Raw genomic sequence first — 53,946 nt, 5'->3', positions numbered from 1 at the left:
AAAGCAAAACAATGTTTACATATTTGCCAACCAAAACTTTCAGACATGTTCAATTTCATACATTTTCCCAGGGTGATATCAGTTGCCTGCTTGTTAACATTACGTTAATACTGGATAAAGAGCCCCTTTGTTGTATACACATTAATTTACAGCGCGATTTTGAGTGATGACCATTCACCGTAAATAAGGGCTCCCCCTCCCTATAAAAGCCAGTTTAACCACTGCATATCAGTGCAATCAGAATGACAAGTCATTGTGTCATTGTTCAAAAAACAAGATAGAAAAAATGTAATTTCATTGGCAAATTAATCTGAATTAAAAATCATTTTAATATGAAGTAAACCATTCAAAGGTGACACAACTGTCCTGATATCATAATAAATAAAATTATTTTTATTATTTTTAACAGCCTCATTAAAATAAATCTTGATGAGAGAATCTTAAGTAGTTTGGCAATATTTACTATTTTATACTAAATAGTAAATACTATTTTATACTAAATATATTATACTAAATTTACTATTTATATAATAATGATAATAATATTTATAAAATAATATTTTAACAAAACTTTTTACCAATATCTGAAAACACTTGCTGAAAAGTCACGTGGTTCAACCAACATGCAGAACAAAAAACAGCACATGAAATCAGAAGACCTCCGTGGAGCCTCGTGACTGGTCAAGGTCAATAAGTCTTTTATGTCAGATAATTTTACCTTTTTATGACAAGCCTTTTACAACTAACTTTGGTTTGTCATAAAACGGTCAAATTATCTGACACTTTAAACGACTTGCACAGTATTTGTTTTTTTAGACATTATTACAATATTAGACATGAATTGCATTAGTATTAAGTGTTCCTCAAATATATACTTTACATATATATGCATATATGCAAAGAAAAAAAACTTTTAGATGATGATTGCACAACACGTTACATTTTTTAAATGGCATGAAAGTTTTTCAAAACAGCGTGAAACAAACTTATTCATTAGTCTGTGCTGCCTACGTGACATCATCTTCATAGGAAAGCTGTTTCTGGGATGGAGATGTTTATGGAAGACATGTATCGTGAACTTAAATACAGTCTGATTATATTAGCATTCATTAAAATGCATAAATATTGGTGCCGGAAACACCAGCTCTTCGGTCAGTGTAATCTTGCTGTTTTTGATTGTGTAAAAATTCTGGCAAGAGATGCTTTTAACAGACCATAAATATTGATATGCAGGAGTTACGTTGTACGATAGAGTTATAATAGTATAATAAAAGTAAAATATAGCTGCAAGCAGCCATTACCGGGGCCAAGCGCAAGAAGCGGCAACATATGCCAAAATGGCAAGGAGTGGCAGACCAACTGCAGCAAGGAGCAATTAAGGGCATTTTGAGAGAACTTTGGGCAAATGGCTAAGAAAATCACATAAACATTAACTTATAAGATGATTTAATGGGTTTTCACTTTCGAACAATAGGTGGCGCAGTTACGAAATAGATGTGATGTGGTCAGAGTGAGGTGACAATGACACATGCAAAGTTTGGTGTCAAAATGTGAAGGCATTGCAGAGATAAAGCCTAAATAGTAATTTTGGCAGCATGCCTACATTTTGACGCTGTGGTATACGAAAACGGTTTTGTCTATCATCGTGCAATTCATAACTTTTAGTCGGCACGGTCTGGAGATGATACGATTCAATTTTCGTGAAAATCGGACAAACGGTCTAGGAGGAGTTCGAAAAAGAAGGTTTTTCAAAGAAATAAAGATGACGAACAGGAAGTTTGTCTGATTATGGAAAACCTGATATCTATGTTTTCGGCATAACAGAAGGAATCTATTAAGATCAGTTTCATTGCAATAGGCAAATTTATTCAAAAGTTATTAGCGTTCTCAGAAATTAATTATAACTTTTGACCAACAGGTGGCGCTGTCTCAAAATCTTTTGAGTACCTTCAGGGCATGCTGCTTATGGCACACACTGAGTTTTGTAATATTACACCAATGCATTTGTTTAGTATAGAATTTTAATTCACAAAACTCTATTGAAGTCAATGGGAATTTCACGTTTTGTTCTATTATAGCGCCACCAAGAGGCTCAGTCCCACAATTTTTTTTATGTGTCCTCAGAGTGACCCCATACATATGTGTGTCAATTTTGGTGCAAATATCTCAATTCACTTCCGAGTTATAAACATTTATATGAAAAAACACGTAAAAAATGACTGACACATGACTTTGTTTGAATTTTACTACCCCTTACTATCAATATTTTCGCATTTGGGCATTAGCATATAGTTAACGAGCTATGATTCCGTGTTTTTGGCGGTGGTTTCGTCTCGATCGGAACAGCGGATTTGAAGATATCGCCAAGTGTTTTTTTCGCGCTAAATCGCTACGCTACACCAACCGTAACACGAAACCCAGCATGTTTAGTATCGTTGGACTCGGCAACGATTCAGGAACTCAAAAACATGACTCCCGTGAAAATAAGTGTACCACACCCAAAGTTATAAGCGTTTGAATAAAAAAATTCACCACTAGGTGGCGCTGTTTCGAAACTTCTCAGGCTCCTTCAGGGCATTGTACTGATGACCCATACCGAGTTTCGTAACAATTCGTTCATGCGTTCAAAAAATACAGCATTTTAGCACATAATTCAAAATGGCCGACCGCCAAAATGGCCGTTCTGGGAAAATTGCATATCGGTGGACTCGGCATGACGCCCTGAATCTAACGAGACCAAATTTATGATTTTTGGACAAACCGTTCAGAAGTTACGAGCAAAAATAGCCATTTTTCATATCTCCGGACCACTAGGTGGCACTGCGCCGAAACGCAGCACGTAGCCTCAGGTCATGCTTGTGATAACACGTACCAAGTTTGGTGTGAAAACGAGTAAGCGTTGCGGAGATACAACCTCACGTCTGTTTTCGCAAGCGCTACGTAAATTTTGTTTACGCGTTTATCGAAAACGGTTATTCGAATCATCTTGAATTCCATAACTTTTTGTCAGCACTGCCTGGAGATGATCCGGTGCGATTTTGGTGAAAATCGGACAAACCGTCTAGGACGAGTTCGCAAAAGTAGGTTTTTTTGAAAATTCAAAATGGCGGCCGTTTTTTTATGACGGAAAATGACGTCATAGGATGCGATCAAATCGGCATGAGCTCAGGAACAAGAGGAAAAAAGAATTTTGTTGATAGGCCTTACGGTTCAAAAGTTATTAGCATAATAAAAGTGAAACTTTGGACAGTTGGTGGCGCTAGAGGGAATGAGTTAGAGACACCAAAATTGGTGTATTTAAAGTTGGGACTGTCCTCTATCAGAATGTCAAACCAAAACAACTTTCCCGCAAACCGGTCTATGGGCTGCCATAGACGCCCAGTCGGAAGAAGAATAATAATAATAAATATAGCTGCAAGCAGCCATTACCGGGGCCAAGCGCAAGAAGCGGCAACATATGCCAAAATGGCAAGGAGTGGCAGACCAACTGCAGCAAGGAGCAATTAAGGGCATTTTGAGAGAACTTTGGGCAAATGGCTAAAAAAATCACATAAACATTAACTTATAAGATGATTTAATGGGTTATCACTTTCGAACAATAGGTGGCGCAGTTACGAAATAGATGTGATGTGGTCAGAGGGAGGTGACAATGACACATGCAAAGTTTGGTGTCAAAATGTGAAGGCACTGCAGAGATAAAGCCTAAATAGTAATTTTGGCAGCATGCCTAAACTTTGATGCTGTGGTATACGAAAACGGTTTTGTCTATCATCGTGCAATTCATAACTTTTAGTCGGCACGGTCTGGAGATGATGCGATTAAATTTTCGTGAAAATCGGACAAACGGTCTAGGAGGAGTTCGAAAAAGAAGGTTTTTCAAAGAAATAAAGATGGCGGACAGGAAGTTTGGCTGATTATGCAAAACCTGATATCTATGTTTTCGGCATAACCCAAGGAATCTATTAAGATCAGTTTCATTGCAATAGGCAAATTTATTCAAAAGTTATTAGCGTTCTCAGAAATTAATTATAACTTTTGACCAACAGGTGGCGCTGTCTCAAAATCTTTTGAGTACATTCAGGGCATGCTGCTTATGGCACACACTGAGTTTCGTAATGTTAGACCAAAGCATTTGTTTAGTATAGCATTGTATTTCACAAAACTGTATTGAAGTCAATGGGAATTTCACGTTTTGTTCTATTATAGCGCCACCAAGAGGCTCAGTCCCACAATTTTTTTTATGTGTCCTCAGAGTGACCCCATACATATGTGTGTCAATTTTGGTGCAAATATCTCAATTTACTTCCGAGTTATAAACATTTATATGAAAAAACACGTAAAAAATGACTGACACATGACTTTGTTTGAATTTTACTACCCCTTACTATCAATATTTACGCATTTGGGCATTGGTGTATAGTTAACAAGCTATGATTCCGTGTTTCTGGCGGTGGTTTCGTCTCGATCGGAACAGCGGTTTTGAAGATATCGCCAAGTGTTTTTTTCGCGCTAAATCGCTACGCTACGCCATCCGTGAGACGAAACCCGACATATTTGGTATCGTTGGACTCGGCAACGATTCAGGACCTCAAAAATATGACTCCCGTGAAAATAAGTGTACCACACCCAAAGTTATAAGCGTTTGAATAAAACAATTCACCACTAGGTGGCGCTGTTTCGAAACTTCTCAGGCTCCTTCAGGGCATCGTACTGATGACCCATAACGAGTTTCGTAACAATTCGTTCATGCGTTCAAAAAATACAGCATTTTAGCACATAATTCAAAATGGCCGACAGCCAAAATGGCCGATCTGGGAAAATTGGATATCGGTCGACTCGGCATGACGCCCTGAATCTAACGAGACCAAGTTTTTGATTTTTGGAGAAACCGTTCAGAAGTTACGAGCAAAAATAGCCATTTTTCATATCTCCGGACCACTAGGTGGCGCTGCGCCGAAACGCAGCACGTTGCCTCAGCTCATGCTTGTGATAACACGTACCAAGTTTGGTGTGAAAACGAGTAAGCGTTGCGGAGATACAACCTTACGTCTGTTTTCGCAAGCGCTACGTAAATTTTGTTTACGCGTTTATCGAAAATGGTTGTTCGAATCATCTTGAATTCCATAACTTTTTGTCAGCACTGCCTGGAGATGATCCGGTGCGATTTTGGTGAAAATCGGACAAACCGTCTAGGACGAGTTCGCAAAAGTAGGTTTTTTGGAAAATTCAAAATGGCGGCCGTTTTTTTATGACGGAAAATGACGTCATAGGGTGCGATCGAATCGGCATGAGCTCAGGAACAAGAGGAAAAAAGAATTTTGTTGATAGGCCTTACGGTTCAAAAGTTATTAGCATAATAAAAGTGAAACTTTGGACAGTTGGTGGCGCTAGAGGGAATGAGTTAGAGACACCAAAATTGGTGTATTTAAAGTTGGGACTGTCCTCTATCAGAATGTCAAACCAAAACAACTTTCCCGCAAACCGGTCTATGGGCTGCCATAGACGCCCAGTCGGAAGAAGAATAATAATAAATATAGCTGCAAGCAGCCATTACCGGGGCCAAGCGCAAGAAGCGGCAACATATGCCAAAATGGCAAGGAGTGGCAGACCAACTGCAGCAAGGAGCAATTAAGGGCATTTTGAGAGAACTTTGGGCAAATGGCTAAGAAAATCACATAAACATTAACTTATAAGATGATTTAATGGGTTATCACTTTCGAACAATAGGTGGCGCAGTTACGAAATAGATGTGATGTGCTCAGAGTGAGGTGACAATGACACATGCAAAGTTTGGTGTCAAAATGTGAAGGCATTGCAGAGATAAAGCCTAAATAGTCATTTTGGCAGCATGCCTAAACTTTGATGCTGTGGTATACGAAAACGGTTTTGTCTATCATCGTGCAATTCATAACTTTTAGTCGGCACGGTCTGGAGATGATACGATTCAATTTTCGTGAAAATCGGACAAACGGTCTAGGAGGAGTTTGAAAAAGAAGGTTTTTCAAAGAAATAAAGATGGCGGACAGGAAGTTTGGCTGATTATGGCAAACCTGATATCTATGTTTTTGGCATAACCCAAGGAATCTATTAAGATCAGTTTCATTGCAATAGGCAAATTTGTTCAAAAGTTATTAGCGTTCTCAGAAATTAATTATAACTTTTGACCAACAGGTGGCGCTGTCTCAAAATCTTTTGAGTACTTTCAGGGCATGCTGCTTATGGCACACACTGAGTTTCGTAATGTTAGACCAAAGTATTTGTTTAGTATAGCATTGTATTTCACAAAACTGTATTGAAGTCAATGGGAATTTCACGTTTTGTTCTTTTATAGCGCCACCAAGAGGCTCAGTCCCACAATTTTTTTTATGTGTCCTCAGAGTGACCCCATACATATGTGTGTCAATTTTGGTGAAAATATCTCAATTCGCTTCCGAGTTATAAACATTTATATGAAAAAACACGTAAAAAATGACTGACACATGACTTTGTTTGAATTTTACTACCCCTTACTATCAATATTTTCGCATTTGGGCATTAGCGTATAGTTAACAAGCTATGATTCCGTGTTTCTGACGGTGGTTTCGTCTCGATCGGAACAGCGGTTTTGGAGATATCGCCAAGTGTTTTTTTCGTGCTAAATCGCTACGCTACGCCATCCGTGAGACGAAACCCGACATATTTTGTATCGTTGGACTCGGCAACGATTCAGGACCTCAAAAATATGACTCCCGTGAAAATAAGTGTACCACACCCAAAGTTATAAGCGTTTGGAAAAAAAAATTCACCACTAGGTGGCGCTGTTTCGAAACTTCTCAGGCTCCTTCAGGGCATCGTACTGATGACCCATACCGAGTTTCGTAACAATTCGTTCATGCGTTCAAAAAATACAGCATTTTAGCACATAATTCAAAATGGCCGACAGCCAAAATGGCCGATCTGGGAAAATTGGATATCGGTCGACTCGGCATGACGCCCTGAATCTAACGAGACCAAGTTTTTGATTTTTGGAGAAACCGTTCAGAAGTTATGAGCGAAAATAGCCATTTTTCATATCTCCGGACCACTAGGTGGCGCTGCGCCGAAACGCTGCATGTAGCCTCAGGTCATGCTTGTGATTACATGTACCAAGTTTGGTCTGAATAGGATGAAGCGTTGCGGAGATAAAGCCTTACGTCTGTTTTTGCAAGCGTTACGTAAAATTAGTTTGTGCGTTTATCGAAAACGGTTATTCAAATTATCTTGAATTCCATAACTTTTTGTCAGCACTGCCTGGAGATGATCCGGTGCGATTTTGGTGAAAATCGGACAAACGGTCTAGGACGAGTTCGCAAAAGTACGTTTTTTAGAAAATTCAAAATGGCGGCCATGTTTTTATGACGGAAAATGACGTCATAGGGTGGGATCGAATCGGCATGAGCTCAGGAACAAGAGAAAAAAATAATTTTGTTGATAGGTCTTACGGTTCAAAAGTTATTAGCATAATAAAAGTGAAATTTTGGACAGTTGGTGGCGCTAGAGGGAATGCGTTAGAGACACCAAAATTGGTGTATTTAAAGTTGGGACTGTCCTCTATCAGAATGTCAAACCAAAACAACTTTCCCGCAAACCGGTCTATGGGCTGCCATAGACGCCCAGTCGGAAGAAGAATAATAATAATAAATATAGCTGCAAGCAGCCATTACCGGGGCCAAGCGCAAGAAGCGGCAACATATGCCAAAATGGCAAGGAGTGGCAGACCAACTGCAGCAAGGAGCAATTAAGGGCATTTTGAGAGAACTTTGGGCAAATGGCTAAAAAAATCACATAAACATTAACTTATAAGATGATTTAATGGGTTATCACTTTCGAACAATAGGTGGCGCAGTTACGAAATAGATGTGATGTGGTCAGAGGGAGGTGACAATGACACATGCAAAGTTTGGTGTCAAAATGTGAAGGCATTGCAGAGATAAAGCCTAAATAGTAATTTTGGCAGCATGCCTAAACTTTGATGCTGTGGTATACGAAAACGGTTTTGTCTATCATCGTGCAATTCATAACTTTTAGTCGGCACGGTCTGGAGATGATGCGATTAAATTTTCGTGAAAATCGGACAAACGGTCTAGGAGGAGTTCGAAAAAGAAGGCTTTTCAAAGAAATAAAGATGGCGGACAGGAAGTTTGGCTGATTATGCAAAACCTGATATCTATGTTTTCGGCATAACCCAAGGAATCTATTAAGATCAGTTTCATTGCAATAGGCAAATTTATTCAAAAGTTATTAGCGTTCTCAGAAATTAATTATAACTTTTGACCAACAGGTGGCGCTGTCTCAAAATCTTTTGAGTACCTTCAGGGCATGCTGCTTATGACACACACTGAGTTTCGTAATGTTAGACCAAAGCATTTGTTTAGTATAGCATTGTATTTCACAAAACTGTATTGAAGTCAATGGGAATTTCACGTTTTGTTCTATTATAGCGCCACCAAGAGGCTCAGTCCCACAATTTTTTTTATGTGTCCTCAGAGTGACCCCATACATATGTGTGTCAATTTTGGTGCAAATATCTCAATTTACTTCCGAGTTATAAACATTTATATGAAAAAACACGTAAAAAATGACTGACACATGACTTTGTTTGAATTTTACTACCCCTTACTATCAATATTTACGCATTTGGGCATTAGCGTATAGTTAACAAGCTATGATTCCGTGTTTCTGGCGGTGGTTTCGTCTCGATCGGAACAGCGGTTTTGAAGATATCGCCAAGTGTTTTTTTCGCGTTAAATCGCTACGCTACGCCATCCGTGAGACGAAACCCGACATATTTGGTATCGTTGGACTCGGCAACGATTCAGGACCTCAAAAATATGACTCCCGTGAAAATAAGTGTACCACACCCAAAGTTATAAGCGTTTGAATAAAACAATTCACCACTAGGTGGCGCTGTTTCGAAACTTCTCAGCCTCCTTCAGGGCATCGTACTGATGACCCATAACGAGTTTCGTAACAATTCGTTCATGCGTTCAAAAAAATACAGCATTTTAGCACATAATTCAAAATGGCCGACAGCCAAAATGGCCGATCTGGGAAAATTGGATATCAGTCGACTCGGCATGACGCCCTGAATCTAACGAGACCAAGTTTTTGATTTTTGGAGAAACCGTTCAGAAGTTACGAGCAAAAATAGCCATTTTTCATATCTCCGGACCACTAGGTGGCGCTGCGCCGAAACGCAGCACGTAGCCTCAGGTCATGCTTGTGATGACACGTACCAAGTTTGGTGTGAAAACGAGTAAGCGTTGCGGAGATACAACCTCACGTCTGTTTTCGCAAGCGCTACGTAAATTTTGTTTACGCGTTTATCGAAAACGGTTATTCGAATCATCTTGAATTCCATAACTTTTTGTCAGCACTGCCTGGAGATGATCCGGTGCGATTTTGGTGAAAATCGGACAAACCGTCTAGGACGAGTTCGCAAAAGTAGGTTTTTTGGAAAATTCAAAATGGCGGCCGTTTTTTTATGACGGAAAATGACGTCATAGGGTGCGATCGAATCGGCATGAGCTCAGGAACAAGAGGAAAAAAGAATTTTGTTGATAGGCCTTACGGTTCAAAAGTTATTAGCATAATAAAAGTGAAACTTTGGACAGTTGGTGGCGCTAGAGGGAATGAGTTAGAGACACCAAAATTGGAGTATTTAAAGTTGGGACTGTCCTCTATCAGAATGTCAAACCAAAACAACTTTCCCGCAAACCGGTCTATGGGCTGCCATAGACGCCCAGTCGGAAGAAGAATAATAATAATAATAATAATAATAATAAGAACCGGCACAGATACAATAGGTGCCTCCGCACCTTCGGTGCTTGGCCCCTAATAATAGGAACCGGCACAGATACAATAGGTGCCTCCGCACCTTCGGTGCTTGGCCCCTAATAATAATAATAATAAGAACCGGCACAGATACAATAGGTGCCTCCGCACCTTCGGTGCTTGGCCCCTAATAAGATTAAAGCCATGAAGAAGGTCAGGTGTTTATGATTATAAGACTTAAGATTATAAGGCTGTGATATGATGGTATTTTAAAAGCCATTGTTGAGAAGTTCATAAAGCCAAAGATGTCTTTGTCAACCATATGCCATATGATCAGTTTTTTTTTTTTTAATCTGTGCACCTTTAAAGCTAATCCATCATTGTCTGGACCAAAAGAGAGCAGACTATGCCCATTATATTTCCAAAACAAGCAGGATATTGAGATTCGGCTGTTCGTATCGTGATATAACCAACAAGATATTCATCTACTATCTGAACCTGAAAATGTTCAAAGCATCATTGGTTAATGATTGATCCTTTAGCAGCACATTGTGGCAAAAAAAAATTGGTTATCTAATGAACTAAAAGAATTTCAGTATTCATAAACCGTAGGAAGTACCTGTGCTGACCGACTACTTCTGGCGAGATTCTGAAGTGCACATTCAATGAACACTTGTCAGTGAAGCGACACAACTGATGCTGTAGATCACATGACAGTGACAACATGGCTGGTGTAGTAGGCTACATACATCTGAATATTATTCATACCAGTGGCGTAGCCACGAGGGGGCCTGGGTGGGCCTAGGCCCCCTCATTTACATGTCCGGTCCCCTCAGATTTCTGATTGCTTAAAAAAAAAAAAAAGTTGTTTTATTAGGATTGATAGATTGACCAATCAAAATGCTGCGCGGTAAAATGCGGCTTATTTTCAAACTTGATTTGTTTATATAACGTGTTGTGCGTAACGTACGCTGTCATCTTCATCTTTGCGTGAGAGTTAATCAGTCCCTCCAGAAAAACGCGATTATGCGATCGCTGAATTCAATGCAAAATCAGCCAAAGTCCGCATATTTATGCGGGGGCCGCATTTTTTCAAATACGCCTCACTTTCGCCACATAAATTGCCGATTTCCGTGCATATGCGGGGTTTGCATAATTTCATAATCCTCGCATTTTCGTTGCAAAAAAAGTCACATGTATCTTAGCAGAAAGTTGAAAAATGTTGCGTTTGCTTCACATAAGAGCAGCCATTTCCCCCTGTTTCCATGGGAACGTTATGAAGTGACGCAATTACGCGACGCCAGACAGACTCACGGAGGCGATTGACATCTCACAAATCGAACTCGTAGGCTATATCTGTCTGTCGAACGTTCTACTGTCACATTGTTACTTAATAAACAACATAAGATAAAAGTAGTAGCATCAAACAGAAATTACCCGCACACATGGGGTGTACGACAGTTCAACAGGGAGCGCGCAGCTCTTAAAGGGGCCACACCTTATTTACACTCTTACAGTCTGAAATAAAACGAGATGAGAAATTAAATATTCCCAGCACTTTCTATGATGTAGTATGCTTGTTTATCAAAGGAAGTAATAAGAAATGACTCTTATATTAACAGGATGTTGGGGGAATCACTTTTTTTCTCTTTTTCATCAAACCGCAATTTTTGCAAGTTCCCTCAATTTTTGTAAATTCCAGCAATTTCATCGCATATAATTGCATAAATATCCCACATATTCCATCGCATTTTTAAAGAAAACTGGCCGCATAATCAATCAATTTTTGCCCGCAACAATCACAAAAAAAACTCTGTGTTTTTCTGGAAGGACTGAATACTATTATGGTAAATGTTAAATATAAATCGCAAATTTTTTCACAAATTTTTGGAAATTACCACCACAAAATCAGTCATTTTGATCGCAAAAATCACAAAAAAAAATCGTGAAATCCTGGAGGGACTGGTTAATATGCCGTGACAATGGCAGGCGTTTAAACTCAAAGTACAATATTACACTTTTTTTAAAAAGCACGGAAAGATCAACTTGATATATATATAAATAATGTTGCCCCCTCATTTAAAGACGGGACCCCCCAAAAATAAAATTCTGGCTACGCCCCTGATTCATACTACACACTTTCATACTATACAGATTATACAGAGTACGTTTTAACTGTCACAAAACAAGTTTCAAACCAAATGTAATATCTGATTTTGGATAACGCGCCTTTCTTAACTTGTTAATGCGATGCTAAGATAGTAGCTAAACTGTTAGCTTGCAAACTAAAGGCTAACTGAAAACACAACTGAAATCACATTTTTTTTTAGCTTTGGCAATTTAATGTAGTAATTAGATTATTCAAATGATAAATTATATAAATTCACATTGTCATGATAAAGAATAAATACACTGTAAATCAGTTTTCAGTCATTTTTTAATCAGGCACTGAGCGGCTAACCTTTACAACTTTCTCAGTAGAACAGAATAGATTTTGCCAATTGTATCACTTCAGGGTGGGGAGCCCTGTATGTAAAATTTATTTTGATGTTTCATCAGCCATTTTCACTTTCTTTTGTCTTCAAGATGCAATGCTACTTTGCACCTCAGGGTGTGCAAAAGGTGTTGCAGTGTATACACTAATGTCTGGACCATATACATTGTAGGAGTTGATCTTTAGCTGACTCAATGAAACCCATTAATTAAGATGCAGTTGATGAAAAGTGCTTTTACACTTTAGGCTAGGAGCTCAGTTTCACACTTCCCACTATATAAATTAATGATTTATCATTTTAATCTCTGATTTTGACAGCTTTAAGTCACAAACACACTTTTAAAATTAACTCTGAGGAGGTCACACCCATCTGTAGACACACACGTGTAAGTGAAAGCGTGTGCACATATGGTCACACACCTGCAGGTAAACGTTTGAGTCAGGTCTCTTTACCATCGTGTCAGAGAGGGACGCAGTGTGTGGTGCTCCACTTGCCCTGCTCAAACACCATCATAATGGGAGCAGATTATTTTGGATTCTCTTATCTCCGCAATGAGAACAAAAGAAATGTTACCATTTATATTAACAATGCAGCGGACATCTCGGTGATTGTTGTATATTTTCTGGTGGTTCTGGCTGTAGGAGTATGGGTAAGTGGCCAGCAGTTTACATCCAACAACATTTTACTTCTATTGACTTGTTGACCTTGCGTTAACATATAAATTTACATGGGCTGTGTCAGATAAGTCTGAAGAAAGAATGATGATTCTAGCTGATTTTACAAAAAGTTTACAATACAAAAATAATATAATATGTTAAATTCTGAGTTTGTTTTAGTCATGTTTGTTTTTTGTATTTCTGATGTTTCCTTGTCATGTTAGCTTGTCATTGCTTCTAGCTTGTTAATTAGCTCTCCTTGTCACATACTGTGGTTGTAAGAAATCGCTTGAAGACTAAGAGTCCAAAAAAATACTCTTTATTTTAATCCACAATGAAAATGCAGGTGACACGGGATAATAACTGGTAACTACTTTGTACAACTAACTTAGACTAACAAGAGCAACTAATGCTGAGTTCACATTGAATGATTTTAGGCCCTATCTTTGCTCGCCGACAGGTTTTGTGAGATCACTGACAAATGCCCGAAACAATCCTCCCTGCACATGTTCCTCCAAACAAACCTCAGCAGGGCTTTGTCTTTGGGTAGGAGTCTCACCTGAAACATGCAGCTTATATCACCACTAATGGCAATCATATACTGCCGAAACCAAAGGAGAACTCCCATATATGAGGCACCCAGGCTGGGACCAGGAAAAAGCTGTTGATTAAGGGAGATACCCAGATGCACGAAGGAGCAGTTAAAAACCAGCCAGCCTTTGCCATTGTGGTGTACAAGGCGGTGTGGTATGATCCATGACTCCTCATTGGGCTGCAGATTCTCTGGTGGTACCTTAACAACACACCCTGAATCGAGGAGTTTCTGTATTTCAGCTTCATACACCTGAGCTTTCTCTGTGTCTTTGCTTAAATTCTTCTCAGTGTTCCTGCTGTGGAACAAGACTGACTCTTTGGTTCCTCTCAAATGTGGGCCATCTCATGCACAAAGGAGTGGAGTAGCGTAACTCCAGATGCCATTAACTTCTACAAGTTGTGGTCTGGTCTCCAGCATACATGTATTCACAGCTGCTTGATCCTGTTTTGATCAGGGCAGTCTCATCCCAAGACGTCATATAACTGATGTCTTGGGACGTCTTTTGACCATACGTCAACATCCGTCGTTTTAGGGTACCCTTTAACGTCGGTTAGATGACGTTATCAGATCCTAACCCTACCCCAGACCAAAACCTACCCCTAAACCTAACTGATGTTAAAGGTAAAGCGTCAGTTGTATGACGTCCCAGGATCGTCATGTAACTGACGTTAAAGGGTACCCTAAAATGGCGGATGTTGACGTACAGTCAAAGGACGTCCCAAGACGTCAGTTATATAACTTCTTGGGATGAGATTGTGTTATTTTGATCATGTTACCAGCTATTCACTGAGGTATGGGAGGACGTTGAGTTTCCACAGGCACTGAACATGTTCATAGACAGGATCTCGAATTGTAGTTAGAGAAGTGAATAAGCATTTTGATGATGGTACCTGATGTGGGAGAAGTCCATCTGGTCCCTGGAGAACCCAACCGAGCTGTGTACGTACAGCTGCCGGTCCACCAGCTGGTAGTCTGATGGGCTCCTTAACTGTGATCTGGTTTGGGCAGCAGATCAATTGATTGTCCCATTCAAATCTGTGACATTATGTCAGATGATGTGAAGGGCCATGATCTCATCCCTACCCACAAGTCCTAGCACATATCCACATATCCAACATGTCTTGCTGTCCTTAATCCACCACTCTGTTCAGGTGCGCGCTCAGTGATTTCACTGCACTACGACAAATAGTGCTCTTGACTTTTACAAAACAGATACAGACTATTCAGTTTCTTAATTGCTGACCATGAGTGGGCTCTTGATGGACATAATGTACTAACCTTTGGGTTGGTCGCTGCCATGATAAACTGCAGTGGCTTCAGAATGGGTTGACGTTCTCTACATGGGACATCAACTCTCTCTATCTGGTAGTGCTGTGACGCTGAGCCTCTGCCTTCACTTTCAACCAGTAAGCGAGGTCATGGAGGTTATACGGGTTGAGGCTGTCAGTGCTCAGTCGGCATACACAACCCTAACCCTAAGACAGGGAATCACATGACAAGACAAGATGTGACTGGTACTTCTATCTATTTAACACTAAAGTTCATTGTAAAGTTCAGTGAATATTTTTGTACAGTCTTAGTGTCTTAATTAAGGACATTATATTGTTGGCATATTTATTTTTTTAACAAGGTCATTGAACGCCAATCCATCAAGACTTTAAGACTACAAATGTGAAATGTTATTGTGAAATGTGTCTGAAGGTATGACACCATAAGTCAAATGTGATTTTGTATAAAATGTTTAGTTTCTGGAACTCCTCATTTGCTGAATTGAATTCTTTTTTTTTTTTCTTTTCAAAGGCAATGGTACGGACCAATCGATCCACAGTAGGAGGCTTTTTCCTGGCTGGCAGAAGTATGGTGTGGTGGCCGGTAAGGAAATGGACCCGGATGGTGGATGACAAAGCTTTAAACCTTAAAAGCATTTTGTTTTGTGCTCCAGACATGATGGACATAAACAAAATGACAATGCCTGATCATTTACTACATCAATAGCGATCAATCAGAGAGCAAAATGTGGTGAATTATCGTAATGTGCAACTCAAGACTGAAACTGCAATAAAACTAGGAGCTGATTATGTATCTATCAATAGCATGACCAGTGATTATGTTGGCTTGAGAAAGCCATACTGTATACTACTTAAACGTATTGGGATAGTTTTCTGGTCAGAGATTAAGCCTATAGTCCTAGACCAAATTAACCTTTTCAGTAACGGGAGAAAATGTTCCAGGGCCCGAAAGACTGCCGTCAACTCTAAAAGATTTATTTGAAGTTTGTGACGTTGGGGCGTCCATTTACCAGTCTGCCATTACACAGGGTTCCTCCACTGATGAAGAGCCATCAAACCCTCCCTGTGCAGGAGGTGCCAACAAGGACAAAGGCGCCTTGCAGCTACCCATCGCTGGAAGTCTCTTATTTTTTGCTTTTTATTGCACATAAAATTTTTATTTTTAAGGAACCACAGAGAGCGGCGAAGAATGGTTCAAGGTTCAGGCTTTATCAAGCCAACATCAGTTCAAAAGTTTGTTCACAAACTTTAATAATAATAATAATAATAATTCGTTACATTTATATAGTGCTTTTCTGGACACTCAAAGCGCTTTACTTTAGCTTCTAGTTTCACTTTGTTACTGATAGGGCATGGTAGAGACCCTAACTGCCCCTTTATTTCAGAAACTTGATATTATGATAGGATGAATGAAGTCTTTTGTGCCCATAATGCTATGATGCTAGATGCAACCCACAATTCATTGCAACTGATATGCTTTTCTCATGCAGCATGTATGGAGCAATCATGCTTTGGTCTATGACATAAAGTTATCATTGTAATGAGGTTTGTTGTTGAGGGAAGAAGGAGATGGGAACCGGCGAACAATCAACAAGTTTAACGAAACAAAACAAAAGCTCCTCACGGATGGCTGCTGTCCTCGCGCCACTCTCTCATGGCCCTCGACCTCGTCCTGCTCGCCACAATCACTTTATATGAAAGTTTGAAGCTTTTTATTTGTTATTACAAAGTTCATTGTTCCAATCGTTATTATTTTATACACCCCAGGTTGTGCATAAGAAGCAGTTTTTATAGCTTATCATTGTGGTGATTGTATTACCAGATATAGTCAAAGAGTAGACAGAGTTAATATATTCTGAAGACACTTCACATTCAGTTCCCACAATCCTTTGCTAATGACTTTTGTAACCATTCTTAAAGGTAGCAGATCAAATATGGATTTCTGTTGGGTTTACCCCTCACACTGAATATCAAATGTTTGTTTAATAATAAATATAATATGAAGCAAAACTATCTTAAACTTTTTTTCAGATTGGAGCCTCTCTCTTTGCAAGTAACATTGGAAGTGGGCATTTTGTGGGACTTGCAGGAAGTGGAGCGGCTGCTGGTATCGCCATTGGAGGCTTTGAGTGGAATGTATGTTTTAAAAAAAAGCTTAATAATTACATATATGGTATTTAATAATTCTGATGTGTGTCATCAAATAGGTTTCAGCCCACTATTTGTGACAAAATGGATCAATAAAAAATAATGTGTATAAATAAAATGTTATTGATAATTAATGAATAATACAAACATCAGATATGCAGAACTGGTTTTTAATTATTATTTTATATACACTCACATAGAGGACTATTAGGAACACATACTAATACTGTGTTTGATCCCATTTCGCCTTCAGAACTGCCTTAATTCTAAGTGATTCAACAAGGTGCTGAAAGCATTCTTTAGAAATGTTGGCCCATATTGATGGGATAGTATCTTGCAGTTGATGGAGATTTACGGGATGCACATCCAGGCCACGAAGCTCCCGTTCCACCACATCCCAAATATGCTCTATTGGGTTGAGATCTGGTGACTGTGGGGGCCAATTTAGTACAGTGAACTCATTGTCATGTTCAAGAAACCAATTTGGAATGATTAGAGCTTTGTGACATGGTGCATTATCCTGCTGGAAGTAGCCATCAGAGGATGTATGGTGGCAATAAAGGGATGGACATGGTCAGAAACAATGCTCAGGTAGGCCATGGCATTTAAATGATGCCCAATTGGCATTAAGGGGCCTAAAGTGTGCCAAGAAAACATCCCCCAGACCATTACACCACCACCACCAGCCTGCACAGTGGTAACAAGGCATGATGGATTCATGTTCTCATTCTGTTTATGCCAAATTCTGACTCTACCATCTGAATGTCTCAACAAAAATTGAGACTCATCAAACCAGGCAACATTTTTCCAGTCTTCAACTGTCCAATTTTGGTGAGCTCTTGCAAATTGTAGCTTGCAAAGCTCTTGCAAACTCTTTTAAGCAACGCTCAAAATTGCTTAAATCACCTTTCTTTCCCATTCTGACATTCAGTTTGGAGTTCAGGATATTGTCTTGACCAGGACCACACTCCTAAATGCATTGAAGCAACTGCCATGTGATTGGTTGTTTAGATAATTGCATTAATGATAAATTGAACAGGTGTTCCTAATAATCCTTTAGGTGAGTGTATGTCTTAACCGAATAAAAAGAAAGGTTATTTTATTATTTTATTATTAATTATTTATTAGAAGGATAATATATATATATATATATATATATATATATATATATATATATATATATATATATATATATATACATACTATGCATTATTATTATTATTATTGTTAAGGATAAGATTAAACGTCAATGTTATTTTAATATTTATATATTGTTTTAGTGTTCGTTCATATTTAAAATTAGCTCTTTTTTATTTTTTAGTTTCATTTTAATTTAATTCATTTAGTTATTTACTTTTGTCATTTTTTATATTCCTATTTAGCTATAATTTATTTTTATTTCAGTTAAAGTGTTAGTAATTTAAGTTTACATTTAATTGACTAAAATTAAATAAATGAAACCCGATTGTAAAGTGTTACCCTTTTATTTTTAGTAAACAATTACAACACTGATGGGATTATTTGTAGAAAATATCAAATCGAACATCTGTAATTACAATCTCTTTTTAATTTTCCCCCTTCAGGCTCTTGTTGTTGTGATTATTCTGGGATGGCTCTTCGTGCCAATCTACATAAAGGCTGGGGTATGCTTACATTTCTTCCTCTTCAACCAGCATTACAGAACAAATCTTTCAAATATTGCTTACTTAAACAACATGAATGTGTACTTTATCTCTGTGGTATCATTTTTATGGTCTTTATTGATGTTATCTGCAGGTCATAACCATGCCGGAGTACCTGAAGAAACGCTTTGGTGGCCAGCGTATCCGTATCTATCTCTCTGTGCTGTCCCTGATTCTCTATGTTTTCACCAAAATCTCTGTGAGTCCAAAATCTGTCTCAGACCTTACAGAACAGTACATGTATAAAAGGTTAATAACATACTTTGAGTTGTCATGCAATCGGCTATTTTTAGAAAACTTTAACATACTGTCAGTGGTGTAACATACACTCAATCAAAAACTATTTTAAAATCAGTTTGTTATTTTTTATATTGACAATGATTAACTGAAAGATGAGTGGGAACTTGCCAACATTTTCACAATATGGTGCTGTCTGTCCAGCCTCTGTATTTAGTTTGCTGATAATCTTTACATAAGTCTGCACTAACACAGATTATAGTCTGAAATGGCGGTGATTTCCTTGTAGAAATATCTTTTATTGCCATGTGAATTCAGACTAAAACGGGTCTAGATTTTAAAGATAGAGACGTTGTTTTGAAATGGACAGTTCAAACTATTTTTCTCCCTTTTCCCTCTCTCAGGGGGACATGTTTGCAGGGGGCGTTTTCATCAACCAAGCTCTGGGACTGAACATTTACCTGGCTGTGATTATTCTGCTGCTGATTACAGCTCTTTATACAGTAACAGGTCTGTTGACGTAAAAAATGCAAACTTGCACTGAAAATATGCACATAATATAAATTAATTAATTAATTAAAATTAAACACACTTCGGCAAACCTGACCTTATCTGATAGGCTACTGTACAATATTTTCATTGTTGCCTAATAGAAAATGCATTTATAAATGCACATAATTTCAACATGATGCTATTGTATGGTGCATCGTTTGTAAAGCTGTTCACGCTGAAAATAACAGCAACATACTGATAATAACAAGCAGTCTTTGCATAGACAAAATGATCAAAGTGTTCTCTGTTCTCTTTTTTTTTATGTAGGTATAGTCAGATAACAATTTTTAACAATGTAGACATATATTTTTCATTTGATTGGTTCAACCACCCGCAAGAATTTAATTAAAATATTTGTTTTTGTCACGTCATCCGCGGCTGTAACCGCCAACATCTCTAATATATACAGTATATATATATATATATATATATATATATATACATATATTATATGGTCCTGAAGTTTATACTACAGCAGAGAGTAAAGTCCAGGGTTGAAGGACCGGTGGGATACTTATTGTAGCGTGATATGCATGTGTTATGAAGAATTGTCCATTCTGACAATAGATGATAAGCCTGCATGTGCAGCTGCATTGTGACTTTAAACTTCTGTCATGGTCTGTTGTGTAATATTATCTCAGGAACAAACCAGCCCACCAATAAACTATAAGAAATCAGACATCATTCGGCCAGCTGTAAATATTTACATGAGCTGTGGCTGCTAGTATTTGTATTGTCCTGCGGCTGCTAAACTGCTGTTGCTGAAGCTTTAAACATTTTGTCAGCCAAACCATTGACCATGAATTCTGATTATTCAGCACAAACTCTGCTACAATAATTTTTGAGCATCATGTATGTAAAAGTTTGTAGTTTTGAGAAAATTATGTTTATGTTTGGTTTGTGAAAAAAATTGTCACTGAAAAAGGTCATAAAACACATACTGATTAGGCCTATTTGTCTTTTGAAAATTGTACCATGTAGCCTAAAATGTTTGCTTTTTACTAGATGGTTACCCCACAAGACATTTCTAAAATCAATAAATTTAGTTTCTTTACAATGTTATATAAAAAAGCAACCAACATGAATGCCAAATGTATATTTCTAAGAACTTGAACACTTTTCAGTTGTCCTTTAAAAACCTTCACTGTTTCTTCTACAGGTGGTCTAGCTGCAGTCATCTACACAGATACCCTGCAGACCGTCATCATGGTTGTGGGATCATTCATTCTCATGGGCTTTGGTACGTTCATTCACTTTTGTTCTGTACTTTAAACATTTTGGATAAAATAAAGTCTGCAAAACAACAACTTGCTTCAACATGTTCCGTTTTCTTTCAGCGTTCAATGAGGTCGGAGGCTATGAGAACTTCAAGGACCGCTACATGAATGCGATCCCGTCAGTGGTGGGTGTAAACATCAGTGAATCGTGCTACACCCCTCGTGAGGACTCATTCCACATTTTCAGAGACCCTATCACCGGAAATCTGCCCTGGCCTGGAATGGTCTTTGGTCTTACTATCCAGGCTACTTGGTACTTTTGCACTGACCAGGTACTGATCCATTTATCAAGGTTGCTGACTCATTTTTGTGCAGTAATACTTTCTAGATTGTGGCTACATTCTCATATTGCTTTATTCTGTGCGTAAAAAAAATAAATAAATAAAATAAATTAGGACATAAGAAGCATTGTTTGAGAAAATAAGATGGCTAAATGTCCTACGTGTTAAAGTGATAGTTCACCCAAAAATGAAAATTAAGTCATTAATTACTCACCCCCATGCTGTACCAACCCTGTAAGACCTTCGTTCGTCTTCGAAACACAAATGAAGATATTTTTGATTAAATTTGAGAGGTGGTACACTGCTACATGGGATCGAAACTTGACGGCCCAGAAAGTCAATGAAGAAAATGTTTAAATATTCCATGTGACTACAGTGCCTCAAGTTTATCAAGCGACGAGAATACTTTTTGTGCAAAAAAACAAACAAAAATAACGACATTATTCGAATACTCCATTTCTTCCAAATCTCTTCTCTCGTTAGATAAGTTAAGTCTTATCGATTTTAATTTGTTTGAGAGCAATGGCACAAAACACGACATCAAAGACCTTTTAAATTATTATGAGAAGTTTAAATATATGTTCGGTCCACCACAGTCTGAATGGGAAGCACTGAAATCTATTTGTAGCGATCAATGCGGATATTGAGGTGGGCCGCCACAAATGAATCAATGTATATAGGGAAACACTGGATTCTGAGCACTAAAATGTTCCTCTGGGTTATTCACACAAACACTCATCTTGTTTTAGGTGATAGTGCAGCGCTGTCTGTCTGCCAAGAGCCTGTCCCATGTGAAAGCTGGCTGCATCCTATGCGGTTATCTCAAACTTCTGCCCATGTTCCTCATGGTTTTCCCTGGCATGATCAGCAGAGTCCTGTACACAGGTGAGAACGATTGGCAGCATCCTGGCTGAGATGGCTGATAAACAGATGAACTATTATGTAAATGTTAGCAAATATGTTGACTGAATCCAAAGTGATTTTATGGCAACTTGTATAGCCAACTAGGTTTTGTTAGTCTCACCGAACTAGACTTTTGCCCATCAGAATAAAGTCTGGTCCATGTATTTCTCACAGAACATGCTAGCAACTTACTAGCATCTTATTCTAGCAAACAATCGCCTAATTAGACAGTGGTGCATTTCCAAAAAGCATTGTTAGCTAGCTATATCTGTGTCAGTTTGTATCTACAATATAAATAGCAATTTGTGATATTTCGGGGGGTAAATCTGAATTTATGATTCCACAACAGTTTTATTTGTGGAAATGTCATGTGGACATTGTGATAAGAAATTTCGTCAATCCAAAAGTAATGCATTTTTGTGACCTTTTTGTATGCAATGTGCATCAGAAGGTCAGTGAACAGTCAAAGACTATTAATGAAACTAATGTTTGTGTTTATTCTCGTTTGTGTTAGATGAGATTGCATGTGTGGATCCAAAAGAGTGTGATTTATACTGTGGAACCAGTGTGGGCTGCAGTAATATTGCTTATCCTAAACTAGTGGTGGAACTGATGCCAAACGGTAATTTTCTGATATTTCTAGTTCCCATTCAGCCAGTCACGTTCGATACTACATCGGACTGATGTCATGGGATCTCGCCTGGAAACCCAATCACCTCCAAGTGGTAACAGAACGAGCCAATGAACATAGTGAGATTTGACTGAGTCACACCCACCCAGACATACGGGTATACTGTAAATAGGACCGGCATTACTCACCTAATTCATATTTTGCTTTGGAGCCAAACAGTTGCACAGCGATATCGTTCTTCTAATTCACCTCTACTCAAAAGAGAGTACATTTCTGAAGAGCAAATACCAGCCATTTTAATTGGTCTCAGGAGAACACTCTGAAAACAGATCATCGTGGGATCTCTCTGCCGTGTGACGGGGCATTCCAGCGGTGTTTGCATCCAGCTTGCTGTGCACACAGTGGAGCATCCGCCCCTGGGCGTTTTTGGCTAAAAGTGCGGCCCCCTGAAAAGCAAGCACGGGTGGTTAGCGTCTTTTTCAAATCTCTGTGTCTTCTGTCCGGGTGTTTCTGGATGCGGTCGTTCCTGACTTCATCTGACGGCCATGATCCCTGTCTCTCATGACTGGGCAAACAACATGCTGAGAGAGTGTTCGTGGATGGGGCATGCTCTCACTGCGAATGTCCATGTTAGCATTGCGGTCACGACTCTTCTTCTTCAATACGGAGGCACGAGTCCCCTCTGCTGCTAACCAGCCCCCTCCACTTCTCGTAGTAGAGCCACAAGTCTAGTTAGCATTCTGGGAGATCTGAGGATAACAGGGGGAGCTTCTTTGTCGGGTTGTCCTACAAACCTCCCACACTTCTAGCATGGCATGTGCTGTTGAGTTGCCGAATGTTGGCACGAGTCCCTGACGTGAGGCATCTTGTGTCTCATAAGGTGCTCCGGATGAGGATCTGAGGTCGAGCGGAACTGGGCTTTTGTACTCTGGAGAGGATGAGGAAGCGGAAATGCAGCTCAGGTTGCTGTGCACCATTTATATTATGGGCGAGCAGGCGGTCCAGCTTATTTGGAGCCAATTCTGGGATGCACAGGTAGACCTCTTTGCCTCACAGGAGTTTGCCCATTGCCAGTTGTTCTATATTCTATGATTCCTCCAGGGAGAACCTGCTTTCACAGAGACAGGACATCATATATCACCCGTGCCATCACCTGGAGAACTTAAGTGACCTACCTCCAGCGGTAGTTGACACTATCACTTCAGCTAGAGCTCCCTTATGCTTTGAAGTGGAGTCTGTTCGCTGAGTGGTGTTCTTCCCAGTTGGAAGACCCCTCGGAATTGTGTGATTGGCTCTGTGCTTTCCTTCCTTCAAGAGGCCTGGGAGCTGAGGCTATCTTCCTCCACCCTGAAGGTGCATGTCGCCGCCATTGCAGCACATCACGATGCTTTTGATGGCGGGTCGCTGGGAAAGCACGACCTTGTCATCAGGTTCCTGAGAGGCGCCAGAAGGTTAAATCCCCTAAGGCCTTTCAGATCATCCTTTCAGGTCTACAGAGAGCTCTCTTCGAACCCCTTGAGTCAGTTGAGCTCAAAATGCTGTCTTTTAAGACAGCATTCCTGCCCGGAGCCAGTCTCTTTCTGTATGTTGGGTACAAACAGGTAATGTGTGGGAAGACTTGCTCTGTGCTCTGAATCAAGTTCCTCCAACATCCTGAATGGCCAGGTAATGAGTAATGCCAGTCTTACTTATAACCGTATGTTTGGGTGGGTGTGACTCATCATGCAAATCTCACTGGCACTTGGAGGTGATTGGGTTCCCAGACGAGACCCCATGACGTCAGTCTGACGTAACGTTACATTAGTAACCTAGATGTTCTGTCTCTTTACATTCTTTGATAGATCTGTCTGGTGTTATGGGTCTAAACTGCTCTGTGTGTTTTTGAAGGTCTCAGAGGCTTGATGTTGTCTGTCATGCTGGCCTCTCTGATGAGTTCACTCACTTCCATCTTTAACAGCGCTAGCACACTCTTCACCATGGACATCTACACCAAGATCCGTCCCAAATCCAAAGAGAAGGAGCTCATGATTGCAGGGAGGTGCGTTTTTGTGTCTGTTTGTGTTGCATATTGATTTTCTTACCTTGTGAGCAGAAAATGATGTGAAAAGGCTCTTGAAATGCCTGTGTTCATGCGTACAGGTTGTTCATGCTAGTTCTGATTGCCGTGAGTATCGCGTGGATCCCCATAGTTCAGTCAGCTCAGAGCGGCCAGCTTTTCGACTACATGCAGTCCATCACCAGTTATCTGGCTCCACCCATCGCCGCTGTCTTCACCCTTGCCATTTTCTGCAAGAGAGTAAATGAAGCAGTGAGTCAGTCCTTCACACTTATACATTTTGCTTTGTATCCATTTATATATTTTGGTTTATATCCATTTTTCTTGGTAAATTCAGCTGGATATTAATAATATTGAAATGTTTTTTTTGTTGTTTTTTTTGTACATTTTTAATTTATTGATACACATTTGTGATATTCCCTCACAGGGCGCTTTCTACGGGTTGTGTATTGGTCTGTTGGTGGGTCTGGCGCGTATGATACCAGAGTTTGCCTATGGCACCGGCAGCTGTGTGAGCCCCAGTAACTGTCCCACGATCATCTGCGGTGTGCACTACCTCTATTTTGCACTGATCCTCTTCACCCTGTCCTGTATATTGATATATGGCATCTCCCTCATGACCAAACCCATTGATGACAAACATGTAAGCTCTTATCATAACACATTTTTTTTTCTACAAATATTAAAAATTCTTATTTCACTTAAAATACACATTATACACCTACAATAGCATAACAATGTAGTTAAAACTTTTGGGTTGAGTTAATTATTACATTTAATAAGAAAGGATGCATTAAGTTGATGAATAGGTAGCTATTATAGCTATTTCTCTGTCACAGCCCCTCATTCTGTTACCCCTTGTTGTTGTGCAGTTGTACAGGCTCTGCTGGAGCTTGAGGAACAACACTGAGGAGAGGATAGATCTGGAGCTAGATGACTGGACTGATGAACAGGATTCCAACTCTATGGAAACAAAAGGTACGTCTGCACAAGCCACCAAATACATAATCATTGATGGGTAGCCATAGCACAGGTAACACTCACAGTTTTTGTGTGCAACGTGCATCACGTGGTTCAGTAAACGGACTGTGGGTGTCTTTGAGTGGACCGTCTGATACTGAGACTAGTTTATGGCTATGATTAATTAACTAGATTGTAGTTTGTTCTAGGAAAACAAAGGATGTTGATCCAGTCTTATTTGTGTAAATCACATTGTAACACATAGCTTTTAATAATCAATAACAACCATTTCTGTTAATCTCTTGACCCTACAGAGGAGCGTGAGGAACCCGGCTGTTGTAAGAAGGCGTACAACTGGTTCTGTGGCTTTGATCAAGGCAATGCCCCTAAACTGACTAAAGAACAGGAGGCGGAGATGAAGTTGAAGCTCACCGACACCACTGAAAAACCTCTATGGAGAAACGTGGTCAACGCTAACGCTATTATCCTCCTTGCCGTCTGCGTATTTTTCCATGGTTTCTATGGTTAAAGATCACATCAGAATTATTTAATGCTGTTAAGGATATTAGACCTGTGTTCTGTGGACAGAAATGTTACCTTATCAGTAACATCAAGCTAAATGTGATTAATCAGACTGTAAGAGGTTACAAAGTTCCTCTTGAAACACTCAATACCTCCTTATAATATCCTCAACACAACCCCTTTCTTCCTTGCTTTCTGTACTTGGATTTGATGGCAGGAACTACAATACATTGTATTTTTTCTGTACTTTTAAATTAATGTACATTGTTTTTAGCACCTAAACTGATCATTCATATACTGTAGGCAAATCCTTGTTTTTCATCAAATCGTTCGCTATCAGGCCCGGCACCACGAGGGAGCAAAACGAGGCATTGCCTCATCAGATCTGATTTGTGCCCCCTCAGTTTCATTTTTGTATTCATGGTTACAAATGAAATGTTTAACCTTTTGAGTTGTATGGTCCCATAAATTTGATTTTTATTTCTGTCGCCCTGAGAGTATGGTCCCACATATGAATGTTCAGTGATTTAGAATGTTCAGTGGCGTCACAAACACTAACTGATTCAAACTGTGCGTTTGCACATTGGCTGGCTGTCATATCAGGTTCAGGTTCCTTTATTTATACCAGTAGGTAAATTAAGTTCCAGAGAGCAAGTTTAGGCTATTTCTCAAACATTTAAACGATAACACCATACAAACAAAACAAGACACTAAAATTACACTAAAACAACCTACTCCATCTTAATAGTATTCATAAAATTAATCACTACTGGGACAAAGCTATTTTTATATATTTTTGTTGTACATCACAGTACAAACCGTCGATTGGACGGCAGTTACTGGAACTAATACAGGTTGAGGATGAAGCTGGTCACTCAAGATTGAAATACCCATGCGTTGTACCTGCCTATATACAGCGAGGCTGGGTTCAGTAGGTCCCCAATCAACCTACTGGAAAATATCTGATTAAAGAGTTCTGACTCTTTAAAGTTAAGTTCCCGTATCAAGATACCAAAGAAAAGGAGAGTACGGATTCAATAAAAGCACGATAAAACATACTCAAAGGTTTTTTCTCAATTTGAAATTGACATAATTTCCTTAAAAAGAACAGATGTTGATGCCCCTTTTTACACACTGTTTCTCAGTTGGCTTCAAAACTCAACTTTGAATCAATGATTGTCCCAAGGTATTTGTAAGACTGCACACACTCCTCTGTTTCACCCTTAATGTATGTGACTTTATCCATACAAACATTCTTTCTGAAATCAATTATCATATCCTTAGTATTCAGTACATTTAAATGAAGGTGAGACCCCTCACACCACTCAACAAAATCATTAATAATACGTCCATGACTATTCTCATTATTCTTAAGCAGACTGACAATTACAGTGTCGTCTGCGTACTTCAGCACAACATGTTTTTCCAAATGACTATGGCACATATTTGTGTAGAGAATAAACAGTAGTGGAGAAAGTACACATCCTTGTGGTGAGCAGTGGAGGAAGTAACCTGTGCAGAGATTGTGTTATTATTTTTACTCTTTGTGTTCTCTCCGTTAAAAAAATCTAAAATCCATCTGAATAAATTATTACTCAGTTTGAACTGTTCTAAAAGTCTACTTAATAGGATGTGAGGTTGAATCGAATTAAATGCCTACAAAAATCTACAAATAGAAGTCAACACAAAACCAACAGCAAAAACAAAAGCAAAAAGTACAAATTAAAGTCAATAACCAATTCATCTGCACAATTTATTCATGCTGCAATGCATACTAGGAGTCATGGCTGATTGTTTTGCACAACGCTGGTTCCATTGGTTCATTTCGTTCGTTGAATGAACCTTTATTTTATACGCTAACATAAAGTAATGGCTTGTTAATGCATGACTGTGTCTTGACTTTACTTGAGGGGGCACATTATTACTAACTCATCATCAATTACTTATCATCTATTACTGAAGAAATATTGACATGGATATCTTGGGTGACATGGGGGTGAGTAAATTATCAGCAAAAGTTTTTTTTTTTTAAAGTGAACTACTCCTTTAAAAGAAAGTCCAAACATACGTGTAAAGACATAATAATAAATAAGACACGTTCCATGTAAATTGGGCAATTTTGATTAGCTAATGCTAATTGAAGTATATATAGCCTATTAAAACAACAAAAAATACAGTTAATTGTTTTACATAACCCCCTGAAACCTCCCAAATACAACATACATGCAAACATGTATTTAATTATTAATTCTGTTTAACAAAGAAGTCAACATTTATGAGATTAAAATGCCACCATTACCATAGGAAAACAACCAAAGTGCCAAGCGAGCACCGAGCATGCCACTAATGAGTGACCCACCAGAAACAAACCCTACATACTGTAGTTCCAAGAAGAAAAGTAGCTATTACTAAACACAGGCCTAAATAATCTATAAAAATCAGAAAATGGTTGAGATCAAATTAAATTTATTAGTGCTAGTTATTAGTCTATTTTCCACATTTGATTAGATGAATCTGTTGTAATTAATGGCTAAAAAATCATGTGTCATTCCAATTATTTGTCACAAAGATGCAGATAGCAGATTATGATATACAGTTTAAATTAGGGCAGTATTAAATTATACATTTAATTCAAATTTAGATTACTTCTTATTTATTCTTACGCAGACTGATTGATTTAGTTTACCCCTAAATATTAATGCATTAACTTACAGTAACTTAAGGCTTACTCTTCATTTATTCATATATTCACTAATCATGAGTTAATGTTTAAATAACTGTTAATTCAGGTATCAGTACATGATTATTTATTGTTAGTACATGTATTTATGTTATTGTAAAGTGTTACTAAAAAAGTTCAGCTGTTTTTTGTGGGGATAATCCCTTCAGTATAAGCAAGCATGTACAGATTTTTATCTGAAGCAGGGATGAATTAATAAACACTGTCATTGCACTCCTGACACTATAGGTCAGACCCTCAGTCACCTCAATATAAGCAAGAAATAACTTAAATGTTCAGAATAGGAAAATATATCTTAACTCAATTATTACATTTCAATGTAACTTCCGCTGGTCGCATTATCATCTAAGCTTTTGGATTTGGATATACAAAATTTTTCACAGTATCAGACCATGTTAACAACAACATCAAATAACTAGGACTTCCTTTAAAGTCAGTTTTGTTATCATTGTCTTGTCCGCTAAATTGTCTTGTCCGCTAAATAAAAATTTATGCATTTATATCATTGAACATATCAGTGCAATCACAATGACAAGTCATTGTGTCATGGTTCACAAACAAGATAGGCAAAATGCTTAGTCATGTTATAACAGTGTAGTTAGTATTCTGTCAGTATGTTCAGATGTAAACTAGGACTACGATTTTGATGACAGTGATTGAAAATACACAATACTGCACTGTGCACTTCTTCTGTATGGCATTTCAATTTATACTGATATACTCATTACTCTATGTGGGATATTGATGGCAAGAAACTAGACAGGATGTCGTGCTCTGACAGCCAAATGAAACTTAATGAGATGCACGTCTGAGATATTTAACTGGTTTATCATTTGTTGTTCTGGCCCTTTACAGTACATTTACCTTCATTTGTGAAACTCAAAATTCTCCTCCATCTTTTAAAATATCAGATCAATTGAGCCTTTTACACCCTGAACTAACTTTGGCTTGACATAAAAAGGTCAAATCTAATACTTTAAAAATGACCTTGACATAAAAATGCACATTCTAGACTTTATTAAACATTAACATTAATTGCATTAGTATTAAGTGTCCCTTATGCATACAGTATTTACTTTAACATGATGATAGCACAACACATTACATTTTTAAAATGGTATGAAAGTTTTTCAAAACCACATGAAGCAAACTTGTGCATTAGCCTGTTACATGACCTACGTGACATCATCTTCATAGGAAAGCTGTTTCTGGGGTGGAGATGTTTATGGAAGACGTGTTTACAAAAATAAATACAGTCTGATTACCGGTGTATTAGCATTCATTAAAATGCCTCTTGTTGCCATTGCTGAGAAACCCATGAGTCACCAGTAACCCATTAGTGTTTTTGATTATGTAAAAATTCTGGCAAGAGATGGCTTTAACAGATCATAAATATTGATATGCAGGACTTACATTGTAAGATTTATATAATAAAAGTGAATAAGATGAAGGCTGTGCAGAAGGTCAGGTGTTTATGATTATAAGACCTTAAATCTTAAAATTGTCCATGGCTGTGACGAGATATGATGGTTGAAGTTGATGAAGCCAAAGATGTCTTGGTCAACCAGACCTTATGCCATGCAATGTTGTGCAAGTTACTTTCAAACTGTAATACATTAGGTATTACTTGTTACTGTTATTTAAAAGTAATTCATTACCTTACAATATTACTGTCTCAGAATTGTAATGCGTTACATTACTCATGTATTACTTTTGAGTTACTTTCACCAAAATAACTAAGTAGAACTTAACTTTTGGGCTGTAACGATATGCAATATGAAACCGAAATCGCGATTCGCCACACGACTCAGATCCACAAATCTATAGAATCGCGACACACCTCTTCCAACTCCAGCGTTATTCTCCTTACCGTCCATATCCAATGCTGCCTTATCTTTAAATTAGGCTATTAGTATTATTTGAAGTTAACATTATAAAATACGTAGACCTACAACACAAATCTAGTTGAGGATAAATTATTTAAAATTGGGGAAGTCCAGCATTATGGACGTGACATTTGCAGTCAAAACTTGAAATAAAAATTCTCAGAAAATACATGTATTGAAACGTATATTTTCCTTAAAGGACTCCAGACATTAGACAAATATCAGTCTGTTTTATTTTTAATATTAGGGAAAAGACGCACATTCATGCGTGACAAAAAAATAGGAGGCAAAATATATTTTTTGTAATTCTGTAATTACACTGCGCAAATCGGATGAGGAAGGGTTGGCTCTCCAGTCTCCAACCACCACTGTTGATTAATGGGTACATAAATCACTCAAGATATGTATATCATTTTTAAAATGTCTCAAAAATGGTCTTAAAGACCAGTTTTACATGTTTCTGGTTTTAAAATATTTTTTTTACTCAATTCGGTGATGACGTCATGTTGGGGAGAAGCGGAAGAAAGGGTGCCTCAGCCTAGTATTAGAACTATGGCGACTGACTGGGATGAGGAAGAGTTGGCAAGAAGAGCCAACATGCATGATGGCCCGCAGCCTTATAATTTTGAACTTGCTAGATGTGAGAGGGCAATTGCCAAGAACTGATGGCCGTCAAAGCCAATTAAATGCATGGACCGAGGAGAATGAGTGGAGAGTTGGTGAAGTGTCCTGGTGAGTTGCTATCATTAAGCAACTCAGAAATGAGCACTGGAGCTAGTCTACGAGCTACAGTATGGCAAGCCGTTTTAACTTATGAGTAGCACTGCACAATAATGACACATATTTTTTTTTTACGGTCATTGCATAGCACCGAGTGAAAAATCAACGTTTTCTTTATAACTAGTGGCAGTACATGATCATGATGTTAGTTCAGATAAGTACCGGTAACCTTTGTCATAGTGTCGTATAGTACTGATAAAGTTTGTCTTTGTCATCTAGAAATAGAAAGCATCATGCTAGCTTTTAGGGGTGGAATTATACATTTCATATATTCGTATTGTGTGTGTGTGTGTGTGTGTGTGTTTACACCCAGCACAAACACAGTAGTTCACCATTGTCAATCTACAGTCTACTATATATTTCTATCTAGCTGCTAACATTAGCTATATCCGCTAACGTTATGCTGTCTGCCTATCTCTCTCTATACTTGTCTATCTATATATCTAGTCTGTCTATATATCTAATCTATCTATCTCTCTATATCTATGTATTTATCTATTTATCTATCTATAACAACGCATTCTCACCCCAAGGCGTCACCTTTGACCATGCTTCAATATTTGACGTTTTAGGCGCCCTTTAGCGTCACTTACATGACGCGATCCTAATGCGTCATCTAACTGACGCTAAAGGAAAGCGTCAGTTAGAGGACGCGGTTAGGTTTAGGTGTGGGGTGGGGGTAGGGTACACGCGATCCTAGGGCGTCATTTAACTGACGCTAAAGGGCGCCTAAACCGTCAGATATTTAAGCATGTCCAAATGCTTCAACTGACGCCTTGGGAGTGAGAATGGGCTGTCTATAATCTGAATACTCTCATCTACTACTCGTCGCTCTCAACAAGGCGGGCTTTGGAAATTCTCTCCCCAAGGCGACGTAATGCAATGCATTGTGGGGGAAAGGAGAATCGTTGCAAACCGATGTAAGATAAAGTACCTACTTTTTCGTATTCTGTTTTGTGATATCCAACAACATAAAATACAATAGATAACAGTTTAAAGGGGGGGGGGGGGGGGGGGGGGCTGTGCATGATCGGCTGCACTGCAATATGTCACCAAAGAAGTATGTTTTTGGTTGCCAAGGCAAGACAACACTGCACAGATTCCCAAAGAATCAAGTAGGGACCAGTGCATTTGCTATGTCTCTGTTTAATATGATTGGTCGTGCCTGAAATTCTACAATGATTTAATATGATTAGTCAATACACATGGCAGTAATTTTTTTGTTCATCTTGAATTGCAGGCCAGAGTCACTGACACTGCAGAAAAAAACAGTGATTTCGAGGTTAAAAACTTAGATTGGATATTTAAAAAAAAAAAAAAAAAATCAAGTAAGTTCTTTAAGATCACTAAATTCGAGGCTTCTGGTCATTCCTAGGACATCTAAGTCCACTAAGGGAGGGAGGGCGTTCTCACATTTAGCTCCTAAACTCAGGAATAGCCTGCCTGATATTGTTCGAGGCTCAGATTAAAGATGCATCTTTTTAACCAAGCATTCACATAATGCTTACCTTTCATACTACTGTTGAATCAGATCGAATGCATTAATATTATGAACAGCAGCTATGCTAATTATTTCCCATCTGTTTTTCTGCTGTTATCTCAGGACACAAGTCCCGAGGTAAATAGCGTTCTTCAGTTCCAGTATGTATCCAGCCTCTCACGGAGACGTCAGATGCCCAAACACCTGCGACAAAATGACTAAACGCCTGTGAAGAGACGACTCAACGCCTATGAAGAGACGACTAAAACGCCATCAATATGTTATGCCCTAAATTAATACATGATTTACTAATTTTATTTTTGCTATGTACATTTCTGAAATGCACTTTCTATAAAGCTGCTTTGAAACAATGAAACGGGAGCCCAGTTTTACAATTCCCACTATATAAATTAATAATTAATTATCTTAATATCTGATGTTGACAGCTGTAAGTCACAAACACACTTTTATAATTAACTCTGAGGAGGTCACACCCATCTGTAGACACAAACGTATAAGTGAAAGCGTGTGCACATATGGTCACACGCCTGCAGGTGAGCGTTTGAGTCAGGTCTCTTTACCATCGTGTCAGAGAGGGACGCAGTGTGTGGTGCTCCACTTGCCCTGCTCAAACACCATCAAAATGGGGGCAGATTATTTGGGATTTTCTTATCTCCGCAATGAGAACAGAAGAAATGTCACCATTTATATTAACAATGCAGCGGACATCTCGGTGATTGTTGTATATTTTCTGGTGGTTCTGGCAGTGGGAGTATGGGTAAGTGGCCAGCAGTTTACATCCACCAACATTTTTCTACCATTGACTTGTGAACCTTGCGTCAACATATAAATGAACATGGGCTGGGTGAGAAGTCTAAAGAAAGAATGAGGATTCTTGCAGAATTTACAAAAAAAAAAATTAAATATAATATATAATCATCAAATTCTGAGTTTGTTTTAGTCATGTTTATTTTTTGTATTTCTGTTTGTTTCAGTTTCCTTGTTATGTACTAGCTTGTCATTGCTTCTAGCTTGATAATGTTATCCTTGTCACTGCATGCTATATGTTGTACACAGCACGGTAGTTTTCCGCGTACAGACAACACCGTTGTCAAAATGATGCCCATTCACACGGAGCCGTGGAAACGACTAAAAACACTGTATGGCGTTGAAGATGGCGATGAAACACTATAGACTGAACATTTAATACGCATGCAGTTGACGTCATAGTTTTCACAGATTCACATTTTTGTTATTTACTTGGAGACCAGTTTAAAAAAAAATTAGGCACCCAAAACGCTGTTGCCATGTAAATGAATGGCCAAGACGCATATAAAGTTTGATGTTTTTAGTTGAAGACAGTGTCATGTAATCAGCCCCTTAGGCTGGCCACACACTTTTTAAGATTTTACATGACTCACAAGAATTTAAGCCAATTTTGATCCCGATTTGCATCCTGGTTGCACTATTCAAGGCTTGTCCCAAATTATTTTTTGTCCAAAAAATCCCCAATTGTGTGGTGCCAATGAAAGTGAGAAGGCTCCACCAACAGCCAAACATGCGACCGAAGTGGAGTATTGAAAAAGATCTTTTTTTTTTCTATTTTGTTTAACAAAACTCATGCCAAGGGATCCAGCTGATGACATTGATCGTCCCCAATTAGTTTTTCTTCTCAAGTCACGTTTGATCTTGTCTATATTACCTCTTTTCCACCAAGGCAGTGCTGGTTCGGAGCCAGAGCCTAGTTTCAAATCAGTTCTTCGTCTGTCAACACGCAAAGCACTAGCTCTGGAACCAGGAAAAGTGGTTCTTAAGTAGAGCAAAACATTGCTGGTCTAGAAGTAAGAACCACTTGTGTCAGAGGCTGTCCGAACCATCTCAAACGACCCTGGTGTGTTTCTGTTTAGCATTGCTGGGCAACATGATATGTATACAGTGATGTAAGACCTGGCTCTGTGGTGCCTCTCTAGCTTCTGGAAAGGCAAACTCGAGAACTCTTAGAACTAGCATCCGGTTCATGCTGGTGGAAAAGGGGTATGTGAGATTTGGTCTCACTGTGGAAATGTTACTACAATCGACAGGTGTGCAGTCTCTCACAGTTTTAAAATTGGTTAAGAGTCCAAAATCTTCTAGTGTGTCCCAGGCCTAATAAAACAAACTCAGAATTTAACACACACTCCTCTGTTCCCCGCCGTTTAGTTCATATGGTTACAGACTGATTAGAGTCCTCAGTTAAGGTGTGTATCTTTTAGTTACCTCTTTTGATCTTTAGTTGTAATTAAAATTATTCAACCCCCGTTCCAAATCAGGTTTGTTAGCAAAATTTGCAGACTTTTCAGCTGTGACCTATGAACAAATCAAACAAAAATAATTGAAATGGCTCAACACAAACCCTGAATAGACATGACATCCTTCACGACAGTATAAATCTGCGAAATGTGTTATCTCAAGCACATCTGATGCAACTAATCAAGGGCTTCATTAGTTTCACCAGTGAAATGTGTCTGTAGGTATGACACCATATAATGTCAAATGTGATTTTTTTCTGAAATGTTCTGGAACACTTTGGTGAATGTAATGCCTCTTTCTGTTCAAAGGCAATGGTACGGACTAATCGATCCACAGTAGGAGGGTTTTTCCTGGCTGGTAGAAGTATGGTGTGGTGGCCGGTAAGGAAATGGACCTGGATGGTGGATGACAAAGCTTTAAACCTTAAAAGCTTTTTTTTTGTGCCCAGATGTGATGGAAATAAACAAAATTACATTGCCTGATCATTTACTACATCAATAGTGATCAATCAGTGTGCAAAATGTGGTGAATTGTCGTAATGTGCTACTCAAGACTGAAACTGCTGATGAAGTATCTATCAATCGCCTGACCAATGATTATGTTGGCTTGAGCAAGCCATACCGTTATATACTACTTAAACTTATTGGGGTGGGTTCCTGGACAGAGATTAAGCCTAGTCCTAGACTAAAATGGCCCTTTAAACCAGATTACCAGATTCTCTGTCATGGTTTTAAAAAGTAGACCTACTGTAGGAAGGACTAGAGCTTCTCCAGGACTAAATTGAGGCTTAAAATATACAGAGGTAGGTTTAAAGTCTCCATATTATGCTATTTTAAACTGCCCATATTATGCTAGTTGAGTCTCCTACAACTAGTTTAACTATTTTAACTCAGTAAATTTCAGACAATCTTCTCCATTATTGAAGACGAAGATTAAAGTAAAAAAGCATTTAAATGTGAATCAGTCACAAAGGAGACAGGCCCGAGTGACCCCAGTAACTAGACTGTCATGGTCAGCTAGAAGAGTAATATTTTAACGTGTTGGGTGTTTTTTTTTTCAAAAACAAGGATGGAGCATGTTCCTGTGAGATGACATGCAAGTCTATAACTACCTAAATCTCATAAGCTTCATGAAGTCATTCAAATCGTTTAATATTTAGAAGGATAAACATTGATTAATACTTGAGATATAGATAGAAGTACCACCTGCCCTCTAGGCCCCATCCCCTCATTCCTTCTACAAGCCATCTCTGCCACATATCTACCAGCACTTGCACACATCATCAACTCATCCCTCCTAACTGGCATTTTCCCTACGGCATTAAATTAGGCTCGGGTAACTCCACTGCTTAAAAAACCACATTAAACACATTCCCTTCACTGGTTTGAGTCCTATCTCACAGGTAGGTCCTTCAGGGTCGCATGGAGAGGAGAGGTATCCAAAGCACATCAACTGACTTCAAGGGGTTCCTGAGAGTTTGGTTTTTGGACCCCTCCTCTTCTCCTTTTGCACCACATCACTGGGACCCATCATCCAGGCACATGGTTTCTCTTACCATTGCTATGCCGATGACACACAGCTCTACCTCTCATTTCAACATGTGCACAGTAGCTGCACATATCTCAAGCTGTCTGGCGGACATCTCGGCATGGATGAAGGAACATTACCTGTAGCTCAACCTGGCAAAGACTGAGCTTCTCATCCTCCCTGCCAATCCGTCTCTACAGCACGACTTCACTATCCAGCTAGATTAATTATCAATCACACCATCAAGGTTGGTCAGACATCTTGGAGTAATATTTGATGACCAGCCTAACTTTATAGACCAAATTACAAACACAATTTGATCATGCCAGTTTGTACTGCTCAACATCAAGAAGATCAGGCCTTTCCTAACTGAGCAAGTGAGCATGTAACACAACTTCTCGTCCAGGTTATTTCTAGGCTAGATTACTGCAATGCTCTTCTGGCTGGACCTCCATCATGTGCAACTAAACTTCTACAAATCATCCAGAAAGCTGCAGCCCATCTTGTCTTCAATGAGCCCAAAAGGGCCCACGTCACTCCTCTGTTTATCTCTCTGCACTGGCTACCACTAGTGTCTCGCATCAAGTTCAAGGCATTGACGCTTGCCTATAGATCTACCACAGGCTCAGCTCCCTCCTATTTTCACTCGCTCCTACGAGTCTACATCCCTGCCAGAAGCCGACGATCAGTCAATAAGCGGCGGCTCGTGGTACCATCACAGAGAGCCACAAAATCACTCTCTAGAACATTCTCATCCATGATTCAATGGTGGTGGAATGATCTCCCCACCCTCATACAGAATGCAGAATCCCTGACAACATTCGAAAGACAACTGAAAACTCATGGAAGTAACAATTAGACCCCGTCTGTCCAAAAGCAGACCAATCACAACTCATGACAAAGAGCCCACCTCTCCCAATATACAGATCCCCAAAACTACATTCTAAGCACGTTCTTCCCTCGTGTTATGGGAGTAGGGAAGCTGGGTAAGATACCTCGTTTTGTTCTCAGAGGGTTACGCGAGTAACCTAACAGTCTCTATGGAAATGAAATAGCCAACTACCGTAACAAATACTGAATATGTCAAACAGACCCGGCAAGAAAGAAAAAACCTAAAGTCAACTTGATTGTCTCGACAATGTTCTAATTTACAATTACAACTGTAATTACAATCCTTTGCTGATTGACTTTTGTAAACATTCTGACATGCAAAAAGGTAGCAGATCACTTGGACATGGATTTCTGTTGAGTTTACCCCTCACACTGAATGTCAAATGTTTGTTTATTAGAAAATATAATATGAAGCACATCTAAAGTATCTTAAACTTTTTTTCAGATTGGAGGCTCTCTCTTTGCAAGTAACATTGGAAGTGGGCAATTTGTGGGACTAGCAGGAAGTGGAGCGGCTGCTGGTATCGCCACTGGAGGCTTTGAGTGGAATGTATGTATAAAAATGCATAATAATTACATTTATGATATTTAATAATTATGATGTGTGTCATGAATTTATAAAGTATTTTGCATATAAGTGTATTATTGAAATTTATAAATAATTTTGTATTAATAATTAAAAATATCAGATATGCAGAACTGATTTTTAATTATTATTTTATGCCTGCCTTTCTACGCACACACACACACACACACACACACACACAAAAACAACAACAACAACAACTACATAATAATTAATTGGAAGGTACTATACTATGCATTATTGGTAACCTTCCTTTTACAGTGCAGTACTTACAGTGTACTTACCTAGAAAGTACTGGCTAATATAAGGTACATAGGTTAGGGGTAGGATTAGGGGTAGGTTTAGCGTTAGTAGAACCTAGTAATTGTAATTACTATTCTAAGTACATAGTATGTACATGGGTAACAGGACAGTAATATTAATAATATATTTAGGAACCAATTAAACCAATTATTTTTAGGAACCAATTAATATTTATATATTGTCATGTTTATTAATATTTAAAAATTAGATTTTTATTTTTACATTTTCAGGTTTAATTTTAATTTTAATTTAATTTTAAGTTTTGGTCATTTACTGTTACTTATGTACGTTTTTCATTTTTATTAGTTTTAAAAAAATATATTTTTATTTAGCTATAATTTATTTTTATTTCAGTTAAAGTTTTAGTAATTTAAGTAATTTGATTTAAATTAATTTTATTTCAGTTAGTTGCCAATGTAATATTTATCCTTTCTAATATAATTATAATTAAGTTTATAGTTTTTATTTTATGTCAGCTTAATTTTTGAAAATATATATTTTTTTTATATTTGTAGTGGTAACACTTTACAGTACTGTAAGGTTTCATTAGTTAACATTCATTAGTTAATATATTAGTTAATGCAATATATTTAACAACATTTATTAATCTTAATTAACAACTTTATTTTATTTGCATTTATTAGCATTAATAAATGCTGTATTATTATTGTTAATTGTTAGTTTATTAATTAATGTAGTAATGTTAAGAGATGAAACCTAATTATAGTGTTACCCATTTACAATAACAACACTGATGGGATTATGTGTAGAAAATATAAAATCAAATATCTGTAATTACAATCTCTTTTTCCCCTCTCAGGCTATTTTTGTTGTGATTATTCTGGGATGGCTCTTCGTGCCAATCTACATAAAGGCTGGGGTATGCTTACATTTCTTCCTCTTCAACCAGCATTACAGAACAAATCTTTCGAATATTGCTTACTTACACAACATGAATGTGTACTTTATCTCTGTGGTGTGATTTTTATGGTCTTTATTGATGTTATCTGCAGGTTGTGACCATGCCGGAATACCTGAAGAAACGCTTTGGTGGCCATCGTATCCGTATCTATCTCTCTGTGCTGTCCTTGTTTCTCTACGTTTTCACCAAAATCTCTGTGAGTCCAAAATCTGTCTCAGACCTTACAGAAAAGTACATGTATGAAAGGATAACATAGTACTTTGAGAGGTATTTGTCATGCAATACTTTTAGAAAACTTTAACATACTATCAGTGGTGCAACATGCTACACTCAATCGAAAACTATTTTAAAAGCATTTTGCTATTTTTGTTAATTATTATGAAAGCAGCTTTTTTCTTTTCTTTTTTTCCCACCAATTATAACTATGTGCACACATCAAGTACAATAACATTTAAAATAACTACTACTGAAGATGTAAATTAAGTTGTAACCAGTTTGTGTTTCAGTTGAAAAGACCAAAAATATACACTTTCCCTTATGCTTTTATATAAAGTTTTACTGCAATCTGAAAAATCATTTGGAACTTGCCAACATTTTCACAATATGGTGCTGTCTGTCCAGCCTCTGTATTTAGTTTGCTGATAATCTTTACATAAGTCTGCACTAACACAGATTATAGTCTGAAATAGCGGTGATTTCCATGTGGAAATATATTTTATTGCCATGTGAAGTCAGACTAATATGGGTTTAGATTATAAAGATAAAGATGTTGTTTTGAAACGGACAGTTCAAATAATATTTCTCCCTTTTCCCCCTCTCAGGGGGACATGTTTGCAGGGGGCATTTTCATCAACCAAGCTCTGGGACTGAACATTTACCTGGCCGTGATTATTCTGCTGCTGATTACAGCTCTTTACACAGTAACAGGTCTGTTGACGTAAATACAACAAACTTGCACTGTATTATATATATATATAAATATATATATATATATATATAAACACTAGACTTTATGAAAAAAATATAGCCCCTATGAAAAAAATAGCCATTTAGCTGATGCTTATTATAGAAAGGCAAATAATTAGAAAGGCAACCCATATGAGCAACAGCGGCATATCTGGTTCTGATTATAGGAAGCAATGAATGGCAGCCATCCCGGCAGGTATAGGTTAGTGTAAGCAATACTACACATCCATATGAGAAAACAATGGTAAAGCAAGTGTTTATCACAGAAGGCAATGAATGATTGAGTGGCTACTTATATTGCACATATGAGTGAGTGGCTGTTGCGCTTTGCACTCTATAAATGACAGACCGCCGCTGCATGAGTGAGTGGCTGGAGCGCTTTGTACTCTATGCATGACAGATCGCCGCTTTGAGGTGGGGAGCAGCGTGTTATGAGAAGCAAGAGGCCAAAGCACATTATTGCGCTTTATGCAATTTCATAAGGATTCCGTAGATTCAAAGGAGGAGATAAATCTATGGCGTCAACTCTGACACAATATCAAGTGAACCGAACGTGAAAGTTTTTTAGCATGACTTGAACTGGGGTCGAAAGCATATTACGTAAAATCAACGTAGGCACGCCCTCACGTGATTATGATTGGACGATTGATAAGCTTAAATCTGATTAGCTAAAGAGTACGACTGACCCGAGTGGGAGGACAGCACTGCCAGGAAAGATTCACACACAAAAATATACACACACGAAAGATGCTTTGCACATTCAGATTCAAGGATAAACTCGGAAATTTGAAACATTCCAAACTTTTTGTATTTCTATGAGTTGTGCTTTGCATTTGTGAAATGTATTTTATGAATATATTTTGTGCACTTGAATTAGGTTTAATGCCTTTGAAATTGGCTATGCATGTGTGAATCATGCATAGCCAATCTTTTTTTTTTTTTTTGCGTGAAATATTAATGGGACTGATCTGGCTCCATAATATACCGTATTGATTGGGTGAATGCACGTTCCAACAGTTTAATGGTGGTTAGTTAATCGCTGTTTTAAATTAATAAGCTGATGCATAATAACGCGCACACAGAAAGTTCACACATCACTTGCAGATCGCACACACAGAGACACATTCAGGATCGCAGAAACTCATTGTCAATGCTGTTTTGTGATGAATTACACAAAGTAGCTTACAAATGATCAGTTACAACATAGATTTCTTTCTACTTTTGAAGTAACAACTCACAGCTTCACAGTTAATAGAGAGACGGTAGGACTAATTCACACACGCAATCGCAATCTCATTAATGCATTCAAATAAATGTACTCTTACTGGGCTAATTTGTATATATCTGATTTAGAAAGAGCAAAAATCTAAAAAATAAATAAATAAATAAATAAATAATGAAATTAGCTGTTGGAGCAATATCACTGTTGGTATGGAATTCCAAAGCTGCCAAAATAAGAGATTTGCCTCAGCTGTGCACGAGGCGATCTGTGATCGAATCCTAGTTCAAGTTTGGGCTCTCTCAAGCCAGCATCAAAGTTTGTTCACAAACTTTAGCCTCTAGTACTTCTGTAAAATCATTAAATTTAATGTTTCTTGACCATGTTATAAAAAGAGCAACCAACATGAATGCCAAAAGAACTTGATTTTTTCAGTTGCTCACTATTTCTTCTACAGGTGGTCTAGCTGCAGTCATCTACACCGACACCCTACAGACCGTCATCATGGTTGTGGGATCATTCATTCTCATGGGCTTTGGTACGTTCCTTCACTTTTTTTCTGTATTTAAACATTTTGGATTTAAAAAAAAAAAGTCTGCTAAACGACTACTTGCTTCAACATCACCAGTTTTTGCTTTCAGCGTTCAATGAGGTCGGAGGCTATGAGAACTTCAAGGACCGCTACATGAATGCGATCCCGTCAGTGGTGGGTGTAAACATCAGTGAATCGTGCTACACCCCTCGTGCGGACTCATTCCACGTTTTCAGAGACCCTATCACCGGAAATCTGCCCTGGCCTGGAATGGTCTTTGGTCTTACTATCCAGGCTATCTGGTACTGGTGCACTGACCAGGTACTGATCCATTTATCAAGGTTGCTGACTCATTTTTGTCCAGTAATACTTTCTAGATTGTGGCTATATTCTCGTATTGCTTTATTCTGTGCGTATATAGAAAATGTTGGGGTTTTTTTTTGTTTTGTTTTTTTACATAAGAAGCATTGTCTGAGTAAATAAAGAGATATATATGTCCAATATGCTAAGACATTCAAGTTAGTTCAACAGCCCATTAACAAGACTCAAAGCTTAACTGTTCCAGACTCCCATGTTTGGTAATTTGCTAATTTAGGTGAAATGTTAGCCAAAATTATCAATATTTTAGCTTTAAAAAATGCATGGAGACATAAACAGATTCACTCATGTCAAATACATTGTAATGGGGATGTTCTTCCTCTGAGCGGAGTTTAGTGACGATTTATCTCTAAAATGTAGCATCAGTCATTTCGGGAGATATTTATGTTTTCACACACATTATTCAATATTCAATGGGAAGCACTGAAATCTATTTGTAGCGATCAATGCTGATATTGAGGTGGGCCGCCACAAATGAATCAATGTATATAGGGAAACACTGGATTCTGAGCACTAAAATGTTCCTCTGGGTTATTCACACAAACACTCATCTTGTTTTAGGTGATAGTGCAGCGCTGTCTGTCTGCCAAGAGCCTGTCCCATGTGAAAGCTGGCTGTATCCTGTGCGGTTATCTCAAACTTCTGCCCATGTTCCTCATGGTTTTCCCTGGCATGATCAGCAGAGTGCTGTACACAGGTGAGAACGATTGGCAGCATCAGCATTGGCAACGGATAAACTCTTTTGTAAATGTTAGCAAATATGTTGACTTATTCCTGAGTGAGTGATATTAAATGGCAACTTTAATGTTTATATGCCATTGGCCAACTAGGTTTTGTTAGTGTCACAGAACTACCTTTGCCCATCAGAATAAAGTCTGGTCCATGTATTTCTCACAAAATAATCTGTTCCTTCTAGTTCATTTCTAGCATCAAATAAACGTGAATGAACATCAGAAAGAATGTTGTTTTAAACACGGAAAGACGTCGGTGCACTCCGTTTTTTGAAGTTCAAATCCTTCAACGTTAACCTACTAACTCTCTTGACTGCGGATGCGGCGAATGATGGATTATGATTGGTCAGATCGCCTGTCAATCAAACTCCCTGCGAAGGGTCAATTGCATCAGAAGGTCAGTTAACAGTCAAAGACTATTAGTGAAACTAATGTTTGTGTATATTCTCTTGTTTGTGTTAGATGAGATTGCATGTGTGGATCCAAAAGAGTGTGACTATTATTGTGGAGCCAGTGTGGGCTGCAGTAATATTGCTTATCCTAAACTAGTGGTGGACCTGATGCCAAACGGTAATATCCTGATATTTCTAGTTCCCAATCCCGTTTAGTCAGTCATGTTCAACGTTACGTCGGACGGATGTCATGGGGTCTCGCCTGGTAGCCAAATCACCTCTAAGTGGTGACAAAGCGAGCCAATAAAATTGGACCGGCTTTACTCACTTCATTCATATTTTGCTTCGGAGCCATGCAGTTCCACTGCGATCGTTTTTTATTCCAATTCAGCATTAATGAAAAGAGTAAATTTCTAAAGGATAGCACTCTGGGAGATCTGAGGGTAACAGTGGGATCTTCTTCGTTGGATCCGCCCCCGCGAACATCGCACTCCTCTAGCATGCCATGTGCCATGATTCGGTTGAGCTTAAAATCCAGTATTTGGAGACGGCACTCGTTTTTCCTTCAGGAGGGTGGGGAATCAGCAGGCATTTTCGGTCAGTGAATCGTGCCTAGATTCCGGGTTGTCCTTGTCTCATCCTTTTCTGAGACCCTGGCCCGGATACGTGTCCAAATTTCCCGCCACTCCCTTTTGGGACCAGGTGGTTCTATAGGGACATAATGTTGAACATGACTGACTGAATGGGAACATCTAGGTTACTAATGTAAACCCCATTCCCTGAAGGAGGGAACAGAGACACTATATCCCACAGCCCTAAACTTGACAAATTTGAATGGCCGGCCCGGGATACTGTCTCGGCTCCTCAGCAAAACATGAATGACTAAGTAATGCCGGTCTAATTTATACTCTTATGTCCAGGTGGGTGTGACTCGGGATGCAAATATCACTTGTTCTGTTACCGCTTTGAGGTGATTGTGCTCCCAGACGAGACCCCATGACGTCAGTCTGACGTAATGTTACATTAGGAACCTAGATAATCTGTCTCTTTACATGCTTTGATAGATCTATCTGGTTTTATGGGTCTAAACTGCTCTGTGTGTTTTTGAAGGTCTCAGGGGCTTGATGTTGTCTGTCATGCTGGCCTCTCTGATGAGTTCACTCACTTCCATCTTTAACAGCGCTAGCACACTCTTCACCATGGACATCTACACCAAGATCCGTCCCAAATCCAAAGAGAAGGAGCTCATGATTGCAGGGAGGTGCGTTTTTGTGTCTGTTTGTGTTACCTTGTGAAAATGATGTGAAAAGGCTCTGAGATGCCTGTGTTCATGCGTAAAGGTTGTTCATGCTAGTTCTGATTGCCGTGAGTATCGCGTGGATCCCCATAGTTCAGTCAGCTCAGAGCGGCCAGCTTTACGACTACATTCAGTCCAGCACCAGTTATCTGGCTCCACCCATCGCCGCTGTCTTCATCCTCGCCATTTTCTGCAAGAGAGTAAATGAAGCAGTGAGTCAGTCCTTCACATTTTACAGTTTTATACATTTTGCTTTGTATCCATTTATATATTTTGGTTTATATCCATGTTGCTTGTTAAATTCAGCTTGATATTAATAATCTCAAAACTTTTTTTTCAGAAAATCAAAGTCTTGCTGTAAATTGTGTATCTATTGACACATAGTGTTGATATTCCCTCACAGGGCGCTTTCTACGGGTTGTGTATTGGTCTGTTGGTGGGTCTGGCGCGTATGATAGCAGAGTTTGCCTATGGCACCGGCAGCTGCGTGAGCCCCAGTAACTGTCCCACGATCATCTGCGGTGTGCACTACCTCTATTTTGGAATGATGCTGTTCGGCCTGTCCTGTATATTGATACTGGGCATCTCCCTCATGACCAAACCTATTGACGACAAACATGTAAGCTCTTCTGATACTCTTCAGTATTTTACAGTGTTATTAATCATGCTTCTGTACCACAATTATTACATTTACAGTTTTTTCCGCTTTAGTATACTATTTTCACAAGTAAGCTGTACATTTTCAAAACTCTTAGTGCTAATATCACAAACAATCAACAAAAGTGCACTTTTTTTCAAACATTTCGGTGTGTTTTTAAATTTTTTATTTTGTCTACACAAAATGTCCTTTTCACCAGGATACTGATAATGTGTAATGTTTATGCTCAGAGGTCAAAGAGATGTGTTTTTAGTCTAGATTTAAACTGACAGAGTGTGTCTGCTTCGGACAATGTTAGGAAGACTGTTCCAGAGTTTTGGTGCTAAATAGGAAAAGGATCTACCGCCAGCAATCGATTTTGATATGCTAGGTATTATCAACTGCCCATAATTTTGAGATCGCAATAAATGTGAAGGACTATGATGTGTTAGGAGCTCGCTCAAGTACTGGGGAGCTAAACCATTTAATGCTTTGTAAGTAATCAGCAATATTTAAAAATGTATCCGATGTTTAATAGGGAGCCAATGCAGTGTTGATAGGACTGGGCTAATATGGTCATACTTCCTGGTTCTAGTAAGAACTTGCAAGTTCACACACCTCTTTAACGTTCATTTTAGTGATCTCTGACTGGCAAAGTCGAACAGCATTAGTGCCGACGTGAATATTAATCCTAGAGAATGTACGATTAGCATTAGCCAGCACTTTTAAATTTGCTTTGATTTCAGGCACTCTACATTTGACTATGGTGGCTGTTGTCTCTATTTTCACATTCCGTGTAATAGAATCGCTAATAACTAAGGCACTTTCAACAGAATTCTCAGTGGGTGTTTCACTGAGTGGGGAGAATCTATTTGTTATGGTAATCTGAACAGAAAAGCTGTGTTTTGTCCCGCAACTACAGCGTCTCACAGCTTCATGGGCTTTACAGCCAGAACCGAACAATGTACAGAGTTCACTAAGCTAGTCGCATCCAAATCAGTATCTAAAGCCCTTGCACTCTTACTATCCTTGATTAAAGTTTGGATGCGTGTCTGTTCTAAAATCTTCTCTGTCAGCCTGACTATCTCCCTGCATTTATCACATGTAAAGCCCTCAGTACTGACAAAGAAAGCTTATGCTATGCATGTGACACGAAGTGCATGTGACAATAACAGGAGAAGACATGGATGGCAGGTTAACAGGCTAGCGAGATACTAGTGTATTGTGCTAGCGATAAGATAAAAGCTATAGCGATTTAGATCAAATCTAGCAATGTCAGATTAAAGTGATAGGCAATATTAGACTATATCTAAGATATGTTGATGACTATATTCAGAAATATAAACAACAAGAAATGGCAAACCAGCTGGCAAACCAGCAGCAAGGCAGAAAGGAGCAGAAGCAATCGAAGGAAGTGTTCAATCAGCAGAAGCAATTGAAGATTTCACTTGAAATACACATATTATGCTTATAACATTATAGTTCAAACGTTTGGGTTGAAATAGATAGATAGATAGATAGATAGATAGATAGATAGATAGATAGATAGATAGATAGATAGATAGATAGATAGATAGATAGATAGATAGATAGATAGATAGATAGATAGATAGATAGATAGATAGATAGATAGATAGATAGATAGATAGATAGATAGATAGATAGATAGATAGACCTTTATTTCTCTGTCACAGCCCCTCATTCTGTTGCCCCTTGTTGTTGTGCAGTTGTACAGGCTCTGCTGGAGCTTGAGGAACAACACTGGGGAGAGGATAGATCTGGAGCTAGATGACTGGACTGATGAACAGGATTCCAACTCTATGGAAACAAAAGGTACGTCTGCACAAGCCACCAAATACATAATCATTGATACAAAGCACAGGTAACACTCACAGTTTTTGTGTGCAACGTGCATCACGTGGTTCAGTAAACGGACTGTGGGTGTCTTTGAGTGGACCGTCTGATACTGAGACTAGTTTATGGCTATGATTAATTGATTAGATTGTAGATTGTTCTAGGAAAAACAAAGGATGTTGATCCAGACAAATGTCTTATTTGTGTAAATCACATTGCACATGTAACATATTAGCTTTTAATAATCAATAACAACCGTTTCTGTTCATCTCTTGACCCTACAGAGGAGCGTGAGGAACCCGGCTGTTGTAAGAAGGCGTACAACTGGTTCTGTGGCTTTGATCAAGGCAATGCCCCTAAACTGACTAAAGAACAGGAGGCGGAGATGAAGTTGAAGCTCACCGACACCACTGAAAAACCTCTATGGAGAAACGTGGTCAACGCAAATGCCATTATCCTCCTCTCCGTCTGCGTCTTTTTCTATGGTTTCTTTGGTTGAAGATCACATCAGTATCATCTAACTCTGTGAAGGATATATGTTCTGTGGACAGAAATGTTACCTTATCAGAAACATCAAGCTAAATGTGATGAATCAGACTGTATAGGTTACAAATTTCCTCTTGAAACACTCATTACTTTATAATATCCTCAACAAAAACAATTTCTTCCTTATAGCTGCTTACTGTACTTTAATTTGATGGCAGGAACTACAATTCAATATATATTTTTTTGTAATTTTTAATTTATATTCCTTGTTTTTAGCACCTAAACTAATTTAACTTAAAAAAATAAGTACCATGGTTGCCTTAAAATTGAGTTTATTGAAATTAAAATTTGATTTTAATAATATGGAGATTGGTTTAATCAACAGAAACTCAAAATATTATGTTATCTGAAACACATTATTCATCTAAGTTGATTTGACAAAAGAAAAAAGTTGTGATAACAAATCTTGAGGTGTAGGATAGGATCTGACTATCCTTTTTCTTGGTTGCTGTTATATACAGACATGCATGTCATATAACAGTGTCTTTTTAAAAGAGACTGAGAACAGTATAAGTAACCTAGTAAAGATTACCATTTTGTGTAATATTATTGTACTTCACTTTTACTTGTTCCAATATTCTAGAGGGTGGTGGCTCTGACATTACAATGAACAAAGTAATTATGAAATTAAAATACAAAAATATATATACTGTTACAAGTGATAGAAACAGTTAACATGGTCACCTTTGCCAGCCCTTTCTCATTAAACATTCAAATTCCACATAAACTTTGAATACTAGCTCTTGCTGCGGAGAAAACTATGCACGCAGCGTTCTGTTTTCTTTTCCAATGTTTTCTCTTTTCAAGAATACAATTTCAAAGTGAAAATCTTACCATTTCAGAAGATATAAGTGTCATTTTGTAGAATAATAAATCTACTATGCAGCCATCTGTTACACTTTATGATTATGCTTGTTCACTGTCAACTATGCTTATTTACTGATAAACAGCATGCTTCCTTCTAATATTGCTGAACATGTAGGTTTCTCAAGCTTGGGTAATGTAAAGACAAATAATGATAAAAAAAAAATGTATACACTGTTCCATTATAATGTATACGTTTATTTCATCTGCCAAAGGAAAATAAACAAGTACAAAAGGTTGCAAAATAACATACAATACAATCATTAAATGGCAGTTTATTGAGCAGTGTGAAATACTGAGGTTAATACACCTTATTCAGAGCAGCGCCATGACAGGTATTAAAGTGAGGCTGTGAGGGATAGACTTACCGTGTTTCCAATGGCATCCGCTGTAAAAAGCTGAATAAAACTGCTAGATACTTACAATTTTCCACAGCTTACATTGTCGGGAGTTTTTTGTCAACTGAAATTTCTTGGAAAGATATTTTTTCAGTGTTTCATGAGCAGAACAATCCGAAAACACATTAAATAACAGTACAGCCCATTGAAGAGATGCATGACTATCCCTCACAGCCTCGCTTTCATTCTCATTAAAAATCAAAGATGGCGCTGCCGTGAATAAGGCGTATACTACACTATAAATCAAACTCATACTGGATATCTGTCCCTTATTTTTGTATGTGTTTGGATAAGGTGGTCCCTCTCAGAGAGTACATTCATGATGCACCAACTCAGAAATTGGTTAGTTTACGGAGAAACACTACTTTTTTAACCATGTTAAATATTTATTCTGTTAATACAAATTGGTTCCTTATCTTCTTGAACCTTCTGATCAACAACAGGACGACTTCTTCGGCTTTATTTGTGCATCTTCCAGTGCTGTATTATCTAAAATAACAAAGCCACATCATCCACCAACATACACAATAACATACACCTCACAACATTTACATTTGTGAACATCTCTGTTTTATGATTTTAGAGAGGAATCTCTTACTGAGAATACTTCCATCACCAATCTGAGCGGTGCTGGGTTCTGTCTCCAGGTCCTTCAGAATGGCATCTTCGAAAGCCAAAGATGCCACGCGAAAGAAAAACTCCTGGACGTTCTCCCCTTCAAATCAATAGTAATAAGAGTTACGTGTTGTAACTGTCTTATAATCCTTCTAATGGACATTGCATACGTATTCTTATCCTTTTAGAATGTACCTGTTTTTGAGGACACCGACCAGAACTCTGCGTTCATTTCTGCTGCAATGTTTATAGCATCCCTCTCTGTTCTCTCGCACTCTTCTGCAGACTTCACACAAAGACAGGGCGTTATGCCCTTTTTGTCTTAATTTTGTTGTTGTGGTCTAGCAGAATGTTTTCATACTTGAATGTTTAAAAAACAAATTATTTTGTATTTTGTATCTGTTCCTCAATAAACTCCCTCCTTCTGAAAAGCACTCTGTGCTCTGATTGGTCAGCTGGGCTGGTGTGTTGTGATTGGTCAACTGCTTTGAGCCTGTTTGGGAAATATCACACCTCTTACCATAACCGTGAGTTTCAACGCACTACTAATGCAACTCAACTAGGCCTCGGCACTTTATTTTACCTATGCCATTGGGTGGGAATTATTTAAATGAGGAATATTGTGATGTGTTTGTTTCTGGAAGTAAACTCAAGACTACAATTGAAGTGTTTCAGGAAGTTCAGAAACAGTGTGCACTGATGTAGACAATAACTGTGTGAATGTAACTTTTTTCATGTTCACCGCAACATTAGATGAAAATGTAAAAGAAAATATATAATAGGACCCCTTTAGTCATAGCTTTTACATGTATGTGTACATATGCAATTATGCATGCTTGTGTGTGTGTGGCTATTCTCACCAGGAGGTCTCTTTTTGTGCCAACCAAGAAAACAAAACAGGAGTTTGGTTCATTTTCTCTCAGTGCCTCTGATAACCACTGTCTGAGAAACAAATAAACGAAAAATAAATAAATAAAAAACTGACATATTCCCAATTTCAAAAAAAAAAAAAAACTTACCGTGTGTTTTCCAAGGTCTTGATATCCGCCATGTCGAAGACAGTAATAATAACTTTTAAAGTAGAAACAGAAATTATTTTAGGGTTTAAACAGACTCGTATCTAGAGAATTAAATGAGAATCTACATTTTACCTTGAGCTCCTCTGTAATATGCTGATGCAATGCATTTAAACTTTTCTTGGCCAGCAGTGTCCCATCTACAAACATTGGAATGGGCAAAAATGAATATAAAACACATTACATTTTCAAATGAACAGATTTGTTCTTTAAATAGTTCAGAAAATAACTACTCACATTTGAAGAGAATAGGGGAGCCCAGATAGCTCAAATCTCTCAATCTCAAAGTCAACACCTATAGTAGCCTTGTAGTCTCTCTCAAACACATCTTTACAGAACCTATGATATACGAGAACATAATGAACATTAATGTCTCTGAAAGATACAACATGTGTCATTTAAAGTAAACCTGTACACTCTACCTGTTTATTAAGCATGTCTTTCCCACATTCAGATCTCCAACCACTACTGCTTTTGACATTTTAAGCCTGTCAAACCTGGAAGATAATATTTAAACAAATTATTATACTGTTTAAGTAATAAATAGACATTTGATAGACAGACAGATAGATACCCTTGCAGGCGGGCCGCCCGGTCTTGGCAAGCCATCTTGGCTTTTGGATTCCAGTCATCCTTCGTCTGTAGGCAGGCTTCTGGATTATAACACTACAGAATAATAATATGACAGAACTAATAAATACCGACACAGTCTTCTTGTCATAATCAACATCAAATACCTGATCTTTTTGGTCATTTAGTTGTCCTGATACTTTTGGTCATTTGGTTGTCCCGTGTAAGAATAGTAGTTTTGTCCAGTCTGTTGAAGCTGTGTTTAGATGTTACTAGTTTAGATCAACCAGAACCATCATAAGAAGGATGGTGTCTACGCTAACATTAGTTTCTGCGTTTATCCTGATGGACCCTCTATGGTGGACCTGCACCTGGATCCATCCCGACTCATCGACACGACAGCCATCGGCACTGATCCTCAACATCTCGTCTCCAAACCGGCGTGATTACTTCGACTTACTAACAGATGGAAATGGACAAATACTCTGGTAACACTTTACAATAAGGTTCATTAGTTAACATTAGTTAATGTATTTACTAACATGCACTAACCATGAGCAATACATTTGTTACTGCATTTGTTCATCTTTGTTAATGTTAGTTCATGAAAATACAGCTGTTCATTGTTTGTTCATGTTAGTTCATGGTGCATTAACTAATGTTAACAAGATTTTAATCAAGTATTAGTAAATGTTGAAAATAACATTAACAAAGATTAACAAATGCTGTATATGTGCTATTCATTATTAGTTCATATTAACTAATGTAGTTAACTAATGTTAACTAACGAACCTTATTGTAAAGTGTTACCAATACTCTTAATGTTTCGATCCAATTTGTTTTGTAATCACTGTTCCTTCGTTGGCCAGAGGAGAACCGGCCCCCGACTGAGCCTGGGTTCTCCCAAGGTTTTTTCTCCATTCAGTCACCTGATGGAGTTTTGGTTCCTTGCCACTGTTGCCTTGGCTTTTGGCTTGCTTAGTTGGGGACATTTAATTTTCAATAATATTATTGATCTGTGTTGTATTATTTTCATGTTATCACTGTGAAGCTGCTTTACAATCTGTATTGTAAAAAGTGCTATATACGTAAATAAAGGTGATTTGACTTGACTATGTCTGTTTCATTACTTTGGATTTTGGAATTATTTACAATAAGGCCAGATATGTGCATAAACAAAGTGAATAGGTAACATTTACCATTAATATAACCCCCCTACTGAAAAAAGTAGTACACAACACAGCTATGGGAAGATGTTTTATTTCAGCAGAATTAGCTGCAGTCCTGTGATCCTGGCGGATTCGTCTACAGTGAGGCCCCTCTATATGGAAGTCACATTTTCTCATTATAAGATTAGTATCATGAGAAAATGTGACTTCCATATAGAGGGGCCTCACTGCAGATGTGCTCGCTTAAAACACTTGCTGGATTTCCAGGCGTACGACTTGCAGTATGAATCAGACAGGATGATTTAATCCTGAATGATCTCTTCAATTAAAATGCCTGCAAATATTTAACATAAGGTAGCTTTAGAGAGTGTACCTTTGGAAATGTAGATATGATCCTGTCTCTGCTGACAGGAGGGCTGAACTGCATTGTCTTGTCAGGGTCAGGTTGTCTGGGGAAACTCACCTGTGAAAGACACACACTGTCAGCACAATCAGAAAAGACCTACTGTGTGTTTACTCTGTACAACTTGAATGACTTCACTTAACATAGCATACTTCATACAATAAGTGTACAATATAGTATTATATCAATGCATCATTTACTAATAACGTTAATACGCTGCAGCTGTGCAGATATCCTGTAATGTCTTTTAAGCGTAAGTTAGTTCTTTACCTAATACAGAAGACTGTGGCTTTGGTCTTTATGGTTAGCTAACTCAGTTTAACACTAACAAATAAACAGAGGTGCATTTGTTGAACGAGAAGGACCGGGCAACACAACATAGCGCTATAACGGCGCAGTTAATACATTGCCTGTAAAATACACTGCTAATCTCGTTTTAGCACATTAAGACCTGCTAAAACGCTACAAAAAATATGAATAGTTTGTTCGCTTACTCACGGATATTACAGCAGCGTAGTCTAATTCCTGCCGAATGCTAACTGACTCTCCGCATCAAATCCTCAAGTCGTCGCCATGGCAACCACGAGCCGGAACCTGCCTGCTGTCACGTCACGTGGTGCAGGTTTTGTTTTTTACGTGATGCAGAAGATATGCCGCGCGATGGCAACAAGCGCTAATTTAGTAAACACACTAACAACAGCAACTAATAACGACAACAACAATAATAAAACACAACAGTTTCTGTGTGGGCGTGTTGTAAATTCTGTTGTAAAAAAAATAAATTCTGTTTTTTCTGTCTTCTGAACATAAAGTAAGATA

At 38.3% G+C, this 53,946-nt stretch overlaps 3 protein-coding genes across 4 annotated transcripts; 2 read left to right on the top strand and 1 right to left on the bottom strand.

Moving 5' to 3' along the window:
• Nucleotides 1-12,681: 12,681 nt before the first annotated feature.
• LOC148969413 (sodium/glucose cotransporter 1-like) lies at nt 12,682-26,571 on the top strand. The gene is made up of 15 exons (XM_089126113.1): nt 12,682-12,936; nt 15,339-15,410; nt 16,859-16,963; nt 18,559-18,618; nt 18,752-18,856; nt 19,299-19,404; nt 20,606-20,686; nt 20,784-20,995; nt 21,754-21,889; nt 22,422-22,529; nt 24,426-24,576; nt 24,678-24,846; nt 25,022-25,237; nt 25,467-25,572; nt 25,869-26,571. The coding sequence occupies exons 1-15, from the start codon at nt 12,802-12,804 to the stop codon at nt 26,081-26,083; spliced, it is 1,977 nt and encodes a 658-aa protein (XP_088982239.1). The 5' UTR covers nt 12,682-12,801; the 3' UTR covers nt 26,084-26,571.
• A 6,915-nt stretch (nt 26,572-33,486) lies between these two features.
• Nucleotides 33,487-48,333, top strand: LOC120482846 (sodium/glucose cotransporter 1). Its single transcript, XM_039677508.2, has 15 exons — nt 33,487-33,740; nt 35,560-35,631; nt 38,115-38,219; nt 39,379-39,438; nt 39,572-39,676; nt 40,302-40,407; nt 42,123-42,203; nt 42,307-42,518; nt 43,137-43,272; nt 43,769-43,876; nt 44,809-44,959; nt 45,039-45,207; nt 45,399-45,614; nt 47,360-47,465; nt 47,771-48,333. The coding sequence occupies exons 1-15, from the start codon at nt 33,606-33,608 to the stop codon at nt 47,983-47,985; spliced, it is 1,977 nt and encodes a 658-aa protein (XP_039533442.2). The 5' UTR covers nt 33,487-33,605; the 3' UTR covers nt 47,986-48,333.
• A 1,339-nt stretch (nt 48,334-49,672) lies between these two features.
• On the bottom strand, nt 49,673-53,713 carry rab36 (RAB36, member RAS oncogene family). Of its 2 annotated transcripts, none has more exons than XM_039675745.2 (11): nt 53,622-53,713; nt 53,098-53,187; nt 51,560-51,651; nt 51,408-51,482; nt 51,223-51,324; nt 51,061-51,125; nt 50,929-50,980; nt 50,770-50,851; nt 50,105-50,195; nt 49,893-50,009; nt 49,673-49,783 (listed from the first exon to the last, which is right to left on the bottom strand). In XM_039675745.2, the coding sequence occupies exons 2-11, from the start codon at nt 53,149-53,151 to the stop codon at nt 49,728-49,730; spliced, it is 786 nt and encodes a 261-aa protein (XP_039531679.2). In that variant the 5' UTR covers nt 53,152-53,187; nt 53,622-53,713; the 3' UTR covers nt 49,673-49,727. The 2 variants fall into 2 exon arrangements, with proteins under 2 accessions (XP_039531679.2, XP_039531678.2); XM_039675744.2 differs by having other exon boundaries at nt 53,626-53,713.
• Nucleotides 53,714-53,946: the final 233 nt, after the last annotated feature.

The sequence above is a fragment of the Pimephales promelas genome, chromosome 23 (assembly GCF_988280905.1).
Source record: "Pimephales promelas chromosome 23, fPimPro1.hap1.1, whole genome shotgun sequence".
Classification (NCBI taxonomy): domain Eukaryota; kingdom Metazoa; phylum Chordata; class Actinopteri; order Cypriniformes; family Leuciscidae; genus Pimephales; species Pimephales promelas.
This window is presented reverse-complemented; position numbering and strand designations above follow the sequence as displayed.

Coding starts and splice junctions, on each gene's coding strand:
- LOC148969413 (XM_089126113.1), top strand. CDS start 12,802: ATGGGAGCAGATTATTTTGGATTCTCTTATCTCCGCAATGAGAACAAA. Junction 15,411..16,858: donor GAAGTATGGTGTGGTGGCCG/GTAAGGAAATGG, acceptor ACTTTTTTTCAG/ATTGGAGCCTCTCTCTTTGC. Junction 20,687..20,783: donor ATTCATTCTCATGGGCTTTG/GTACGTTCATTC, acceptor GTTTTCTTTCAG/CGTTCAATGAGGTCGGAGGC.
- LOC120482846 (XM_039677508.2), top strand. CDS start 33,606: ATGGGGGCAGATTATTTGGGATTTTCTTATCTCCGCAATGAGAACAGA. Junction 43,877..44,808: donor GGTGGACCTGATGCCAAACG/GTAATATCCTGA, acceptor GTGTTTTTGAAG/GTCTCAGGGGCTTGATGTTG. Junction 47,466..47,770: donor CAACTCTATGGAAACAAAAG/GTACGTCTGCAC, acceptor TTGACCCTACAG/AGGAGCGTGAGGAACCCGGC.
- rab36 (XM_039675745.2), bottom strand. CDS start 53,151: ATGCAGTTCAGCCCTCCTGTCAGCAGAGACAGGATCATATCTACATTT. Junction 51,325..51,407: donor AAGACATGCTTAATAAACAG/GTAGAGTGTACA, acceptor CGTATATCATAG/GTTCTGTAAAGATGTGTTTG. Junction 51,126..51,222: donor CTCCCCTATTCTCTTCAAAT/GTGAGTAGTTAT, acceptor CAATGTTTGTAG/ATGGGACACTGCTGGCCAAG.